Source organism: Castanea sativa, chromosome 4, assembly GCF_040712315.1.
Source record: "Castanea sativa cultivar Marrone di Chiusa Pesio chromosome 4, ASM4071231v1".
NCBI lineage: Eukaryota > Viridiplantae > Streptophyta > Magnoliopsida > Fagales > Fagaceae > Castanea > Castanea sativa.
In genome coordinates, this window is record NC_134016.1 from 31873179 (window position 1) to 31944592 (window position 71414).

Here is a 71414-nt window from a genome sequence, read left to right on the forward strand (position 1 = left end):
CGCTCCGAGCGCTGGATCGGAGCTCGCGATCGCGCTCCGAGCGCTGGATCGGAGCTCCGTCGCGCCGAGCGCCGGATCGGAGCTCGGATCGGGCTCCGATCGCTGGATCGGAGCTCGCGATCGCGCTCGGAGCGCTGGATCGGAGCTCGCGATCGCGCTCCGAGCGCTGGATCGGAGCTCCGATCGCGCTCGGACCACTGGATCGGAGCTCCGATCGAGCGTTGATCTGGGTAGAGAGAGTGAGAGAGATGATCTGGGTAGAGAGAGTGAGAAATGAAGAGAAGAAATGAAGAGAAGGAGAGAGAGAGAGAGAGAGAGAGAGAGAGAGAGAGAGAGAAAATAATCAGAACTGAAGAAGAGAAGAAATGAAATAAGGACGCGCGTAGGTTAGTTGAGGAAATTAATAAAAAAAGTGAAAAAATTATTATTTAATTAATAGAGGGAGTAGGATAGATAAACTGATGTGGGTAATTTGTAAAAGTGAATGTGTAAAATTTTAAAAGTGGGTTTTTTGTGTAAAATAGAGGAAATTTTTACATAGACTGATGTGTTTGCTCTAAGTTTCTTCAGATTTCATTTCAGTCCTCTAACTTTGCCTTTATTCATTTCAGTCCTCTAACTTTCAAGTTTATTCAATTAAGGCTTTTCCATCAACTTTTGTTATATGTTGTGGTTAATTTTTCAATTTTATAAATTTTTCTTCAAATTTTTTAAATTAAAAAAATTCAATTAATGATTGAAAAATATTTTCCAGATTTTTTTTTTCAAAAAATTTTAACAAAAGTTAATGGAAAGACCTTAATTGAATAAATCTGAAACTTAAAGGATAAAAGCAAAGTTAAAGGACTGAAATGAAATCTGAAGAAAGTTAGAAAACCAATTTTGTATTTTAGCCAATTTTAAAACAACACAGTTGGAGTATGATAAAATTACATTGTTTTAAGCTTATTTGACATTTAATGACTGTGTCATCAAAGGAAATGGACGGAATGATAGAATTACAAATGGTCTCAAATGTTAAGTATCAAAATCAAAAAAAATATTTACATTTTTTTAGGAATCACTATCAAAATCACTCCAAATTGATAATGCATGTTCCAGAGTTTCTGAGACTGTTAAAGGTATTGATGATGCTGAAGAAATCACCAGTAAGCTGCGAGTACTCCTCCGATTGAAGCAACACCTGCAAAGAGAAAATAGATGATCGACAGAGAGCACCGGTGTGGTGCCGGCCAAAAACCCTCCGACGATCAAGTTAGAGTATTTTAAACAACCCTAGAGTGCCAGAGTTGAGATAATTGTGCGTACCTTTGGGTCATAAGGGTTTTTGGGGTATATATAGTGGTATGGGGCCGAAATAAACGCCTTGGTGAAGAAGTACTTTCCTTTTAGAAGAGTAATTCGTGGATCTTTGCCTATTGTACAGAGCCCTTTCCTTATAGGAATCTTCTTGACTAAAGTCGAACGTGTAGCGCAAGAACTTTCCTTATATTCACGTATGTAGAAGTCAAAATAAGCTAAGAATGAAGGTTGGATTACTCCTTCGGCTTTTCCCCCTGCCAAGGTCGTCAGCCCACGCGTACCTCCTACACTGCCGTCAGCCTATGTATGTCTCCACAAAGAACGTCAGCCAAGGACCTTTACAACCAAGGTCGTCAGCTTAAAGTCGCTACCTAAGGGGCATGGCCTCAAACGTCATAAAGGAGGCATCCTAATGAGACAGGCTGACGGGTTATATATTCCCGTCAGCCTTCTTAAAAACGTCACTATCAGGTATCATGATATTTCACAATAATTCTAGTATAATTTGTGACATTTGTCTGAACAATCAGCTTTTCACAATAAGGAAGCAACACACTTGTCTCTGTAAATACTACAGTATTTGCATAATTTTTAAAATTTTCAAAATGATTGTACTGTTGCCCATTCTATGTCACGGAATATAGTAACAATTCTACAATTCTAGGGAAACCATTTTACCGACCTAATTTTCCCTTTAACACTGCAATAGTACTACTTTTCCAGAGTCTCTGAAACCAGCTCGAAAATGTAAAATATTCCCCAACACTAACTGACACTCATACCCCTGTATCTTTCTGCTTTTGTTAAAAATAAAAGATCAATGCTTCAACAACAAAAAATTTCACTCCTTTTGAGTTAACTGCTAATTATTATTGATTCTTATTTGAGTTCACCATCGATACTACCTTATTATTCTACCTTATTATTCATAATTGATAACTTAATTATCATTTATACACGTGTGAAATTTGTTATCAATTTTAGTGTGCGACGAGAAAAATATGTGGACACAACTTTGACATTAGTACCAAGCAATTTGCTTAATGCTTCTGCTACTTTTCAGAAACAAAACGTATTGGAAATGTCATGACTTCTCGACATTTGGCATTGTTTTTTCATTTTGTTTTTCCTATTCTTGATTTTCATTTTTCCATCTGTTCTTACCTTTCTTGTATCATGACGTCGGATTCCTTTTTCTTTTGCCAACTCCATAGCATATCAAAAGTCAGTGCTGCTAATCACTTGTAACTTCATCAACCTCTCTCTCTCAATTGACTTCTCAAGATTACATTCCTCTTTGGTGCAGTTTTAGCAAGTGGTCTGTAACTCCATATGTTTTAAGCATCTCTTTTTGGATCTCGGCCTTAACACATTGTCACTTTCTTTTTTTTCCTAAGTAAATAGTAGAGAAGGGAGGAGGGATTTAAGCCCAGACATCAAACACCACAGAAGATGTCAATACCATTAATTTAAAGCTTGAACCCCATCAAACATCATAGAAGATGTCAGTACCACTGATCTAACGCTCGAACCCCTTGGTGTCACTTCACTTGCTCATGACATCGTTATACACTTATACTTGGGGGGCCAAAATAATTAAATAATTTAAATTGCTAACATAAGATAGTCATTTGACAATTCCACAAGGACCACAATCATGAAAACCACAGCTAACAATCTTGAAAGTTAAGTCACACCACACCAAATAGTGGGAAAAAATGACGATCATGAAACCTAATATTGATCGTCGTTTTTCATATCCGTAGTAGCTAGTGGTCCCCTAGGCATACTTGATACTACTACTATTGTTCTGAATTCTGATGTTATAGTGCATTATGTAACCCCACTTTAGAACATAATAATTATAATGAGTAATCGTCTTTCTTGATTTTGTTATCAATCAAAATAAAAATAATCTTACATTATATTGCAAATTTCTATCCTAGTATACCCAGCTTTAATGCAAATTTCTATCTGTAGTTTCCTAGAGCTTATTTTTGTAGTGTTTATCAAAAAATATAATTTTTGGTAGTTTTTATGCTAAATGTTTAACAAAAGTTATAAACTAAGCCAAGAAAAAACTATTTAGCTTTTTCAAAAAGACACTAGTTAGGTTGTATTTGGTTCAACGGAAAATATTTTTCAAAAAAAATTATTTTCAAATATTAGGCTATATTCTTGCAAGTACTCCAAAAATTATTTTTCAATTTTTGGTTGCATTCCTGAAAATGCTATAGAAAATATATTTTTCACTATTTTCTCATATTTTCTCATCTCCAATCACATGTATAATAAAATAAAATAAAAATTTTAGATTAAAAAATCGTGATAAGGGACCAATAGTGTCGACACGACTACAATCACCTGCCACCAAAGACCAGGGACATTAGTGGGGTGATAGTTGGGTAGTAGACAGTGGAAGTTTGGAAATGAATGTTCAGTTAACAAGTTTTTTGTGAAATGGTTTATAGAAACTGAAAGCCTAAATCAATTTTCATAATAAGTGTATATATTTTATGGACAACCAAAAAACAATTTCTGATTGAACAACACTATCCATCATCCCAAACACCCGTAAATGTAAAAAACTTTTTCCAAAATTCAATTTCTATCAAACCAAACACAGCCCAGCTTCACCCAATCTAATGCATCAAATTTTTCCCATTTTTCAAGTTGGGTTTGGCTTTTCTCCATTTACTTCTATGCATTGGAGGAGACAAGGACAATACACTTATTCTAACGGGAATCTTTTTTACTCTTTTAAATTTACTTTTTCAACTTTCGTCCAACTTCTTGATTCCGTACTCCATACAAAGAAGTCCTAAGTTAGCAGACCTAAATAGTAGTAATAATACATAGAGCTTTAGAGCTTTAGAGTTCAGACTAGTTTACCTATTGCACATATTTTAATCTAGAAGACATGATACACAGAATATATAGCTTTAGACAAGTAGCAGTACTACATGCCCCAGTAGATATGTATTATTGGAGCACCTTTAATAAAAAGTACAAGTTAGGCGCTATCTTCTTATAACACAAAAAAAGGTGCACATTTTGTGTGTGTTTGTTTGTGATTTAACCTTTAATTTTTTGGGTAGTAGACTATAGAAAGCTGAGGTTGCATTTATTGGAGTAATAATGGTATAAAGAAGTTGCCTACTATAACGTTCTAACTTTATCTACAGCAACTTTTGAATCCATTGAAGAATGATGAGTAGATGATCAGAACAACATGCATTGGTTTTTGTGCAGCTAATCTTAACATGTTGATTTTTTGTCCCAGCTGTAATCCAAACCCCTTTGAAGTGCTCCTCATCTTCCTCAATTCTTTTCTTTCTTTTTTGCAGACAGAGAAAAAAGAATACTCTTACTTGAAACTTGAAAACCTTTGAAAAAAACAAGCATGGTGGCACAAAATATGGCTACTCTTTTTCGAATATGACCAAACAAACCATGTAAAAGTTGTCATTTGTAATTTTTTCTTGGGGTAGAAGATGTCATTTGGGAATTTGCAGATAAATTTAAAAATAAAAAAATTGTGGGCTATACTTTGTTTACCAAAAAAAAGTCATAAAATGAGGAGAATGTGGCAGTAAAGATTTTTAAATCCGCGGAGAATCAAATGTCATAGGTGGAAAGCAGTCAACAAGAGGAAAAGCCAATTCTATGTCAGGAATTGGATATAGATTTTCTTTTTGTATTTTGCTTTTGATGACTTCTATGATTAGGCTTTAATAAAAATTCTTGGGATCATTTCACACACTAACTTGAGCACCAAAAGCAATGATTGGAACCATCTTACACTTTTAGACCAAGTGCTGAAATTTTACATGTATATACTACAGCTTGCCAAAGGATCCTAGCTAAACAGGGAAAGAAGTAATCTTTAAAAAAGAAAACAATAGAGACCACAAATCTAGTGTATCCTAATTCTTAATCCCTTAATCCCTTGTTTATGTATTTGTGAGAGAGGGAGTGGCGAATCCACTGGCATCTCCAAGCCTGTTTCTCTCCAAAAAAGGAATAGAATGTTCATTATCATGATCCTCTATTTTTTTATAGACAATTGCAGGAGTCTGCAGGATCCAAATCTGTTTTATTAGGTGTACCAATCAATAAACAAAACACAGTCCAAAACTCCAAATAAATGAAATTGTCAGAGTAAATATCATTGTTTGCATACCAATTTACCTAAATTGAAGTCTCATTAACAAACAAAAAAAGTGTACAAAAAGTAACCAATCATCTGAAGAGAATGATTGCTATGCAAACAGAATGGCATGACCCTACTTTCATGTAATTGCTGGTATATGGCCGGAAGAGAAAAAGGAATTCCACTACTATAGTGAATTTACAAAGTTGTCATAACATATACACAGCCTGCCTGCTAAGCCATAGTGGGATATTACTAGAGCACTTTTTTTTCCAACTTGTTGCAAAAGAAATTCTATAATAGCTTTGAGTACTAAGGCAAAGAAAATGAAATTAATCCAATAACGAAGACATCATGATTGCATTAGCCTCCTTGTCTCATCACTTAATAAAGGATTAAAAAGAAAAACTATACATATACACCTTCATGACCCCACCTACCATCATTCTGTAATGTATTGCCCCCCCACCTAAACTATAACAAAATACAAACCACCCACCTCTTCATCTTCTCCAAAGAAAACAGAGTAAAAAAAGAAAAGGAAAAGTACTTAATTAAAGAGGACCAGACCTCCATCTTCATGATTGAAGACAAACAAAGTATCATTAGCTACTCTTTCATAACCTGAAAGCACAAAAGGGAAATAAAAACTAAGACCTTGAGTTGCTGCTTAAACTCTAAGCAAGTAGACACTAAGCTCAGGAGCTCCATTGCTATCAGGGTTCATCATGTAGAAAGCCTCAGAATCTCTAGACCCCACAATTCTCTCAAACTTGGCTCTCATGTACATGACTTCACCATCTGACCCAGATTCAGCTTCAGCTTCATTCCCTGCAGCAGGCAAAACACCAGCACCCATAGAAATTGGCTCTACAGCCTTCAACACCTTCCACTCTTTAGGCCCACATTCTCTCCTTGTTGCAAAACCACACTTTTTCCCATTGCAGTAAGTCCTCCAAACTGGCTCTTCAAGTAGCCTCACACCTTTTTTTTCTTCTTCTTTTTCTTTCTCTTTATCACACTCCAATGCAATTCGAACCAACCCAGATGCCATTTCTTTAACCAAGCCACTAATAGGTGTAGCAAGCTCAATCAAGAAGGCAGGTTGAGAATTGGGATCTCTTTGGAAAGCAAAGTGAACATGGCCACGCCTATTCCCAAAGAGTGTGCCTACCACTCGGTTACCGAGACCCTGTGGCAAGTTGGAACGGTTCTTACCGAACGCTGTAAGAACTGAACGAAGCCTTGAAATTGCTATAGCTTGCAGTTTCCTCTTTGGTGGTGGTGCTGCTTCAGCTACAGGTTCTGGTGTAGCAGCAAACTCATCATCTTCTTTTATGTTTTCCTCAAGGGATTTTGAGGAGGATTTGAAGCTTGAAACTTCATCATCTTCATTTCCAACCTTCTTTGTCCAGTGGAAGTGCCTCTTGGAGGAAAAATCTTGAGAGTTCTTAGCCATGTCTGTCTTCATATGAGAAAGGAAATCAAAGGGGGAAGCACCTCCTTAAAGATAATGGGAAGAGAGTGTGAGTGTGAGTGTGTGTTAGAGAGAGAGATTATGGTCACTTCTCTTTTTATTGATATGAGATATGTGGGGCTTTCATTAATTCTTTGTTTCTAGTTCTTTGTTGTGGTGCTAGAGAATCCTGACAAAAGAAACATAGGCTGTCCCACCAACTGATTTAGGAAATGAGAGAGAGAGAGAGAGAGTCATTGAAATAGAAAAGAAAGGAATCTAAGGAGACAATGTGTGTGTAATTTCACTTTCTAGTGGGGCAGGGAGAGAGGCATTTTGCTTGACTGACTCTTTTGACTTGAATCCAAAAACAGTGAAGGAATAGTAACAAACCAAACCCAACACTATTCACGCCTAGACATGCTCTCAGGCTCAGCAGACTTCTATATCCATGTCTTGTAGTGAAAATTACACCAAGGTGGTGATGTTGGGGTTCCAAGGGCTTCTCATTTCTCAGGGCCAATGTTGGGCGCAGAGTATACAATTTACCTACCTACGAGCTGACACCTCACTGCTTTGTGGGGTCCTCTGAGGACCCCACCAAAAAACCCTCTCTTTCATTGGCACACCAAAAGATTGAAACATCATTTTCTCTTTGTGAGATCCACCATACCGTCGATCCCACCATGAGTCATCCGGGTGAACCATAATTGGCAGCTGCCTAGATGAACACCAGGAATAAGTTAGTTTTCTTTATTATTCTGTCAATGTGACCCGACGCATCAATTCGGAAAATTATTAGATATTTTCAGATTATTATAAATATGTAATACTCTTTCTCACATTAATAGCAAATTTCACCATGAATTTAATTAATGAAATCTACCATTCAATTTATGAAAGAAAGTACGCATTTATAGTACTCAAACATACACATAAATTTAATTAGTGCATCTATAGTACTCAAACGTACACAATAATTTATCCGCCAATTGTTATGTGTTCTCAATGAAAATAATCTTTCTTTTCTGAAAAATAAATAAATACACCAACTCTTTCAATTTTATTAACACAATCTTTCCATCAGACCATGATTAAAGCTTCGCTGATTGTTCAGGAAGTACAATGGAAAAATAGTGAAAATGGCCTCCTTTCTTAAGCATCTTAAATCATTTTTAAACACTTTTTCTTCAGCATTTTAAAGAGTAATGGGGTACCAATATGGTCGACCCCCTTGGCTTGCTGGATGATTTCGTGCTAATGCATTCTCAATTACACAAAAATAGCACCAAAAATTGAACCCACCCTTTCCAAAGATGAACAAAATAATTACATATGGTTCAGAAATAGGTAATGACTACGACAAACCCTCACTAATTACATTAACTTATAGACATGGATCCATAGATAGAATACAAATTGAAGCGTGCTTATACAGTAGACCAGCAAACTTGTCAATTTTTTGTACATAACATAAGAGATACTAAAAGCACTGATGGAAGTGTCAAGTGTGCTTGTCTAAGGCTCAAAAACAAAGATTCTAGAGTTAGCTGTCTAAAGTTTGGTCAGAATCCGGTTCTTTGGGGGGAGCAGCCCCGCCATTCATTCTTGCACGAGCCTCTGCAAACATTCTCTGTTGCTCAGCCAATGCTTCTTCCTCAGTCATCTCGGCTCCATTGCTCCACTTGCCACCTTTTAGAGAGTCCTGCTGGAAAACATTCCCTAACATCATCAGTAAAATAGCTCTTGACCAAGTAGACCATGTAGCAGAAGCTCACAGTTCTATCGTGCAATACAACTAACCATGCTTAACATATAAAAATAAAAAAAAAATTTAGAAGAATTTTCTGCACTCAAGAAAATGAGGAGTGCGAGGGAGAGAATTCAGTAAAAAAAAAATGTTTAAACCAGCCCAGTTCTCAAAAGATAAGCCTCGCAACAGTGAATGTCCATAAGGAGCAAAAAAAATGAACAATTACCATGGTCTCAAGCTTGTGTTGTTCATAAGCTGCATAAACTTCATCAATGTATTCACCAAACCCAAGAACCTGATAATAAAATTAAATGCATCAGTCATCATGCAAACATTTTCAAAATATAAATCATTATAAACAAAGTTATAGTCTTTCATAACAAAAGGACTGTAAAACAACTGCTCTCAGTTTTATAAATAAACATAATGCAGCCAAAACAGAAGCATATTGCATATTCTGATATTGGGACTGATTCCATGTGAAGCAAGCACAACTAGCTTGTTAACCAGAGCAATTTCTTGTAGCAATATCTTATGGGATAAAAAGACATAATATATGCTATTATATGATAAGTCATCCAGTAAATCTTGCAAAAAAAGCCAACTAAATATTTGGCTCTAATAGTTCCCTATAAATAGTAAAGCCCTGTCTGGAAATGAGGAGACAACACAGTGATAAGAACCTCAATAAACCTAAAAGCATACAGGACAAGCACAATTTGACTTTCAAAGCATACGTAGCCTGCCAGGATGTAGCTTAGATAGCAGAGGGAGGTGCCAAAACTGAGTGATGTAAAGAATAAATTACATAATCAAGTGCATGAATCTAAACTCAAATAATGCCTACAAGTAGAATAGACAAAATGTACACATAAAAGTACTCGGAAACTAAAACATGATGGTGGAGAGGCATCAGGGACAGAAAACTGGTAAGAAAAATTATATCACAAAAATATGAAGAGAAGGTATGTAGGTTGGGTCAAAACCTGTAATGCCTTGAGCACATGCTCAGGTGCAATCGTTCTTTTCTCCTCTCTGCTACAAACTTCATTAGACTCTGATGAGATGAGGTTTATAAACTCTGCAAGAGCATAAAATAAAGGACAAATCTCTCTTCAGTAAAAGAAAACCTTGATTGAACATCTACAATAAAAACTAGAAAGCAATTGAGATTAAAAAACCATAGTGTAGAATGAAATATTACATCTAACCTAATTTAAAGCAGACTGTGTCAAAACTGCCAGGAAATACATTAGATTAAACAGCAAATAGGAACAATAATAAAAGCAGTGCAAAATTTCCACTAAAAGGTCTGTCACTTGCAAACAATGTTTAATTGATACAGTAAATCTTAGTAAGTCACCAATATACAATTTGAATAACTTTTTGGGATTGATAAGTTACACACACCAAATGGGTCTTGAACCCACGACCTCACCCTCCAACCAATTATATTCTCGTTTGGGTGAAGTATGACTACTTTACCAATATTTGAGACTTGAGACCCAATCAGGCTGTTCTTATTACCTGAAGGGTTTGAATTAGCCAATTTATTATTGAAGGAAGTGCCAATTAAGTTATAGCTCATTGGCAACAATTTGAAAAAGTTTTAAGTCACTTCTAGTCTTAACCTAGCTAAAGTTTGAACAAACAGCTTCTGTTCAGCTTTGGAGCCTATACAAACTTGTCCTGAAAACAGGTATCATTGTTGAAGAGCAAACAACAAACAGCAATTTATTCAATGAATCAAAATGATGGGCAAGCAGACATCATGAACATCAACCCTTCCCTTATATTCCTATTACAAAGGCTTTAAGCAGGCTCATCTAGTCTCAGTAGGACTATCAGAAGGTTTGCTTTAGACAAGGAGGGCAGGCACAGAGATTTCAAAATGATGTTAAGGAGATTTATACATCATGCACAAGAAAGTCTCAAGAGTTGCAAACAAAATGGGTGAAAGTACTGAAAGCACGATTAATTCTATCATGTAACATACAGATTAATAATGAGATTTATAAGATAAACCTAGTCCAAAAAATAAATCGTGGCAGGTCACATTACCACATCAAAATTCATCACGTAATAAATACAAGTGACACATCTAGTAGTTCTTGGAAGTAACAAAGGACTTGGCTTTGTTCAAAGTGCAGAATACTATATTGATTTTGCATGCACTATTAAAGAAATAGTTTCCAATAGGGTATCCTTGTGGTGATGCATCAAGGCAGGGTATACTTTTGCCTAAGTTCGATTCTAAATCATGAAGTAGATGGTAAATGTTTCAAGAACAAAAACGAAGTAAGAATTGAACCAAAGCTTTACAATTCTGTGTAGGGTTCAAAGTTTCTGGGACGCAAGTTTTATAAACCCTTTTTTTTTTTTTTTTTTGCAACAGAATTGATGTTGAAGTTCAAATCTCAATCAAAATCCACAACTACTCTTAAAAAAAATGAAAATGGAATAACAATAAATTTTAAATAAAATAAATGAGAAATCATATCAAGCTCAATTAATTGAAAAGCAAAAGTTCTTTATTAGCAACCCCCTCTTAAGAGAGAAACCTTACTTTACAACCTCAGACCTTAACATGGGAGTGTATTAGAAAAGCAAAACGAACGAAAAAAAAAACAAAATTAAGCATTCCACAAAAGAGATTAATGCCATATAAAAAGCAGAAAAAAAAAAAAAAAGAACATTATTTCTCACCTACACAACACTCAATTAAAAGGTCTTGAGCATCTCTCGCAACGCGTACATCGGGGGGTAACATCTCCTTAATGATTTTGGTCATAGTTGCTGAAACAAAATGAGTATAACATTATTTGCATCAACTAACTAATCAGATACATACACACCACTCCCGCATCAAATTTATACGCGAACGCACGCCTAATCTCTTAAAAGTTTTTTGCACAATAGACGAGAAATTAAACGCACCACAGAAGACCGAACATACACATAACATCATCAGTAGGCTCTTTAAGTGTTAGAGTTTCATATATTTGATACAAAACCCTAATAATCGTTCAAAAATTGAAAGAAGAGAAGTAAAAAAAATTGTTACCTTTAGGAAGCGAAGCGTCCTCTTTGGACTTGCCGACGATATCCATGGGCTCCATCTTAAACCTTCAAAACCAAAACCAAAACCAAATCAAACCCTAGAACACATGAATACACGAGGAAAAAAAATATAGACATAGATCTGAGGAAAGGGACTGACCGAGTTACAACTGAGTTGGGGGGAAAGGGAGAAAAGGGGGGAAGCGATACGGAGGAGGAGCGAGTCAGCCGATTGAAGATCCGAGTTGCAAGAAAATAAGGAGGTGGAGGAGAAGGAGAGGCATGATGATGGTTGTTGGTTGATTATATTGATTTATCGGAAGATAGATAGAGAGAGAGAGAGAGAGAGAGAGAGAGGGATTTGGACTTGTTGCGACTTTCTTTTCTTTTTGGGGCTTCTCACCATAACGCTGCCAGTTCTCGCTCGCACGCGATTACTCTCTCTCTCTCGCTCGCACACTATGCCGACCACTCGCTTTAGCGCGTGAGTGCGTTCCACTCGCGACTCGAGGGTTGTTAATTTTTTTGGATCAGGTTTTTTTTTTTTTTTAGCACGTCATTCAACGGCGCGTGCTCTTTCTGTCTTTGTATGTACTAGTATTTTGTTTCCTTTTTTTTTTTTTTTTTTTTTTTTTTTTGGGGTTAAGCTAATTCAGTACTTCCAAGAAGTTGCTCAGAGAGAGACAGTGTCTCTTCAATTAAGACTGACCCTGGGTTGGCCAGATGTCTCACTGTGTCTCTTCAATGAGCTTGAAATGTTGTGCCATTTCTAATATGCCTTTTCTTTTTTTTTTTTGAGAAAAAATATGCTATTAACTTAATTGGCACATTAATATGAGCATTTGAAATGAATTATTTTTGTCAATTTATTTTACTATTTAGCTTATTTTTGTTATTATTTGTAGATCTCATTGCACTTTTTGTACTATTTATGGGTCTTACTATACTATTTCAGCTAATTTTTGCCTTTATTTACAATACTTTTAACAAAAAAATTTCAGTTTTAGCAAAATAAACGAATCACAAATATACACTTTGTTAGAATTAGATTTTATGTCCGTTTGTGATTAACTTGTTTAGCCTTTCATTGAAATTTTTGTTGAAAATGTGCTAAAATATACATATACTTTGAAAATGTGAAAAAACTATACATAAAAACCAAAACTAGAAAAGACAACTTATAATTCAATGTCAATCACACGCTTTAAATCTTTGGATTGAAATCTTATAAACTCCCTACCATATATGTTAGTATTAGATTTGTATGAGCATTAGGTTTAGGCCCAACCCATTAGCCCATTGTATAATTAAGAGGTCGGGGCCTAATGTCAAGTCTAGGCCCAACCCAAAATCTCTTTGATTGTTTCCAAAGACCAACTTCGCCCCAAGCAGATAAGAACGATAGTGCCTTGGAAGAAATCGCTTGTCGAGCACCATTCGGCGACGTTGCAAGTTTCAAGAAAATTACGTCAGTCATGAGTAGCGAGTCTCATCTGGTCAAAAATATATCTCAGAGGGACCCACCACTATGGAAAACCACCCTCTCATCATGACAACCTCACTAAGGGAAGCCTATAAATAAAGGCCGATGGTTAGAGGAGAATGGGTTGGCATTTTGGGGGAGGGACACACAAGAAAAGAGTGAGGAAACAATCAAAGAGAGAGAGAAATTCTCAATTCGAAGAAACTTGAGCCTTCTCGATAAGGATACACACAGGGAAAAAATATACAAAGTGGGCCTTAAGCACCTTCCCCTAGGCCGTAGGGTTGGGTTTAGGAGATTTTTCCATTGTAGGAAATTTCATACTCATCAAAAACAAGTAAATTGGGAGTCTAACCCAAAACTTATGAAGTATCTTGGGCCCAGGCACCATAAGAGTTTAATGGTTCATTTTTCTTACCGTCTATTTGATAACAACTTATCTAACTTTTTGTTAAAAACTTTTTCTAAATACTGTAGATAAGTATCTTTTGATTCTTATCATGATAGCCCACTATTGAAGGGAATGATTGAGTGTATAAATAGGACCTTCCCTCATACGTAAACGAGAATAGGAAAATTGAGGAGAGATTGTGCAGGAATATCTAGAGAGTGTTTATACTTGTCTTTGGTTGCTTGTAACCTCAGCAATAGAATAATCATGCTGATAATCACTAACATATTCATTTAGAGTTAGATTTTACTTGTTTAGATCTCCCGTAGTGGATTGCCCTCCTGTTTTATAAATTAGTTGTGACAATTAGGGTATTAGAAGAGGCCTAAGCCCAAACTTAGTATTTGTAACCCTATAATGATGTTCTCCATTTGTTGGGGGGGGGGGGGGTTATTTTGTGACAAAGTAGTTAGTTTTCACAAATTCAAAAGCATATACAAGGAGTGTTTGGTTCACTTATAATGCTAGATCTCTTGGCCATTTTGATTACCCCTACGTTTGTTTTCATTACGAATCTAATAAGATTCCCGAAAATATGGGATTCTTATGTTTTCTTTATTCCTATAAACCTTATAAGAATTGTTTATACTTCCCAATAATATCCTTAGATTTGTAAAGACACAATCAAGTGTTTTATTTTATTTTATTTTTACAAATAAATAATGAAAAACAAAAGATAAATTGTAATTCATGGCGTCTAACATTTCTAAATGACATGTATAATACAAAAATAATTATTTAAATTCTTGTTTTTTAAAGAAAATCACATCATATCTTATCTATAAGAGGGATGTAAGAATTAATAACTTCCTTCGCTTTATAAATTTACTTAAATTCGTAAAGACATTGCCATTTGCAAGTCTAGTATAGATGTAATTATTCTATGCATGCATACTTTTTTTTTGTCTATAATTAGCATAAACTAAAACTGGTTTTTTCTATAATTTAATTTTTCTCTAAATAAGCCAAACATATAAATAGTTACATTCCTTGGTATCTAAATTGTTAAGTATCACATTCTTTGAAATCTGAATGTTATGAGTAATACACATTCTCCCAAACCAAATTCCACCTAAAAGATTATCCTATGGTCTATACCATGTTCATGGAATCGTTGATTCATAGAATCATGTTTTAGGAATGTTAACATTCCGATATTTGTTTTAGTTACACTACCATCACATTCCAAAATGTAACATTCCTCTGCTTGGTTGTTAGATAACATTCCTAACAATTATTACAATGATTTTCTAATGTATCCTATGCATATCAATATTTAAAATGACTAAAATACTTTATAAAACCTTCAAAAATGACCTAAGAAGATGTTGGGGCAGGTGTGAGAGACCACGCTCCTAGCCTCAAACCTTCAAATTAAGGTTTTTGGCATAATCAATGCGAATGGGTGGAATCATGTTATTGTTTATCAAGAGTGGATGTTTTATTAATGTAATCATCCCCCCTCCTAAATTAAGAGTTTTATATGGAATCATCACTTATTTAATTGGAAAAATAACAAAACCAAATGAATTGAAAAGTGCATATCTGTTGATGAATTTAAATTGAACATCTCTTTGATAATAACAACAAATTACATTTTTTGCTCCTAAATTCAATCTAAAATAAAAGTACAAAGCTTTGTTTCATATTTACAATCAATAAAGAGAAAATTACAAGAAAGAACATAATCTATTAACCCTTGATCTAAGTTAAGAGGTTAGGTTACAGGATTGGAAAGGTGTTAGACACCCAACCTACTAGTAAAACCAATCTTTTAGACTTTGGTGGATAATAATTGCATCACATCATTAAAGAGTTCATAACATCAAATAACATATGATTGCAAAGATTGAAACAAGTAAGAGCATGATAAAACTCTATTCTAGCCATGCATAAAGTTGACATTGAAAGGATTGAAAGACATGGTGAATATGTGTGTGATGTGATAAGCCCTAATCTAAGAGCATGTGAACATGTTATTTGAATTGAAAAACCCTAATCGTACAAAAAACTAAGAGCAACATAGATCTAACATTTGAAGAACTATAAATAAAAGATGTACTTTAATCCTGAATAGGTAGGGCATAATTAAAAAAAAAATGTTTAGAAATTTTACTGGCATGCACCAACACTCTTGAGCACTCCAAGCAATAAATAATTTGTAGAAGTGGATTCATTAATACAAAAGTTGGTAGTCTGAGACTCAAAGGTCCAAAGTATCCCTTCTAGTGAATTGAGAATAGGTGGTCCAAGACACTAAAGACACCTTCCTACTACTTGCTCTAGAGAGTAGGGAGTCTAGGGACAAATGGAGAGAGATGAGAAATCTTAGTTATTAGGAAGCTCTGAGGATTTTTAGAATATTTTGAACTAATGGGACTATTTTGAACTAATGGTGGAGGGGGTATTTATACTAGATGTTGGGGAGCTAGGGATGAGTCTCTAAGTGATGTGAGACTTTTAGAAGTTTAGGTTTCTTGAAAAAAAAAAAGTAAAAACGTGGGGAGCAAGTTGGATTGAAAAGGAAGGAAATCTGGTGGGGATTGGCCCAAGTGCAAGAAACCTTTGGATTATGGCTAAAGGAGCATGAAGTATATTAAAAGGAATATGTACTGGCAGGAAGCTTGACAATTGATATAGAATCCGAATGGTAATAAGCAATAACGCCCTTTGTAGTGTAGCGTTCGTGGTTTAAACCCAACACCCCTTAATAAAAATAGGTAAAGTATTATTTGGGTCTTTAAATTTTATAAAAAATTTCTTTTTTGCCCTTAAACTTAAAAAATTCATTATTTTCATCTTAAAATTTATATAAAGTTTTTTTAATAGGTTAGAGACAAAAATATAGATAAAAAATATTTGTTTCTTCAATAGTTTAAGACTAAAATACATACATTTGGTAAAGTTTAATGACAAAAAACATAATATTTTCAATAGGGATGAGAGACGAACTTTAGAATAGTTAAGAGGGCCAAAATGGCCAAACATCGCTGTTTGGCAAAATATGTATGGATCTACCAGTATTTGTGAAATAATTAGAGATTTACCACTTTCTTTTTTTATAAAAAATTTGAGTTTGTGAAACTCGAGTTTGCTGTGTAACTCGAGTTCCATAAAAAATAGCATGACAAATTTGAAGGCTATTTTTTCAAAGATTTTTTTTTTTTGCATTTAGCATTATTTTTATAATATTTTAGTTAGTTGTCTAGCTTACAAAACCATTCAGCACACTAGTTTCTCGAGTTCCAATATAGAACTCGAGTTTCTAAGTCTCAATTTGCAAGTGGTAGCATCTGATGTGAAATAAAATCACATGGTACTCAAGTTTTTAAGACTCGAGTTCCACCATTTTATTTCCCACCATCTATTCTTCTTCTTCCTTTTCTCCACCCAGCGTCTGTCCTTCTCTGGCCAGATCGTCCACCCAGCGTCTGTTCTTCTCCAACCAGATCGTTCACCCCGCGTCTATTATTTTTTGGAGCTCCAAATTGTTTTCCCCTTCCTCTGTTCTTCTTTAATCTATAAATCGTCTTCATCCTCTATTCTTCTTCGTATCTGGTTCTAGTTTTATAGAATTCGAGTCTAAGAAACTTGAGCTCTATGTGGATAAATTGTTCCACCTTAGCAGTCCGAGCTCGAGTTTCATGAATTCAAGATGCTAGTTTCCTAAATAGTTTCAAATTTGTGCTTATTAACAAAATAGTTCCTGAAAATTATGCTACAGGGCAAATATTTTATTTTTTCAAAAAACTCGAGTTACATGATAAACTTGAATTTTACAAATTCGATTTTCAAAAAAATGATAAATTTTAAATATTTCACAAATATTGGTATATTGCTAAATATTTTGCCAAACGATAGTACGCGATCATTTTGGCCTAGACAAGAGAAAAAAAAGGAAAAGAAAAAGAAAAAAAGAAGAAGAAGAAGAAGAAGAAGGTGAAAAACAAATTTTTGATAAAACAGTATCTTATACAAAGAAAAGGAAAAAAAAAAAAAAATAGCGCCCAATCAAAATCAAAGGTTGAGCTAAGCAGTTCTCTATGCATGTATGTAACCCTATCACTCTCCTGCCCTACTCCATGACTCTCCCTCTTTGCTCTGTTCTGCAGCCATCAAATTCTCACCCCCAAAGTTTGATCGTTAGGGTTTATATCAACCCCATCGAAATTCTCATATTTTTCATTTTTTCAACTTCAAAATTGTGATAGACAAATTGAAGAAATGGATTTGGACGAAGACGATTTCGTGTTCTTCGGAACACCGATAGAGCGCGAGGAAGAGATCACAAGCCGAAAGAAGAAAGCTGTGGCCGAAGCCTCCGGTCAACTCCGGACCCTCCCTGTTTGGAAACAAGAGGTACTAACTCCTACTTTTCCTTTTTTTTTTTTTTTTTCCTTCCTCTTTGTTTGGTTCCTAGGAAAGTGAGAAGAAACCAATTTATTTTCCATTTGAATATGAAAACTGTTTGCCTCTTGAAAATGGAAGAAAATTTTTATGAATTGCTTAAAAAGAGTTTTTTGAGATTCAGGTGTAAGTGATTTTAGTGATTTTCATGTGTAGCACTGAAATGTGTTGTGAATTGGATTGAGTTCTATTTTTGTATGGTGTAATTGTGCTCAGTTTATGAGTAGTGGGTTTGGTTTGTTTTTGATGGTGCAGAATCAATCATGATGTTCTTGCATTGTTTGATTTCTTATAGAATTAGGATTTGCTTATTTGTGTTTTTACATAGTATTAGAGGCAAAATCTGATTTCTCAAAATGGAGCAATTTAGAAGAAAAAAAACGCAACAATCCTCACTGTTAATCAAACTTACACAGGCAATTGACACCACCCACAAGAACTGGTTACCGGGTAATACAGGGGCTTTTCATGCCTGTCCGGCTAAGCAGTTTATCTTCATGCCCAGGGGATTCTGCCTAGTTCTATATAAAATGCAATGCTGAATAATCAAACTCTTGTAGGATGTTGAATCAAGTGTTGGATTTTGAATTGCATATACTTGGTCGTATAGAATCTAAATCTAATTCGAAGGTTATTACATTGCTCTAAATAATAGTAAAAAAGATTTTCCAAATGGTTCTTCTTATGATTTTACAACAAATGGAGGTGATATGTCTACTAATGCTGACCCACTATTATCTTGATTTCTTTTAATTTTTAGGTTACAGATGAAGAAGGGAGGAGAAGATTTCATGGAGCATTTACTGGGGGGTTTTCTGCTGGTTATTATAATACTGTGGGATCGAAAGAGGGTATATTTTTACCTTATGAATTAGGACAGTCATTTTTTTCTTCTTCTTAGCTTTGAGAATTTGAGTATTAGTTAACATCTGAACTGTGTGAAACAAATATGCAGGGTGGACTCCACAGAAGTTTGTATCATCCCGTAAGAATAGAGCTGAAGTCAAGCAACAAAACATTTTGAACTTTTTAGATGAAGATGAGAGAGCTGTATGTTTCATTTTGGATTTGTCAAGATATTTTTTTATTTATTTTGTTTGCATAGTAATGTTTCACTTAGGCTTTGTTTGATAGGGAGGATAGAGAAGTGAGAGAGAGAAAATGTACGGAGTGGAGAAAAAAAGGAAGGAATATATATGTCTTCATTATAGAGTTTGTTATGAGGGATAGAAAAGTGGAGAGAAAAAAAGGATTTTGTATTGAATCAATTTTAGTATACTATAGATATACGATTTTCAAATCACTACATATAAAAAAAAGAGATTGTCAAATAAACTACGTAATTTTATTTACCTCCCATTTTGGGGAGATTAAAAATGATGGGCCTGAATAGAAAATAATCATCCCTCATTTTTTCCTTCTTTCTGCTTTTCTACTCCATCAAACAAGAGAAAATATCAATCCATCTTTCCCAAGTGGTTACTCAATTGGCTGGTGATCACACCTCATGGAACAGAGGTCACTAGATTGAATTTTCCCTTTCCCCTCCCCTAGAGTTAGAACTTAGAACTTATCAAACACACTCTTAGTATTTGTCAAATTTGTGAATATGTTGCAGATTTTGGAAATTTAGTGCACGTTTAGGATTTGTTAACACATTTTCCATTTAAAGACTTTACACTTATAGTGCCAATTGGTACCTCTTGGTGTTTCCAACAGTGACATTTAGGGTATGTTTGGTTAGAGGTAAAATAGGGAGGATGAAAAAAAAAAGGAGAGAAAATGGTTGAGAGAAGTGTTTGGTTGGGAGGGGGAGAGGGAGGAAATTTTGGTGGGGCCCAGGAGTTTTCTCCCTGGGCCCACCAAAACACAATCTCCCCAAATTGGGGAGAAAATGTGAGAGAAAATTGTGCAATTTTTTTTTTGGACAAAAATGCCCATGCCAAATTCCACTCTGTAAGTGCTGCTGCCCTTTGTTTCCTATTCTTTTTTTAAATTTTTTTCTAACCCACTGTGTACATTCTGCTGCCCTTTGTTTCTAATTGCACAGCTGCCTTTAAAAAAAAAAAAAAAACCGGGCATGATTGGTGTTTTTGGTTGGTTGATTTTTTTTTTTTTTTAAATTTTCTTTTCGATGATCTTTTTTTTTAATAAACTTGGTGTGATTGTTTTTTTATTTTTTATTGTTTGTTTTTTTAACTAGATAATTTTTTTAATAAGGGTATATGAGTCCATTTATATAAATTTCATTTTCTATCTTCTCACTTTTCTTCTCAACCAAACAAAAAAGTTTTCAATCCCTTCACTTTTCCTCCCTCCCAACCAAACACAAATGAGGGAAAATAAAATCTTTTCTATCCTCCCAATTTTCCATCCACTCCTCATTTTCTATCCTCTCACTTTTCCATCCTTTCAACCAAATGAACCTCTAGAGTTCAAATCTCTCTTTCTCAACTATCGATTTATCAAAAAACATTTTGTCTATAGCCAATGAGCTCTGGCTCAGCTGGCACCTCCTCCTTCCCTTGCAAAAGCAGGGTGCAGGTTGAGGTCCTGAGTTCACGTCCTACTGGGTGTGTGTAACTTACCGATAAAAAAAAGGGAAAAAAAAACTCTATGTCCATAGTATGAAATATTTTGAGGGGAGTGGATTTCTAATGGCATTAAACATTAATATACATTGTGCAAAATTTATATTTCTATTAGGGGATTGTGGGAGCAAACTTATAAAAAATAGTTCCATTACGGGATCATTACTCCATACATTGTGATACTTTATGATTTAATTTTGTGACTAATGTTCATTCTTTGGCGTTTTTAAATATTGTCACTCTTAGTTTCTCACAGAAAAAAAAGTTCACTTTTGATTGAGTTAATGACCTCAACAATCACATTTCTATGCTTTAAAGTCTTTAGATGTTGATTGAAAATTATCACTGAGAAAGTTAATGGAAGAAAATCCACCCTGCAGTTTTCTGGCCAATTTCTGTTCTGACAAGGGAGCTTCTGTTCAACAGAAGCATATAATTTTCTTGAATTTTTTTCCTTTAAAGAATTCATGAGAAAAGTGTTCTTATTATATGCTTTAGGATTATACCAATTAAGTGAAAATGAGGGTAAAGTATATTTTTGACTATCAGTGCTAATTTGATGTTGGCATATTGTTACTTAGGATTTTTGACTGTGTGTGTTAGCGTGTGTTTGGGGGGGGGGGGGGGGGGGAAGGGGGCCATACTCATGACTTGGTAGTGTTCCAGCTTTGCTTTCATCATTAATTAGGATTTACTTCATACATGCCTTTTGAGCTGCCAATTTGATCGTAAAATGGATCTTCCTTTTTGTACAAAAAGATAGGTATCCCATGTTCTATTTGTTCTTTTTTTTTTTTTTGGATTAGTAGATATATTCTAATTTTTGCATAACTAAGTTCATCTTATAAACAAAGATGAAGAAATGGTTGACGACTGCCCCCCCAGCCCCCTTCCTGCAAAAAAGAAAAGAAAAAAGAGGCATGATTCTAAAAACTGGATTTTTGATGTACCTATACTGGCATCTCCTGGTGATTAAAATGGAGACGTCTAGGGTTCAAATTTTCCCACCCCCAGTTTTTTTTTTTTTACCTAAAAAAAAAAAAAACTATAAAAGCTTGAGTTCAAGTTACCAATGAGTCTTGCTCAAATTGCATCTCCTTCCCTTGTAAGTGTAACGTGGATGGTGAGATCATGGATTCAAGATCCCTGCGTATAACTTACCAATAAAAAAAAGTTTGGGTTTAAATTGTAGCATATACAAATTATACCCGTGTGCACACACAGAGACATATGTATGCATGGATAATTAATGAACATGTATTGAATGAGTGCAATAGCCAAAGAGGGTGCGTTAATGTAGTATGCACAATGAAAAAAAGTTCGTTACCCTAGTACACTCGAGGCATACGCAAGAAAACAGAAGTATACTAACTTCTAAAGTTTCACAACTCAACATAGATGAAAAAGAACAATTTGCAGCTATCCATTTGTACAATTTTTTATTTTTGTACGTAATGATTTTTGGCTGTTGATTTGTTAACAAATGTGTATGTATTGTCAGTGTGAGACATTGTACAAACATTGAGTTGGCCTAGGTAACGTTGTTGCATATCAATTTTCTAAGGTTTGGAACTTGCTAATGATGTATTAATTTTTTTTTTTCATTTAGGTTGATAACAATGAACTGGTCAGTTCAATGACCAGTTTGACTCATGGTTGACCTTCGAATGATTGGTCCGATGGTTCAAGTCAGTTTTTAATTAAAAATGGTTAATAAGGTATAACCATACCAGAGTTGGGGCTGGTTCATGAATGACCAGTTCAACCACTGGTCCTTTTTAAAACAGCGATTTGATGATTGAAACTCAGTTTTCTTATTCTCCCGTGGTATCTGTGTGTTGTGAATAGAGCACTTTCATTGACGCATTGAAAGACTTAATTTTATTATTGATGATATGCAATCCATGGTTAGACACTTCTAATTAGCAAGTCTTTTACAGCGGATGTGGTCATAGGATTCAGGAAGTTATTTTGTTGAGACTATGGATTAAATTATAAGACTCTGAATCACTAATAAAAAAAAAAAAACTACTGAAAGTTTTTTAACTCACATTGTTTTCACATTTTAGGATTTGGAAGGTCAATCTTTGGGGACATCTATGCAGTTTGATACATTTGGATTTACAGCAGCAGAACTTGCTCGTAAACAAGCTGAGAAGGAACAACAGCAAAGGTTAGGTGTTAATTATATGTTTTTGGTGATAATTCATATCATGGAATCAAATTTTCAGTTGATACTTTTCTATTTGTTAATCATGTTGACTTGCAAGAGTTTGAAACTTGTGATACCAGGGGGTAAGATAAATTCTGATGGGACTTGTAATTTTGAATATGTATGACCAATAAATAAAACCTCTGTTAGTTGGATAAAACTAATTATATATAATGTGCTACATTGTATCATAATATAGATGATCTAGTTAGGGTGAAAACATCTAAGAAAAAGCGTTTTTTCTAGAGTGGTGATTTTAGCCCTTTTTTCCGTTGGCCGGTAAGTACTCATGCACTCATTGGATTTGGAACCCATGACCTCACCCATAATCCTACAGTTATGAGGAGTGGAGATGCCATTTTTCCCATGGCCTTGTTTGAATGCTTTTGGCTATCAAGTCTTAATCTCATTCTTTAATTGTGAGTTTAAAGTCTAAATTAAATTTGTAACTTAGGTGGTGTTGACCAGAGGAATGGAATATGTCAAATCAAGTGAGTCAGGTTGTTGTACTAGGTATGCCTTTTCAAGTAATAAGAATATCTCCTGTTTACCAGTGTTGTTGTATTTTACAGACATAGTTTGCTTGGCCATCTCATGTATTTCACCTGAAAAAAAAAAAAACATGTCTTGAGCTTGCATGGGCCAAAATTGTATTTTCGATGTGGTCCAAGCTCTCTTTTGCCCAAAGCTATCACATATAAAAGACATTTTTTTTTAATTTTTATTTTGGCGTAAATGCACTTTTAGTCCCTACATTTTGACGTTTTTCCATTTTAGTCCCTACATTTTATTTTTACCACTTTTAGTCCCTAAACTAATTAACGCGTATTATTTTCGTCCTTCCGTCAGTCAACCGACGGAAATAGCTGAGGTGACAGCTGGAGGAATAAAAAAATAATATAATTGCACAGTATATAATGCCACGTCAGTATATAAATTAAAAAATTAATTTATTAATTTTATTAAATAAAAAACAGAAATAAATCCCAAAAAAAAAAAGAAAAAAAAACCAAAAATCACTAAAATTAAGATCTAAAAAGTATCTTGGCTCTCTCTGGGAAGACATCACAAATTGAGTTCAAATTATTTTCTCTTCCATCTTACTTTGTTAAATTAGTTTTTCTTCTCTCTCTCTCTCATCCGTGTCTCACTTTCTATCAAATTTTCTCATTCTCTTCTCTCTCTCTCTCTCTCTCTCTCATTCGTGTTTCTCACTTGCGGTAACTGGTGGTGCAGTGGCTTGTGGTGGCTGTGGTGGGTTGAGATCGGGGTGGGCTGGATTGAGGTTGGTCTGGGGTGGGTGGGTTGAGATCGGGGTGGGATGGGTTGAGATTGGGGTGGGTGGGTTGAGGTTGGTCTTGGGTGGGTGGGTTGAGACCGACTGGGGTGGCTGGGGTTGAGCTCGAGGTGGTTGGATTTGAGGTTGGGTTGATGTGGGTGGGTTGTGAGCCGGCTGGGGTGGGTAGAGGTCGGCTTGGGTTTAGGTTAGGCTAGGGTGGGTGGGTTGAGACCGGTTGGGGTGGCTTGAATCGAGGTGGCTAGGGTTGAGGTTGGGTTGGGGTGGGTGGGTTATGAGTCGGCTGGGGTGAGTAGAGATCGGGGTGGCTGGGGTTGAGACCAAGTTGGGTTTGGTTGTGGCGGTTGGGATGGTGGGTTGTGGCGGCTGTGATGGTTTCTGGGTTTGATGTTTGTTTGGAGGGTTTAGTTTTTCATGTGGTCTTCTGGGTTTGCTAGAGATTGAGGGTTGGGTTTGGGTTTGTGTTCTTTGTGTTTTGAATATTTGAAGGTCTTTTATTTTGTAGATCTGTGCCCTTTGATTTTACGTGTTCCATGTTGGCATGTTCTTGATTTTTTTAATTTCCTCGGCATTTGATTCGTGTTCTTGGGTTTGATTTTCTGGGTTTGTGTTCTTTGATTTTCTGAGTTTGTGTTCTTGTGTTCATAGGCATTTGATTTTATTGTTTTTAATTTTGTTTTTTTTTTTATTTAGTTAAAATTAACAAATTATTATTATTTTTAAAAAATAGATACTAATGTGGCATTTTTAATAATATTTTAATTCCTCCGGCTGTCACTTCAGCTATTTCCGTCGGTTGACTGACGGAAATGACAAAAATAATATGCGTTAATTGGTTTAGGGACTAAAAGTTGTTAAAATAAAATGTAGGGACTAAAATGGAAAAATGTCAAAATATAGGGATTAAAAGTGCATTTATGCCTTTTATTTTTATAGAGTAAACATAATAACTTGTTTATGAGATTATATTTCTTATAAAGTCAAATAGGAATTAGCAATTAAAATGGGTTTAAAATTCCAATATTTTTGTGAAAATAAATAGACTTTTGGAATTCTAAAATCTTATTATGAGTGTTGTTAACAGCCAGAACTTTTTTTTTGATAAGTAATAAAACTTCATTGAAAAATATAGAAATCATACAAAGGAACCAAAACACACAGGCAGTGTGCTAAGGAAACAGCTAAACATAAAAAAACTATGGTGCATGGAAAGTACAACCATCAAGCAAATCAGCCAAAGAGTTAAAAGTAATGTCTTTAACTCTTGTGTCGTGTCCCTGGTGTTTTAATATCTTACTATTCCTTCTCTTTGCTGGGTTGTTGAGAGGGTCTACTGGTATGTATTTCTCTTGGAAGAGTACATGGGGTGCTAAGGCATTTTGGAAGTTTGCTTTCTTCACTTGGACAACTATGTTAGGAAAGATTTCTTTTGATCGGTAAGATAAGAAATTCATTGATAAAGAAAACAGGATGAGGCCCAAGTACACAAGGGAATCCTATGGACACTCTAAAAGAAGAAATAAAACAAAAATGAACCAAGATACAATCTCTCCAGAAAGGCTAAAAGATCGGAATCTAAAGCCACTCAAATAGCATTCCCATAAGCTGTGACTTAAGTTCAATTATCTAATGTTCTTTGCCTTTGAAGTTATGCATATTCCTTTCTTTTCAAACAATAAGGAACAGCCCCCCAGATCTTTGATTGCATCTTTTTAGCACATAAGAGGAAAGATTTTAATTGTAAATAATCTTTGGAAAATGATTTTTTATTCTTAATTTTTTTTAGTATGGATTGGTGTTGTATGTGCAAAATTAGTAGTCAGTTGAATATCTTATACTCTATTGTTTGGGCCATCTTCTACTCCTTTGTTCGTTGCCAAGAGATTTTGGATTTGGTGTCTTGTGGTTATGGGTTAGCCTAAGAACGTGATTTAGTGGCTTGCTTGCAAGTCGGCAAGGGGAGTTTGGTTGTCATGAAAGTATAGATGATTAGAATACTGTTCTTTAATATGTAATATGCATAACTTGTAGAGGAAGGAGGAGTAGGATCTTGATGGGCTTTACTGCTTGAGGTCCTTGGCATGAGAATAGGTTTTATTTATTTTTGAGAAAATTACACTTTTCTACCCTAAGTTATACCCTATTTTACACTTACCCTTGAACTAGAAGAATGCATGATTGACCCCCTAAACTAAAACCTGTGTAACACTTTACCCCCTTCTGTCACTTTCTTAGTTAAGTTTAATGGAATGTAGCATTAAAAGACCAATTTACCCTCTACCATCTGTTTAGATGGAGGGGTAAATTAGTTTTTTAATGCAAAATTCTGTTAGACTTAACTCCAAGACGGATAGTAGAGGGTTAAGTGTTACAGAGTTAGAACTTTGGGGGGTCAATTGTGCATTTTAGTAGTTAAGGGGGGCAAAGTGTAAAATGGGGTATAATTTTGGGTGGAAAAATGTAATTTCCCCTTTATTTTTGAGTCTTTGAGATCTTTGTATGATTGGTTTTTATTTATTTAATTATTTTAGTTTTAAAATTTTTTAGAACTTTGTATGATGGGTTGACTGCTTTAGGCAGTATACATTCAGCGTGTACACACACACACACACACACACATATAGTAATAATTTTTAATTTTTTATTATTCTTATTTTTAAATTTAAAATTATTTGAGGCCTGAACTACTGGTTGTATATGAGCTTCCTCCTTTTTATGATAATTTATTTATAAAAAGAACTATTTTCTGTTAATTTGTATAAACTCTAGGAAGAAGATTGATGAATCAAAATTTGCTATATTTTTGTGACTGAGAAAACACATTATAGATCTTCACTTCAGAACCAAATGAAATCGTTCCAAAAAGGAGTGTACCTTCTTTATGAAGCATTACACTCCAATTTTTATTTATTTTTTGTTCCCATGCTCCAGTGGACACATAAATAGTAAACATGATGATAAATGATTTAGTAAATTGGACTGTTTTTTCTTTTCCTTTAGTTGCTTTTGAAATTTCCAAGTAATTGTTATATATTTGTTGATGCATGTTTATTTCACGAAGACAGCTTCATGAAAGGTTTTTCTGGTTTGTTTATATTATGTTTGTTGTGTATTGCAGGCCATCAGCTATTCCTGGACCTGTCCCTGATGAATTAGTACTTCCAGCCACAGAGTCTATTGGTTTGTTTCAGTTAATGTGGAATAATGTGTGCTAATGGTGTTGTTGATACAAATCCTGAATCTTATAGTTTGCTGGTTTTGATTAGGTGTAAAATTGCTGCTGAAGATGGGATGGCGACATGGTCACTCAATTAAGGATTCACGCCCTAGTTCACTATATGGTATTTATATCAAGATTTATTTAATTATTACTTTTTTATTCATTTCATCTAATGTTAGGCTTCTTTCACAGCATGCGTCTTGATTCTTATATTTCTGCTTGAGCCTGGGGCTTAGAAATTAGAAATTAATATGTGGGTTGATGTACATACAGCCTGCCTTTATATGTCTTATAGAATTCAGTTAGTATACTGCCTGTTTCGTTTGCTTTGCATTATTGGCTGAATGTTCATGCATAACAGATGCCAAGTAGACATTGATTCAGTTTGTTCTAAATTACAATGTGTTGATCATGGGAAATAACATCTGATTCTGCTTCTGTTTTGTTGATTGCATTTTGTCCTAGTTTAAGTAGATTTCAGCACAAATGTATCTCACTCCAGGTCTTTGTTATTTACTTATAGATGCTCGTAGAGAAGCTCGTAAGGCTTTCTTGGCATTTTCTTCTGATGATGCAAAAGCACAGCTAACTGAGTCTGAGTCTGTTCAGGGCAACCTTGAAAGTATTACTGAGCAGCCTACTAATGATGATGTCCAGTCTTATCAGAGTACACCTGTGAGAAATCTTTCCATGGTTTTTTTAGTTCTTGATTCTACCTTTGAACCCTTATAAGTTATATAGATCAAATTGGATGATGTGTGATGAGCAACTCTTTTTGATTTTTTTTCTTCTCCATAAATTATGCCATGGATTTGCTCAAACTTTTGTCCATTTATTATTTTAATTTTGGTATGGTTTAAAAAAAAAATTTGTGGGTTGACTTTCCAACACTATTAAGTTTTTGGAGCCCCAAAGAGGTTCTGCTGCATGTGTTTAGAACTATTTCCTGGACCATAGCCCTGCTTGAGCATTCTATGATTAGTTTTTCAATGAATTGCAAGGTCATCCTAGAATAACCGTTTTAGTTAATAATGTAGTTTATGGTAATTGGATTTATATATATATATATATATATATATATATGTATATTATGGTAATTAGATTGTGATTATCTGGACTGACTAATAACTTTGTATTACCTTTTCTTTTTAAATTTTAATTTAAAAAAAAAAACACAAATATTGAAAAATTTAACCACTTTTCACCAGGAGACAACATTAGATGACTGTAGTTTCAATTTATTATGCTCAAGATCTTTTAATTTTCCATACTTGTATTGTATATCTTGGCAAATGATTACATCAAAGGTTTTAGTATCATGTTCTGTTGCAATGCCATGGTTAATAATGTCTGTGTTAATTAACATAGACTGATATGCACTAAAAAGCCATTACCTTCTGGAGAGTCAGAGACTTGATATGATCACTTTTCTATTTGCTGTCATTTGGATTAATAATTTTCTCCTTGTGTATTTTAAAATAATCATGTTGGAGTTGAACTCCTGATGTAGAATATATTTCCATTGTCTCAAACTGTGGTGGTATCAACTATCATGTATAAGAGCTTTGGGTTTTGGGCTGGGAGGTGGGGGTGCATATTTCTTTACTTTATATTTAAGAGTTGGGAATCAGTTGTCTTAATTATATTCTTGTTATCTGCAGAAAAAAATCTCATTCTTTTTTCCAATTTGTCTATGTCTGTTCTGTTTTTTAATGATGCCCTGCTGACTCGGCAGCTAACTTTTGTTTATGTTGTGTTGTGCCACTTAGCTGGGTTCAATTCTCAGCCAGAACTTGAATATATTTACCTGATTTTCCAGGCAGAAAGTAAAAAATTATGTTATAATTAACAATCATTGGTTTTATCATCATTGTTGTTTAGTTTATGGATTCATTAGCTATTATCAGTTCTAAATGGATCCTCAAAAAATTCCCTCTCAATGGCAGTAAAAAATGTCTGACAACTTTTACTTACTTCAGGTTTATGTGCGCAATCCAAAGCAGGACTTGCATGGTTTAGGTTTTGATCCTTATAAGCATGCTCCTGAGTTTAGGGGTATGTAATTTCTTAAAATATATTAGGTTACTGCTAACTCTTTGATAGCTGCAGTGCAACTGTATCTTCGCTGCTTTTCAGGGTTTTTTTTTGGTTTTTGTTTTTGTTTTTGTTTCACTTTTTAATTGATTTTTCGTATAATGTGCTCAGAAAAGAAAAGATCACGCATGTCTGGGAAAAGGGAGATGGGAAGTAGAAAAGCATACTCAACAAAAGATAATCTTTTTGGTTTCAAGTGTAAGATCTATTATCTGATTAATTGTTTAAACATGTCCTTGTTGGCTATGGTACTTACAGCTGTGTCTGTCTCTGATTCTTCTGTTTTACTTTCATGGATTTCTTGTCTTGACGTTTATTTGACCTATTAAATTGAATTCATCAGCAGGAAATGTTGCTCCTGGTTTTGGCATTGGAGCACTTGAAGAATTTGATGCTGAAGATGAGGATGTCTATGCTGCTGGTTAGTTTTTCTTTGCTTTTAGATTAGCTTTATAAATTGTTTGTTTAGGTATTAGTCACTCAGTTTTACAGAGCTTTATGCAATGTTTTGAAACTTGTACCTGACTGGCTGATCCAACATATCAGAATGTCAATCCGTCTTAGTTTTGAACTGGGTAACCCTATAAGTAAAAACAAGAATGTTCTTTGTTATGATCTGCATGAAACAACTGTTGGACAATGAAATTACTGTACCATTGACCTTTCTCTTGACCAGGCCAATTTACATTTCAATTTTGAAAAACTTCAAAATGAGTTGCATGGAGATCTGAAACTGTATTCTGAAGTCAAAATATGAGGTCAAAGTGACCTGGCTACTTCTATTGCAAAGCTCTTTTTTAGTGGGGCATGTGGGTACGAAAAGATTGTTTTAGAGTCAGATTGGAAAACAGTAATTAGTAAACTTTCTAAACCCCCTACCCCGTCTGACCCAAATAGAGGAAGTACTGAAAACTGAAATCTTGTTGAGAATTCCTTGGTTAGGATTGGACATGAAAAATTTCTCGCATTCATTGAGAAGGAAACCATTTTGCTGATTGGTTGGCTGGAAATTATGATAATTTTCCACTAGGGATCACTAATTTTTCTTTCCCTCCTAATGAGCTGATTGGACATGCAATATTTCTCACATTCTCTGCCCTGTGTTTGTCTCGTGTTTGTTGGGCTTAGCACACCTTCTGTACCCACTTTGGCCATTTTGTATTCTTTTTTCTTATGTACACAATTATAGAAATATTCTATGATGTCACCAATAAGCTCTATCTAAAATGGAACCTCATTCCCTTGTAAGAGCATGGTGGAGTGTGAGGTCATGGGTCATGGTCTGAGTGAAGTTCCATCACCATTAACCCCTGATCTGATCTGTTTTTCTGGTTGATATATATATATATATATATATATATATATATATATATATATATATATATACTTGTGCTGTCCTAGGAAGCACAGATACTTCATTTAGGGTGCTGTACCCATGTTGTACCAGCTGTGTCATGTTATGATTTTTCAAAAATTGCTCGTGTCACCGTGTCATACCCGAACTTGTACCAGTACCTGTGACTGTGTCCATGCTTCCTCAGTGCTATCTTTCCCCATCATAATTAAGATCACCTCTTCTTGCTTTTAATGTTTCCGCTCATTTCATTGGGACTTGTCTTCAAATTAGGAATTTTTACCAGTTGGTTTTAACTTTCATGCTTTATACGTGATTATATTTCACATAGGATAATTGTGTAATGTTTTATGGTATCTGATGTTGTTGATCAATCAGGTTTTGAAGTATTGCACAGGATGCTGGCTGCCTTGTTTATTTATTTACATTCTTTTTTGTTGCTTTCTTTTTCCTTTTGAAATATTATTATTATTATTATTCTATTATCCAAAATTAGGAAATGTGCTGCTTGTGAAAGTTGCCTGTAATCTGTGATGGGACAAACAGTTCTTCTTGTTATATGTCCAGTCATCCTTCATTAATTTCACTTTTAGATTATACTAAAGCACACAATCTAGTTTATCTAACTAAGAAATTTGCTTTTCAGATTTTGACTTTGTGGATACTTATGTTCAAGAAGTCGAAGAGCCATCAAGGTTGATGACAGACAGTAAACCAAAGTTGCTTGCAAAGGAAACAGGTGTTCTGCCTGGCTTTAGAGTTGCATCAAATTCTGGCTACCAGTTGGAACGGTAGTAGTAGTTGTTGTTTCTCTCCTTATTATTTAGATTTCATTATTTTTGGAATGATAGAATCCCAAGTCCCACAAATTTCTGGTAATAACAGGTTAATTTGGGACCATGAAATGGCCATGAAAGAGCCCATTCACAAAAACTGTAGTGTTATAATGTATACAACTGGATAGAATGTCTTTCATTAGTAATAAATATCTGAAGTGTTATTATTTATTCTTAGTTTGTGGTGATTTTTAATTTATCCCTTCCTCCATGATTGTAACCGAGTCATTTTGACGAATTCTTCAGGTTTGATCCTCCTGTGATTCCAAAAGATTTTGTACCCTGCCACAAATTTCCTGGTCCTCTTGAGACAAACTACAGGCTTGCTGATCCTCCTCCACCAGAGGTCCCTCCTCCAGAGGATAATAATCTGAAACTCTTAATTGAAGGGGTTGCAACTTTAGTAGCTCGATGTGGTAAATTATATGAGGATCTCTCCAAAGAGAAGAATCAGTCGAATCCATTATTTAATTTTCTTACTGGAGGAAATGGCTATGATTATTATACAAGGAAGCTGTGGGAGGAGCGACAGAAGCGTGCTGATCAAAGCAAGCAGCAAGTGGATGTGAAGCTGTCTTCAAGTATGCGGAAGATGACAGCAGAGAGCCGTGGTAAAATCTTAGGGGAAAGGCCTTTGGAAAGAAGCATTAAAGATTTGAGTTCATCTGTTGCTTCTGCTGAAGGCATTCAACTCCAATTCAATCTTTCAGATACATTTACTGAACCTGCATCGTCTGTGAGTTGCATCTTCCTTTTTATTCAACTCCAATTCATACTGGATTTCTTCCCCTTGTTTCATTTTTTTAGACCACTGCTTTGTAATGGAGTTTAGAGTGGAGAGTGCTGATTTTTTCCTTTCCTGACACTGGAATTTAGAGTGGGTTGCATGAAGCTGTGAAGCCTTTCAAAGATGATCCTGCAAAGCAAGAAAGATTTGAGCGGTTTCTCAAGGAAAAGTACCAAGGAGGGCTTCGCTCTACAACTTCTAGCGGATCTAGTAATATGTCTGAAGCATCACGTGCTCGTGAGAGATTAGACTTTGAGGCTGCAGCTGAAGCAATACAGAAAGGACAGTGGGGTAAAGAAAGCAAGCACTCTTCAGCAACTGGAGGAATGCAGTTCACTTCTGGCGGAGTAGAGGTATGTTTCAGGTTGTAAAATATTAGATTTATTTTATTTTATTTTTTAAAAATTTGGTAGCGTCTGATTCAATTTTTCGTTGGAAACAGCAAGCTAAAGTTACTGAAGCTGAAGATCTGATTACGAAGAAAATGTTTCCGAAACGAGAAGAATATCAATGGCGTCCTGCACCTGTCCTATGCAAGCGCTTTGATCTCATTGATCCTTATATGGGGAAGGTAGTTTATTCTGTTTTCCTCCCTACAGTTCTGTTTCTTGATCTGCCTTATTCAAGGCTTTTCTTTTTACTCCCCAACTCCTGCCCCCTCCTTTTTTTTTTTTTTTTCCCTTCTGGAACACCTGTTTCTCCAAAAATCTCCCCTTTCTCTCTGTTTACTGGAAAGATTTATTCTTTTCTGTTTCAGCATGGCTACAACTTTTTTTTTTTCTTATTTATTTATTTATTATAAGTAAGAATAATTTTATTAAAAAATGACTACTTCATGCATAAAAGGCACAAAGAAGCCAAAATAACATTGCAGAGCTGCTATAACTTTTTCTTGATAACTTTTTCTTTTTTGTTTGAAAAATGAATGGTGCAATGTTCTCATAACATTGCAGAGCTGCTATATTATTTTGGTCTATTTAGATTTCTTGTTTAGTTATATTGGGAGGTATTATTTTTCTTTCTAGATAAGTTGGATTCTTGCAGGGGGTGGCACAGGAATATGGATAAGTTTTCTAACTAAATTGAGTTTTTTTTTTTTTTCCTTAAACCCCCTGCCGTTCTTCTCTTATTCCCCAGCTATTGTAGTTTTGTTTTTATTGGTTCTCTCTCTCTCTCTCTCTCTCGCTTGTATAGAGGGGGGCTTGTGATTCACTAAATTCAAATTTCTCGTTGGGATTTTCTTGTTTTACTTTTTGAATGGAAGTTCCATATGAGAGTACATACCATGCTTGCTTGTCACTGAAGGGGCATTATTGCCACTGTCATAAGTTTTACTTCTCTGAATATTACATCAACTCAACGTACTTTTTCCATTTGCAGCCAGCACCACCTCCACGGATGAGGAGCAAGATTGATACTCTTATTTTTACATCAGATTCAGCCAAAGAAACAAAAGTGGAAGAGACTATAATTGCAAATAGAGACTTCTCCATGCTTCAATCTGATGTTCAAGGAATAAGCCAAGATGTGGCTATCAAGGAAAATGAAGTTGAGGTAGAAGTTGAAAATGTTGAGAGGCCAGTTGACCTGTACAAGGTACTTTTAGTTCTGTCTTATTGTACTTGTTATTTAATTATTAAAGTATTTTGGGCAACCCTTTTAAAAAATATGGCCTGTTTATTACTTGATGTTATATAAGTTTGCTTAAAATCTTTCTCCAACTAAATTTTCTGTTGATTTGGTGAAAACTATTTGAATGTAACAGACTGTTGGATTACAATCTCTCTCCAACTAATTTTTCTGTTGATTTGGTGGGAACTTTTATAATGTAACAAAATCTTTATAAAAGGTAATTTAAATCCAAGCACTAGAAGTTATAGAGGAGTTTTATAGATTACCCATTTCAATTTGCCATTTTTACAAGTTTTATAATGGTGAATAGTGGAATATTCTCCCAATTAGAAGTGAAAAAGATCAGGGATATCTGGGGAGTGTGCTTATTCCTTGTTCTTTTTTCCATCTCTCCATCGAAATCCCGAAATGTCACATGACAACTAATAACTAAAACTGCAAGAAGACCATAAGCAACAACAAGAAGACAATTGTTAGTTCTTTTTTTTTTTTTTTTTTTGGGTAGGGGGGGGGGTGGTTTGGTGGGGATGTTCTAAACGTGGATAATGGCTAATTTAACTTTTTACGGAAATGACCAAAAGTTGCGACCATCTTGGTTTTTGGGGCAGTTCAGCTTAATTACACCATTGGTTCTTATCATCCTCTGCAAGCATTAATTCTAAACATATCAATTCAGCAAAAAAGGGGTTAAAAAAAAAGCAAAAGCTTAACTTGTTAGCCAAAGAAATTGGTAATTTATCTGTAATATTTTATTTTAACTGGTTAGCTATGAAAGAGGCTCTAGCCTGAGGCCCTTTATTTGGTTCTTAAATGTTGAGAACTTCCACTTGGATCTGATATTGGATGATTATAACTATATTAATTTAGCTTTTAGCTCAACTTTCTATGGAGATACCTGGTCATACTGGTCATACTTTTGTTTCTTTGTGCACTTATGTACATTATAGTTGGCTTGTAATAGAGTGCATTGTTGCACAATAACTTTGCCAATCTTTCTATGTATCTTTATTAGAGATTGATTGTATGCACCTGATGGTAGTGGGATAAATTTGCTTGATGGATTTGGTTTATGATATTCGTTATGATGATATCACATGCACTAGGGACTTTATTATGCAAATTCTGAATTGCTATATCTGTCATACCTGAATTTACACAATTTTACTTGTCTCCATGGACTTGTCAGTTTGGAATGAGCTTCCTTTTCCATCTCTGTGGGTGTGTATCGGGGGTAGGGGGGGAGCGTGTGAATACCTGAATCCTTTACTCCCTTTATGGTATGTTTGGAATAGAGGGAGATAGGGGGTAGAGGAGTACCCTTCCCCTCTCCTCTCCCTCCATCCACAAGTAGGGTAAAAGGATGACTTCACTTTATGTTTCCTGCCAATAGAAGATACACACCTTTAATTATTGCAATAGAAATTGCCTTCATTTTTTTCCAATGGTAGCATGAAAGCTCAACTCAAATCCTAATGGATGATTAGACCAAGATAATGAAATTTTTTTCTCTTGGTGTGTAGCTCTTGTAGTTCAGCCATGACTAGCTTATCTTTGCTCAAAGTTTAGTCAACTTACAGTCCATAAAAAAAAATTATGGATACAGTCCTTACTTTTAGTACTGCTCACTTTTAACCAGCATGATATTCAGTCCGATGCCAACTTCCAAAGCAACTAGTATATCTTTTTGATAAATTCAACATATGTTCATGTTGACCTGAAGATTAGATCAGTAGGTGTTCAACAATTGTGTTTGTCTCCCTGGTTCTGCTGTCATTCATTATATGACAAATAGCCCATTTTCAGTGTTTCATTTGTTCTTGGGCATATTCCATGTGTACGATATGTGGTTACTTTTTATTTGTAGCAATTCTAACCATCTTCTTTTGTGCAGGCTATTTTCTCTGATGATTCAGATGATGAAGGGGAAACCACCAGTCTTAAAAAAGTTGAAAATCCAGAAAAAAAGATTGAAGCGGCTACTACAACATTAAACCGTTTAATTGCAGGTGACTTTTTGGAATCCTTGGGTAAAGAACTGGGCCTAGAGGTTCCTCCTGATCTGCCCCAGTCAACATATATGGCCAAGACCCCTGCTTCCCAAAAAGAAGCTGCTAATACCAATGTGGGAGATTCCAATATCCTTCCTGTTAAAAATGGCCCTTCTTCCACCGTTTTTAGTGAGACTTTAAATCATGAGGTGCCTCACAACCGGAAGATTGCCATGGAGGGCAGGCCTGAGAAGAATGAAGTCCTTCATGGTAAGTTGGCAAAAAGTGTTGGCATATATATGGAGACTGGCTCTACTGAGAATAACCTTGATAAAGTTGATTTAGAAAAGAGGGTCCATGAGGATAGCAAAGCTAAAACACCCTCAAGCCGTTATAAAAATTGGAACAGCAATTCATCATCAGAAGATGAAAGGAGCAGAAAGCAGTCCAGGCGACATCGGCATAGAAGTGGTGATTCGGATAGTGATTCATCCAGTGATCATCGAGATCGTTACCGTTCCAGGTCAAAAGGGAGAAAGAAAGAATCCTCTCGAGAGAAAAGTGGTAGCAGCAGAAGACACTCAAAACATCATAAGCATAGAAGCAGGGATTCTCCAGGCAGATCTCGATATGAAAGTGATAGAGAACATAGAGAAGCCAAGAGAGAGAAACGGAAAAAGAGGGATTGACATGAAGCTTCTGTATCCTTACATTCAGAATCATACTATTTGTGGAAAAGTATCAGATTAGAAATTTGCATAGAAAAAAAAGTTAAATTGGTAAGTCCCTCTGAATAGAGTTTTGTTCAATGGATTTGAGAGCATCCTGCTATAAGTTAATGGGGATGCTTTGTAATATTGCACTGCTTCTGAAGCTTCGCTATGAAATTAAAATTTTGTTGCTGAAGTGAGATACAAGCTTCATAATCTTGTTGTCCGAACTTGCATGAAATATGTTTACACTTTAGGGAGAAGATTGATCTTTTTGAAACACCATTGTACAATTTACCTATCGTTAGATTTACTTGCTTCGAGAGGTCACTAATCTACTCAAGTGCCTAATGATGCGTACATATTACCTAGAAAATTGTTGTTGTTGTGGTGTAATATCATTAACATGTTTATAAGAATTTGGTCATCTTCTCTCTCTCTAGCTGCGAGTCATCCAAATGCTGGTGTACCCCTTCCTCAAGTCTTACACCGGGTCCAATGATTTAGTGGCTGGAAAAATGGGAGAGATGCCTAAAGAGTTTAGGTTTAAGATTCTGGACTGGATTGTTTTTGGTGAGCAGCCACCATTGCTTTAACGTGGCTCATGAAAATGCACACGTTTTGTTTTCCCGGGCTACAAGTAGTGTCGAGGGGATTGGGCCTGTTGGGGAGAGGCACTCGAGCTACATTTTCAGTATAATGGGTGGAACTAGAAGAGTTCGGAAGTTAGCGAAACTGAAAACTAAGTTGTGAAGCAGATGCAAATATGCTGCACAAGCATAAAGGGATCACACATACGAAAGTCTTACCCTGATGTCGATGTTTTCATTTCCATTTTTCTATCCTCTCATACATTGAATCTCTGCTGTTCTTTATCAAATGCTCCTTTCCTGTAAGAGGTTTTACTTCCCAACGGCCTATCTTAACCTTTCGTTTGTGCTCCCTTATTGGTATTCAAAAACAATGGTTAAATTTAGGGATAATGATAGTGTTCCCACAATTGATTTGGGCTTGCTTTATGTTACCAACCCGTTGTTTTGAAAGGTACTTTACCCATTTGTGAAGTCAGGAATTGAACGCAAAGCGTAAGAGGCCTTAGATTTTAGTGGTGAGTTTGAGATTAGCTTTAGATGGCGGAGGTGGAGGTGGAGATGGAGGTTGAGAGTTTCGAGAGTGGAAGGTGTTGGGTTTTGTGGAGTTTAGTTGTATTTGATTCAAATTATGACCCAACCCAAAATAATACTGCTAGTCTGCTATGGTTTTTAATGAGAGATATTTTGAGGCTTAGTCTAGGGAAATTTTTTTGGCCCGTTTTGTAGCCCATTGTAAATCCTGTGCGTAGGATAGAAAAACTGTCGTTTTGGAGATTGGGGCCTGTTTGGTAGGCCATTTCAAACAACCATTTTCACATTTTAAATAACTTTACACACATTTCAATACACTTTTTCACCCACACGTATATCAAAAACACCCAAATAACATTACTTAAACTCCTCTACCAAACGGGCCTCGGTTTTGTGTAGTTTTTGACCAAAAAAAACTATATTGTCGTATCTTGAAATTTTTTTTCTTCTGTAAATAGTAAAATCATTGCAATTCCATGGACATAGGCAAATTGTCGAACTATGCAAATTTTGTCTTTTGTGATTATTTTCCTTGGCACATATTTTTCTCTATTTTTGTATTTCATAGATCTGAGAGCACACCCACACCATTGTCAATAAGGCTGTAAATGAGCCGAGCTGAATTGAGTATTAAAAGTTCAAGATTGTTTATTTAATTTTATTTCAGATACGAGCCAAGCTCAAGCTCAATAATACATGAGATCACATTCAAGCTTGGTTCATTTTATTATCAAGCTAGCTTGAGCTTGTTCACGAGCTACTCGATTAACTTGTTTATTTTCCATATAAAGGAATCATTACAACTAAAGTATTATACAGCTTTACAAATATGTAATAATAATTAATAATTAAATAACAGTCAAGATTATATTATTTGAGTTATAATGATTTTTGTCTATGAGTTGATGAAAATTATGCACCAATTTTTTTTTGGTTAAAAATTATATATATTTTTACAATAAAATTGTTTCAATAAATTACAAGTAATAATTTTATATCTTATGAACTTTTTTATAACCTTATATAATCTCAAGTATATATATAATGCATTTTAAATATTTATACACAAATATATAATATTATATATACTTTAATCAGCCTTAAACTTGTGAGTTTGTTGACAAGCACAATTTTATGTTTGCACCTGACTTATCAATAATTATAGAGCTTAAACTTGGGCTTGAGTGGCTCATTTGCTAAATGAATAAATTTAAACGATTTTTTTTTTCTTGAATACAAGGCTGTACGAAAACCACCAATACCAACAAACCAAGGCAAAATGAGCCAACTTGGGCTTGACTTTGGTGATTAAATTTTGGCACAGCTTGGTCGCTGTAATTATTGAACACTGGTGGTTTTGAAGCCATCAAGAAAAATGTGATATCTTTAGTGTAAAATAAATAGAAAATGTGATTTTTAGGATATTTTGGAATGGGATTGAAATGAGCTGAGTGTTTGTTTGGGATGTTGATCTCTTCTCTCTCTCATAGTGAGGGCTTTTCTCTTTTGCTTTTTTTTTTTTTAATAAAAAATTTCCTTTGTAACTGTTTTTGTAACATTTGTTGTATATGGTTGGTAACTTGGTATGTTTGTTGAATGAGTCGTTGACACAGTTTTGCAAGAATTGATGTATATTGTGTGTTTTGTTGCCTAAAATTTTAGTGGAATATCTTATTGTTTTTATGACAACTTTTCAATAATGTTTTTGAGCCAGAACATAAGCAACTTTCACAATTTTATATAAATACCATTTTCAAAAATCCTGATTTCTCTGTTTTTTTGTTTTTGTTTTTTTTTAATGGTAAGCAATGACGCGAGCAACGATTTTATAATTAAAGCAATAAAAGATGGATAAATTAATATATTTTAAACCACGAATAATCAATGAAAATAGTCCAAACGACATTCATGCAAGTGATATATATAAATTCGAGAATATGCAACTTATGGAAATGCTTCCCACCTCATTTCTTTTGTTAGATTGAATATGTAGATCCGATGTTGTCCTTAGTGGCACTAGACAATTGTAAATAGAATATAGAATACTTGAGGAAAAAGATTATTATTATTATAAATTTATAATTATAGAGAGCTTTAGGGGTTGTACTTGTACAATCGGCATCTGGCTAGTCTTTTTGCTGACTGATCCATGTCTTACCAAAAAAAAAAAAAAAGCAGCAACAGACTTGATTCGGTATAATGGTGCGCGCGCACACACACACATATATATAAAACAAGCTATTATTACAATAATTCTAGAATTTCCAATTAGCTCAGTTAAAAACATCAAATAAAATATTTAGGGTTCATACATCAGTCCCAATTTACCGTCTACAGTACACCACAAATGAATTAATATTTTGACTAAATAATAAATAACATTGTGAATTGAAATTTTATCATATTTATAGATAAAAAAAACTGTGAAAATATTTTTTGCTATTTTCATATAAACAACCGAACATTGTAGAATGAAATCGTTTTTAACAAAATATTTTACATTTAGAAACATTTTATTTGAAAACAAATAGAGCGTTAATATTAAAACTTATTCACAAGCATGGAAACTTGAATTAGCGGATATTCATTTATTGCAATTGAATAATAATGAATTTTTAAGGTAATGTCACTGGGACTGGGTGGTTATCCTGTCATATTCCAAGCCTTATCATGAAATAAAAAGATACACGTGCCGTAGTTAGCATGCCCGGTTTGTGTGTTTGAATTTATGTCACATATATATTACGTGTTCGTAGTTAGCATGCCTGTCGGTTTGTGTGTTTGAATTTATGTCAAATATAAATTACAAGCTACAGCTACCATACACATCATTCATTTGCTCCAACTTTCATTTTTTTTTTATATAAAGTTTATCAAAAAAAAAAAAAAAATTTCATTTTTAAATTTTTATTTATTTATTAATTAATAATATTGATCTCAATAGACGCATTCAGTGACGCATATATGTTTCTGCCAAAAGCTTCCGTTGCATAAGGGGCAAATAAGGATGTAGGCAGGTTTATTATATTTTGAATTTTTTTTTTTGAATAATGTTAGAGATATAAATTATTTTACTAATTTTTTTATAAATTATTAATGTGGTGAGTGATTATTGGTAAATGAAAAAAATGATATTAATAGTTGGCCTAGATGAAAACCAATAAGAAGTTGGCCACATCCATATTTTATAAAAATGTTATAAAATAGTTTGTGGCTGTAGTATTACTTTTTTTTTGTTAAATTTTATTTTATAGTATTTGGTAATGGAAATATTTAGGAAAATTTTGATGTTCTTTTTATGGAATATATAAAAAAGTTTTCACAAAGTTTAGTTGGTTTTTTTTCCTCATAAAAGTTGAGAACACTCCGAAGTATCAACTAGTTAAATTATAAGACTTTTAGAGGTTAATCAATACTTTTAAGATGAGTTTGTAATCATTGAATTATTAAAAATAAAGAGTATTTGTTTTAAGAAAAATTTGTGATCAACACTTATAGATGTGTCATTATTCACTCATTCATTATTAGGGTTTTGTCTCAAAGTTGAATTAGTCATAATTAAAAACTTAAAGCTGCACCAAAGAGAAGTACTACACAAGTAACACAACTATACAAGTATAGATAACATAATACCTCTATGATTATATGACTATGACAATCTCAGTTCTTATGAAGAACAACACACCAACACACACACACCAATAATGGACCATTATTATTATATAATCCCTAGATAATACCTCTATGACAGTCAATTGTTGCAAATTAACAAAACTTAAAACTTGTTAAATCCTTCAACCCCACGCAACTCGCAGCCCACTAATTAACCGGTATTGCATACCTATCTCCCTAATAAATATTTATGATTGAAAATGAAAGCTCTCATTTTAAAAGTTCATTGCATGTTAAACAGGAAAACATGGACAAAACTTTGATGACTGATAGTATAATTAAATTGATAAAGCTTGACTGAATCATGCAAGCATGAATGCTTCTTTAATTTATAATTAATTTAAAATACTATTCATCTTTCTCTAGTGGCGGTTCCGGAAATTTTTTCTAGAGCAATTATTAAGGAACTTAATTTATACAAAATTTAATAAAAAAATTAAGAACTTCATATATTGACAAAAAAAAAAAAAGGCAAATGCATAAAATTTTACAATTTCCTTCTATGAGTTTTTATATTTTAAAATTATTGCATGATAGTTTCATTATCAATGTTACAAGTTACATTTCCTTCAAATTTTAGTTGAATAAAATTTTTCTTGAACTTTTTTTTTTAATTATTTGAAATGATCTAATATATTGTTAAGGGGACGAAAGTTTAATTTATAGTGCCTAAAAAAATCTAGGGTGGTCTTGTGACAATCCTGCCTTCAATGTGGGGTCACCCTGGCATGGACGGAGCCATTCATGGACTAGGGGGGCCATTGCCCCCCTGTAATTTTTTTAAAAATAATATAATTATATAACTATATATTTAGTTACTAATTTTAGTAATTTTTTTCAATAAAATTATATTTTGTCCCCCTTATTGATCATTATAGGAAAAATGTTACAGTTACAAACTTTTTTATAACAATTTTACAGACTATTGAGGTAGCAAATTCTTATTGGTTTGCATCTGGGTCCACCACTTACATCACTTTTTTACTTACTAATAACCACTAATCACAAAAAAAATTTGTAAAAAAATTTGTAGTCTAGTATTTTCCTCCTTTTAAAGTCCATAAAAAAGTTTATAGATCTAACATCCAAAAAGAAATATATATACAAGCCCAAAATATTAGCACAACAACAAAAATTACCAATAGGCAATAGCAAATCAAAAAAAAATTGAGACTAATCAACCAATTTTATCAAAAACAAACAACTTAGCCCTTTAAAAAACTTTAAACAAAATAATTTTGTCCTTACCAATAAAAGACACACTCTACACAGACATAAAAATAAATAAATAAATAAACTTTTGCCGGCTAAGCAATAGAGCTAAAAGCTGAAGCCACTACATATAACTAACAATAAAACCGCCCCTCCTAACAGCAAGTTCTGGCTCCGTCCCTGCACCCTGGCCTACTCTATACGCATGAATTATCACCACCACCAAATTTAGGTCTTGTAATCTATTTTAAAAGAAAATATATTCCAAGTTTTTTCAATGACAAGATTATTTCACATAATAGATTGGTGGGCAAAATGTTGAAGACCGAGTCTTTATTTCTCCCCCCTGTCTCTCTAATAATCAACTATTTATTTTCCTAACCGTTTTAGTGATAGTGGTTAGTGAGTTAATGTCAAAACAAATACGTTTTGTTCATGCCCCAGTTTTATTATCATGCATACACACCAACATTGAGTTGACAGATGCCGTAATTTTAAAATCTAGATTAGGAATCAGTTGTGATTATGCAACAAATTTAATTACTTATCGCCAAAAATTTTTTTTTTGGAGCTCTTGGATTTGATCCATTTATATTATAGATATTAAAACTTTTGTAGATAAGAATTATTTTTTCGTTTGACCACAATTTTAATTTAGGCTGCGAAAATTATTACACTCATTAAAAATGAGCCAAAAAAAAAAAAAAAAATCAATACCCAGATGTATTTTGTTGAATTTTAAAATAAGGACTTGAGTCTTGAAATGATTTGGTTGAATTCCACCATAGTAATTATTATGCTAAAAGAACATTCGAGCGAGAGCCCCATGAAGAATGAAGATGGCTATGTCAACGTCGCAAACCAAGGAAGCCAGGCCCAGCCAGCCAACCAAAGACCAAAATTTCAAAGCCACCTTGAATCGTTCAATTTGACATTTTTTCTTCCCTGTGTGAGGTCTTCTTTTCTTTGTTGTTTTTGGGATAAATTTTTAATTCTTTCAACAAATCAATTACGAAAAATAAGTTTTACCTACTATACCAGATTATAAGAATCATTGAAAATTTTTTCTTACAAAAGAATTTTACGGCATTTTTGTACTAAATAATGTAAAGGCTTTCTTCACTTTTGCTTTCGTTTTCATATTGGCCTTATCATCAATTTCTTTTGGTAAACTGATCATTAAGTGTCAAATAAGTGTCATCTCATACACTTCTAAATAAAAGTATAGTCCCATATGCTTCTTAAAGAGAAAAAATGTATTATCATATATTAAGACACATCACGCATATAATGCAAAATGTCATTGGATTACTAATGGAAAGAGATAGTAATTCCAATATAAAAAAAATGAATCAAAATGGAAGATCAAAACAAAATTCTGAAGTGTAAAGAGGCTAAATGAAAATAACACTAAACTTTATGGATCAAAAGTATACTTTAATGATTAATCTAATAAAAAGAATACTTTTAATTGTTATAGGGCATCACCGAAAATGAAATATATATATATATATATATATATATATATATATTTTGTAGATGCAGTATTTGATGATATAGTCTAGCTAAAATGATGTGATATCTCATTTTTTGGAGTCCGAATTTGATCTCTACTTCTCATCTTTTACTGAGTTTTAGTTAGTTCAACTAGTAAGGTTTCTAATTATTGAATAAAAAATATGAAGTTTAATCCCAGTTTATACAAAAATTGATTGATTTCTTAGTTTGATGATAAAAAACTATTATCAGGAGCGAATGTTATAGATTGAAACTCCAAAAAAAAAAAAAATTCTGTGTTTCACTATCTACCTATCAAATATTATTTATGATATGCATTCCATAATAATTAGCCCAAAACAATACACTAATAATTATTTTTATTTTTGGTAGGTAGGATCCAAACCTTAATAACTTGTTTGGAGGGTAAAAGACTTCAATTAAACTAATTGGCATCTACCTATTATTTTGGATTTGATTGTTCTGAATAAGTATACCAAAGAAAAAAAACACGTATACCATTACCATTACCATTACCAACACCAACCACATCTACAATATCCAAAAAAAGAAAAAAGGAAAAAGAAAAAACAGTATTTGCAATCTCACCGGCGCAGTCTTGATCCTCTTCTCTTTATTTAATATCGGACTCGGTAACCTACCCTTCTTGTCTTTTCAATCTTACTCTGTTGAGATTATGACACTGACTCGTGTCAATAAAGTCCTCTTTCACCTTCTCTTCTTGAAATACAGAACGCTTAAATTCTTACTCTATTGACCAAGCCACCAACTCAATGCCTTTTGCTCCTATTCTTTTTATTGTTAGTGGTAAATACCACATATGGATTACGATAGCAAAATTTTAACTAATCAAAAAAGAAAAGAAAAAGAGATTGAATTCGGTTAAATGCTATTTTTAGAGCATATATTAATCATCCATTTTAAAAAATGTTTTATAAAAATTTAAAAAAAAAATTGTCAAAAAAGTTAATCATTTTTACATTTTTCTTAAAAAAAAATACTAAATTAATTTATTAATAGATACCTAAGGGCATACATTAGTAAAACTCAAGAAATATAAGAAAAGCAAAGAGAAAGTGCAATTATATATACAACCCAGAGTCAGAAATTTTTATTTGAAAGGGCCGAGTTGCGATTCTAACATTTTAGTCATGATAATCTTGAGGGTTTTAAAAAGTAGCAAATTAATCCTCCAACACAATAGGTTGAAGTTTAATACGTTACTTTTTGAAATCTCGAGATTTAACTTGTTATTTTTGAAACTATAGGGTATACATTGTTACTTTTTGAAACACCAATGTTTAATCTATTAGTTATGAAATTACACTGTTCAATTTGTTACACCTCTTAACTTATAGGGTGCAAAACATATTTCTTTTAAGAGCATCATTACACTAACTCAAATATTTGGTGGGGCCAACTTCAAAAAGAAAGGAAGAAGAGAAAGAAAGGATGAAGAAGAAGAATGAGGATAAAAAAGAAACACGTCGATTAATCCATTCTACTTGATAAAATGATTTTGGTTTTTCTGCATGCCTACCATACTGTGCATTTTTACGCAAGAGTAAAAGTGGGGGAAAAAAGAAAGTTAGGTAAAACAATGTTTGTTTATAGGCAGAAGATGGAAAGAAAAAGTTTGTGTTGGATCTCCAAACCTTGACTTGAAGTCTAGATCAACTATACGCAGGCTTTGTTGTTTTTAAAATTTAAGTAAAAGAGGGATATGAAGGTGCAGCACATAAGTATAAATCTTAATTTTAAGGGATTTCTTTAGTAGTTCCTAAACTCTCATGAGATCAACCGAATTCTGATTTTAAAACTTGAAAGCCAATATTTTGGAACCACTTCAAAGTCCGAAGTAAGAAATCTTTCCTATAATTAGTAATTATCTTGTGTGTATAAGACAAGAAACTACACATCCATATTTGAGTCGTGAAATAATTGCACCATACAATTACTACATTGGTGTGAGAAGTAAAAGTTAAAAGTGTAAAAAAAAGTAAAATGTTGAGGGTTTAAAATTTTTTTTGATCCAAGAGCTGAAATGAAAAGTAAATTTTTTAACTTTTAATCTAAATCATTTGTTTACTATTGAACATTGCAATAACCCTAGTTATTGCAACAAATTTAGATCTCACACACTCAAAAAGTAATCCAGTGCTAAAAAAGTTTTGGACAACTATATTAAATAGACTCAAATGTATCCCTAATTTTTTTTTTTTTTACACTGGCACTAAAGAGTAAGAGTATTAACATCATGGCCTTATGATGATGATAAATTTTCATGACATGAAAACGTGAGATGGAGCAAGTCTTGGTCTACTAGCCAATTAGTGTCAGAATGTGTGCCACCTGTTCATACTCTATGCGTTTGGATAATTAATTAGCTTTTCAAAGCCAATATAATGAAATTTGTAGTAACCCCTTTCATTGCTTGAGTGAATTAGTAAGATCAAAATGTAAGAATAATAGATTTAAATAAAATAATTATAATATAAACTGTAAGGACCAAAAATCATGTACTAACCCAACAGCTAAAAAGGGGTGTACTAATTCAAGGCCCAAAACAATGAACTTGTAGAGAGGGAACGAAACAACAAAATGTGAAGCCGTCCTAGTGATTTTCCTCCAGATCACAGTATAAAGTCTTATAACTACAGTTACAAAGGATTAATTGCATTCTTTTGTCTCAAACCATCTTCTCTCTTGTTTCTCTGCCCCCTTCTCTCACCACTTCCTCTTCTATTTATACTCCTTGATTGTGTCATCTCCACCACTCATCTCTCACCTAACCCCATTCTTCTGTTGACACTTGTATCTTTGCTTGCAAAAGATCATGAAAAGAAGTTCATCAGTTGTGCTGAGTACTATTCAGGTCACCTCTATATCAATGCAACAGATAAAGCTGGTGTTTCTTATTCAATGCAGCCAAAAAGCTTGGTGCAGAACAATCAATGCGATGTTCTCGGCTACCTACCCTTAAGCTCGATACTTTCACCTTATCCTGGACCTCCTCATCTCTACTTGAACAGGCAACTTTATCATTCCCTGTGGAATCACCGATTTCCCATCAAAGCCGACTAGTGGTGAGTCATACTTCTCCAGGTCCTCAACTTTCAGATTTAGACCCCTGAATAATTCAGGATACATAATCTCCGCTCCACTGCCATCATCAATCAAAACTCGTTTCACATCGTATCCCCCGATTCGAATTGTAACCACCAAAGCATCATCATGCGGTTGACATGTCCCTTCCTTGTCTTCCTTGCTGATAACTTCATCCTTTTAGCCAACTGACAGTCCTTCTCGTCGGCTTCATTCCCTAAACCAACCCGTACTGACATAACCCTAGAAGGCTTCCCGGACTCCCTCCCCAGCCTTGCCAAGATAACCCCAATAGTTCCCAATGGAGGTCGGGACATATTACCCCACTGTGCTCCCGTCCCTTGGGGCTCAAACTGCCCATCGGACCGAGATAAGAAATGATTGAGCTTTCCTTCCCTAGCCAGTTGATTCAAATGATCATGCAGCGTCCTACAATTTTCTGTAGTATGTCCTTTATCCTGGTGGTAGTGACAATGAAGACTTTAATTCCTTTGGGATGCATCTCCACTCATTTTATTAGGCCACCGAAAGTAAGGCTCATTCCGTATCTTCTCCAATATTTGATGTACTGGTTCCTTGAATAATGAGTTAACCAAAGGAGCTCTCCCTGGCAATGCGTGACCTGGGAAATCTCGCTTAGGATAATGACCCTGGTATCCTACACCCCAAGGATCTTTCCTTTCCTGAAAAAGTTTTGTCTTGCCCTTGCTTTGAATTTGATCTTCCTCCACTCGTTTATACTTATCTATGGGATCCATAAGTTGACGCATGTCTATAGCAGCCTTCATTATCAATGACTTCCTTAAACCATGTTCAACAGGAAGCCCCATCTTAAAAGTCCTAACAGCCACATCCTCGACATCCCCATCAATCTCATTATAGGTTTCCAAGTATCGATCTGAATAAGTTTTAAGAGTCTCACCTTCCCTCATTGCCATGGATAACAATGCATCTAAAGGCTTGGGGACTTTACTACATGTTATGAACCAAGCTCCAAATGCCCTTGTTAATTCTTCAAAAGACCCTACCAATCCCTCCTCCAAAGCGTCAAACCAGCGCATGGCCACTGGTCCCAGGCTGGACGGAAAAACTTTACACATCAAAGCTTCATTATTCGAGTGAACTGCCATTTTCTGGTTAAAATGACTCACATGTTTCACTGGGTCTGTCCTGCCATTGTAGATGGTAAACACAGGTTGAGAAAACCTAAGAGGGAGCCTTGCCTTATTTATCCTCTTTACAAAAGGGGACTTAGAAATTTGCCTCAAAGCCTTACTCATAGCGTTGTTTCCCATACCTTGATGTGACCATCCCCTACTCGTTTTCCCTCCCCTTTCTTCGACTTACCCATAAGAGCAGGAATAGAGCTGGCTACAAGAGGAAGGGACTTAGACCCTCGATGATCACCCTCCCCTTGGCTTTCCCCAGAGCTCTCACTAGACAAGAATGACAGACTTCGCCTGTCCCGCCTCCTTCGCTTCAGCCTTTTGCGTAAATAATCTATCTTTGACTGCATCTTGTGCAGTTCATCATCACGAGAGACCTGATCCCCCATATGCAACCGTCTTCCTCCTACACGGTCACTATGATATGATTCCACCACCACGCTCGAGGTGCGTTGCCTACTGTTTCCCTGTTGCCTACTTATGGAGTGGTTCTCCCTTTGCGACCCAACCAATTCTTCCCTTTCTTGGCTTGCCTCAGCCATATGTCCTCAAACCAGAACTTCACACTTTATTATTCCCACAGATGACGCCAATTGTAAGGACCAAATATCATGTACTAACCCAACAACTAAAAAGGGGTCCACTAAGTCAAGGCCCAAAACAATGAACTTGTAGGGAGGGAGCGAAACAACAAAATGTGAAGCCGTCCTAGTGATTTTCCTCCAGATCACAGTATAAAGTCTTATAATTGTTGTTACAAAGGATTAATTGCATTCTTTTGTCTCAAACCATCTTCTCTCTTGTTTCTCCGCCCCCTTCTCTCACCACTTCCTCTTCTATTTATACTCATTGATTGTGTCATCTCCACCACTAATCTCTCACCTAACCCCATTCTTCTGTTGACACTTGTATCTTTGCTTGCAAAAGATCATGAAAAGAAGTTCATCAGCTGTGTCTAGTACTGTTCAGGTCACCTCCACATCAATGCAACAGATAAAGCTGGTGTTTCTTATTCAATGCAGCCAAAAAGCTTGGTGCAAAACAATCAATGCGACGTTCTCGGCTACCTACCCTCAAGCTCGATACTTTCACCTTATTATGTGTTACCACTTTACTCCCTGGACTCTTCAGGCCACTCCGCTTCCTCGTCCTCGGGTCTTCAGGCCTTTGACTTCCATCCCCTCCGTTTCTTGTATTTCCCTTCTAATCCTTGGGCCCTCAATCCTCGGGCCTTCGTACTGGGTCTTCGGGCCCTCACATAAACATTACCTAAATTATGGTTATTAGTAAACTTTATTTTTTGAGAAGAAGGTTAATAAACTAAATATTATATAAGAGTTATTTAAATATAAAAACGGCCCATTAAAGTTATCATCTCAGTCCTCAAATTGTGTTCAATCGGTTCTGGAATCTGAATCAATATAAAGTAAATGCTTTAATATTTATATCATACAATGTGAAATAATAATAATATTCTGGTTCAAACTTGGCCTTGTATTCTTCTCAAAAACAAACTTGGCTTTGTATCCCCCAATAGATGAATTCTAGATGAACTAAGATATACATGTCTGAAGCTAAATCAGATTAATTTTAACGAACAACTATATAGAAAAGTAATTTCCTATCTGTTGGTCCATATTTCAAACTGAAACTTCAAAGTTAAACAAAGTTCGGCGTGTTCCTCAAAAAAAAAAAAAAACCAAGTTCGGCGTACCCAAAATTTGACCCTAATCTTGATTTGTCCGGAGTTTTCACAAAAATGGTTGAGTTTATCAACATTTCATGATTAAATTCTTACAATGCAACTCCGTTGTTTCATTCTTTGACTAAAAAGGGAAAGATCACTTTTTGCGAAATGAGTTAGGCTATAGCAAATTTGGTAAATATTTTGCACCCATAAAAATCAAAGTCAAGATATGGAGATCCAACACAAATTCAAACAAGTTTAATTTGTTACACCTCCTAAATTACGATATTTAAAAACATAATTTACCCATTTTTATTTTATACCCACTTAACATTTTCTTTTCTCTTAATTTTCTATTTTTCCTAGTAATGAAAGTCTCATAATAATAAAATGTTGTTTTCATTAAAAATTTTAGAAAAACCAAAGTGTGTTTCATAAAAAAAGATAATATATACATATAAAATGCTTAAATAAACTATGTACATGCAAACACAGTACGATCTATCCAAATTTCAGTATCTTATTACATATAATATATAGATAACATTTTTTTTTTGGCTAAACATATAATATAGATAACTAGATGAAAAAAAACAAAACAAAAAGATACTACTATTGCCTAACTCTTTGTCAGATAGTGACTGCAAGTGAAATATTATACTTTTCAATGCCAGAAAATTATGAGATATGGCCAAAATTGTAGCATCAGCAGAGCTCTCATCATGGAAAAAAAAAAAATCCAAGAACTTATTTTTATCTATAAAATTAAAATAGCCGACGCACCCTTGTTGTTAAAGATACACTACTTAGTCATTAAACAAACAATTTAAGCATGTGAATGGTCTTGTTTGACCCTTCTTCCACGCATTCGATCTCTACCTTTACTTAATTAATCAGAGAGAGTAATTTTTTTAATCTCTTTGGAATAAACTCTCTCATAACTGTCATTTAAAAACTACACGTCAATGTCTTTCTCTGACATAACTTTGTTTCACAGTTAGCACCCCCTATTATTAATCAGTTCAATTATTTTTCATGTGAATATTCAGGAGTTATAGACAGAGAAAATCAGTCCCAGAATGCCAGCTATGTAGTATTTTTCTGAGTTGTTCTTGTTAATGCAAGATTGCACTCTCTATCTGGGTATTTCATTCTATTGTTCCTTGCTTCTTACACCTTTTTCATTGACCTTCTAGAAAGACTTGGCCAGCACTCCAAATTCTTTTTTAGTATTTGATTAATATAGCAGTTGACACGTATATTATTTATTACCATATAAGTTTTTACCAGATGATGAAAAGATAAGTTGTTGAAGTTTCCAAGTTTATTTTGAATTGGGTTGGTTTAGTGTTTGTCTTTCTATTTTGTTTTTTAAAGAAAAAATAGTTATTGACGAAGTAGTTGAGTACTGTACACTAGGATCAGATGGAGGAACCCCATAACACGTTTAAAGTCTGTTGCCGGCTTGCTGCTAGCTAAAAGTCAAAGTTTGGATGGTAGTCTTGACTATAGCTTTTAACCCACAGAAAGACCAAAATGAGTGCAAAACAGATTGCTCTGTCCTAGTCCTGTTTCATTTTATCTCTAGATATAGTTACCAAAAAATAGAATCACCAAATATAAACTGGGATTGGTTCTGATTTTTGAGTAGCAGTTTGAGATTTAAGTTTCTTAAGTCTGGGAATTTTACTTCAACACATATACATTTTGGCTTCAATATTTTATGTTTTTTTGAAAGTTAGTTAAAATATTTGGGTTGGTTCACCTTGGTCTTTCTGAATTTGGTAGCTGAAATTTCTGTGCTTCTTTTTATAATTTTGTCTTCTGGGGGATTGAGTTCTGCAGGGTTATCTTTCTAGATTTGTTCTTTTCAAAGCTGGTCTTTGGGAATCTGATTCTAAAGGCTGTTGGGTATAGCAGCTTATTTCTAAAAAGATTCTCAGCAATAATTTTCAGTTGGTGTGTCAAAGTTGATCCATTTATTGTGTCTGTATGAGTTTGAAGCATTTAAGTTAGAGGTGATAGTTGCAGAAAATGGCTGGTGGTAGAAGAAAGAAGCAGCACTTTGGCAGAATCCATGCCTTTTCATGTGGAAAAGCATCATTTAAAGGTGAACACTCACTGATTGGAGGTCCTGGCTTCTCAAGGGTAGTCTATTGCAATGAACCTGACTGCCTTGAGGCCAGTGTCCTCAATTATGGCAGCAATTATGTCAGAACCAGCAAATATACCCTCGTCACATTCTTTCCCAAAGCATTGTTTGAGCAATTCAGGCGGGTTGCAAATTTATATTTCCTCCTATGTGCCATAATGTCTTTCACACCACTCTCTCCATACTCGGCTGTTAGTAACGTTCTTCCTCTTGTTGTGGTGATTGGATTTACAATGGGGAAAGAAGTTCTGGAAGATTGGAGGCGAAAAAAACAGGTAACCTTAAAACATCAATGCTATCTTGGATGCAACTTTCTGGTCATCTGTGTTCCTCAGATTTTAATTTACTATCTCACAACCTGATTCATTGAATTATTTTTGGAAAAGTTTTAAATATTTGGTCCTGAAAAGTTGAAAAGAAGTTGTTGGGAATGTTATATTTGTTCTTTTAAAGGATATATCTTGAAAGAAGATCCATAGTCAAGGTTTGATTTGGATTCTATGGCTGTACAACTTTTTTCTTGATGGAAAATTCATTGCTTTGTGACTGTTTATTTTGGTAACTTTACTTCAACAAAATGGGGTTTTGGAATCAGTGGATTTATTCTTGTTTGTCTCTACTTGCTATGGAAAACTGAAACCTGCAGTGCCAAATCAGATCTTTATTAATTTTCTTTTTCCAATAAATTATAAGATTAGTATTTTGTCTTCATTTCAAAAATAGAAGTTGGTGTTAGAAATCCCTTTCATTCTGTTGCTTCTTTTAATTTCTGATATTCTGATTTTTCTATGCTATTTTTTGATATTTCCTTCCTGGGTTCATAATCTGGTCTACAATAATGTTGTCAGGATATTGAGGTGAACAACAGAAAGGTTAAAGTGCATAGTGGTGATGGTGTATTCGATAATGCTAAATGGACGGATTTGAAAGTTGGAGATATAGTGAAGGTGGAAAAGGATGAATTTTTTCCTGCTGATCTCATCTTACTTTCTTCAAGTTATGAGGATGCAATTTGCTATGTTGAGACCATGAACCTAGATGGAGAAACCAATTTGAAACTGAAACAAGCGTTGGATGCTACTTCAAACTTGCATGAAGACTCAAGCTTCCAAAATTTCAAGGCTATAATAAAATGTGAAGACCCAAATGCAAATTTGTACTCTTTTGTAGGTGGTTTAGAGCTTGAGGAACAACAGTACCCTCTTTCACCTCAGCAGCTACTGCTTAGGGGTTCAAAACTTCGAAACACAGATTTTATTTATGGGGCAGTAATCTTTACTGGTCATGATACAAAGGTTATGCAAAATTCTACTGCTCCTCGGTCCAAGAGAAGCAAAATCGAGAAAAGGATGGATAAGATTGTCTACTTTTTGTTTTTTATCCTTGTGTTGATGTCTTTTATTGGGTCCATTTTTTTTGGGATTTCAACTAGTGAGGACCTGGAAGATGGAAGGATGACAAGATGGTACCTTAGACCAGATGACACTACAGTATACTATGATCCAGAGAGAGCACCAGCAGCAGCAATTTTGCACTTCTTGACTGCCCTTATGTTGTATAGTTACCTGATTCCCATTTCCTTATATGTTTCAATAGAAATAGTCAAAGTTCTTCAAAGTACTTTTATCAATCATGATCTGCAAATGTACTATGAAGAAGCTGACAAGCCAGCAAGTGCCCGTACCTCAAATTTGAATGAAGAACTTGGCCAAGTTGACACTATACTTTCTGATAAGACAGGAACTTTGACTTCCAACTCAATGGAATTTATTAAGTGTTCTATTGGTGGGACTACTTATGGGCGTGGAATTACAGAAGTTGAGAGAGCTCTGTCTTGGAGAAAAGGGTCAGCTTTTGCACAAGAGGTGGCAGATGAAGAGCATCAGGTTGAGGATTGGACTAAAGCAAGGCCATCCATTAAGGGGTTTAACTTTATAGATGAAAGGATCACTAATGGTAATTGGGTTAATGAACCTCGCGCTGATGTAATCCAGAAATTCCTACGGTTACTGGCCATCTGCCATACGGCATTACCTGAAGTTGATGAAGAAACGGGAAGAATTTCTTATGAAGCTGAATCACCAGACGAGGCTGCTTTTGTGATTGCTGCAAGAGAGCTGGGGTTTGAATTTTATGAGAGGACTCAAACGAGCATTTCACTGCATGAACTGGATCCCATCTCTGGCAGGAAAGTTGAAAGGTCAGTCTCTTGCATTTATATGTCCTCTATCGTTTGAATTTTATTTTGGGAAGCAATCCTGTCCTCCTATGACGCACATTTTGGTCCAGCAATTCAATTTTAGCTGTTATTAGCAGGATGATATCTCTGATATCTTATGCTAAGATAGTAATGCAACTTGTCAGAGGTATATGGCTTAAAGGGCACATTTTATTCTCACAGATCATATAAACTTTTGAACATCTTGGAGTTTAGTAGCTCAAGAAAGCGGATGTCTGTGATTCTGAGAAGTGAGGAGGGAAAGCTACTACTACTTTCTAAAGGCGCTGACAGGTTCGTAACATCACTTGAAAGTTTATGATATTATTTGAAGTTATATGATCTTTCAAACTCTTTTATAAAGAGCTATTAATCCTGCAAGAGATTGGTCAACAAAGTGAATCTTGTATATATGTTGTGTCAATACAGTATTACTTGCAGAATCTTTTTTTGAAGTTATCGGTACTCAGTGACTCTTAAACCTACAACCTTATCCTCCACTCTATTTTTGTGGGGGAAGGAAGTGTCATTTGAGCCAAAGCTAATTGGCAGTAGACAATGGCAATAGATGGTAAAGTAGCCCCCCCCTCCCCAAAAAACCCCACCAAAATGAAAAAGGGATGCAATTCCCATCATAACTAAGGGATGGCTAACTCAATTTGATTACATGATGCTGCGCAGTTGTACACCACAATTTTCAATTCCTAAATAAGTCTGAAAAAATATTGTGAGGCTAATTTCATTTTACTTAGTGCGCCTTTTTTATTTGAACTTCAACACATTATATAATTTTAGTTTGTTTCCCATGCAGTGTCATGTTTGAAAGACTTGCGAAGAATGGAAGGGAATTTGAACAGCAGACTAAGGAGCACATTAATGAGTATGCTGATGCTGGTTTGAGGACATTGTTACTTGCATATCGTGAACTGGATGAGGAAGAATACAATGAATTCAATGTGGAATTTACTGAGGCCAAGAACTCATTGAGCGCAGATCGTGAGGAAATGATTGAGGAAGTGGCTGAAAAGATTGAGAGGGATTTGATTCTTCTTGGTGCAACTGCAGTTGAAGACAAACTTCAAAATGGGGTAGGTTTAAGTCATTAAAGTAATGTAGAGACTAAAAACCCACTGGAAATTAACTCACTACCTATAATTTTGTAGAAAATTTTACTCAATTTTGGTGTTTTTAGTGGAAAAAAAAATTGGTGTATCAGCAAAAACTAGTGCAGAGAAGTCAAAATATTCTTCTAATTTTTTAATCCTAACCTCATTTTTTAATCCTAAAAGTTGATAGATTGAGCTATGAAATAAACTTATTTCAAATGCTTAAACTCAATGTGATTGCTATTCTTAACAAAATAAGTTGTTCATTTTCATGTCATGTTAAATGTTCATGAATTGAGATTAAATATTACTTTGTTGGTGTTGGATAGGTTCCTGAGTGCATTGACAAGCTTGCACAGGCTGGAATCAAGATATGGGTTTTGACTGGAGATAAAATGGAGACTGCAATCAATATTGGGTATGTTTATTGAATGCCTTTGAGTATCAGTGGATGTTGAGATAGACGAACATTTCTGACTTTTTTTTATTTTTAAAATTATTCATTTAATTTTTATCTTTTACTTTTGCAGCTTTGCTTGTAGTTTGCTAAGACAAGGAATGAAGCAAATTGTAATCAGCTCAGAGACACCAGAAAGCAAAGCGCTGGAGAAAGTTGGGGACAAGTCTGCTGTTGCTGCGGTAAACCTGATTTTATATGCTGTTATGTCTATTTATATTTTTATTATGTATTCTTATATTTTATTTTTGTAAATTATATATTTGTTTTAATATAAACCAATATATATTTATTCTATTTATTTTATTGAGCCCATTAATATCATAATATGAATGTGACTTCTATTACCTTCTTTGATCTATAGGAGAATGTAAAAAAAAAATTTGCATATCTAGAGTTGAATTTTTCTTTTTTATATTTATTGTGTCTTTTATGTTTATTTTTATATAGTTACTATTTCCTTTTGTGTTGTTCAGAGTTTATTAAGTAATAGAGACAGGATGGTAGTAACAATTATATAAGAATGTAATGATAATTAGCTGATCATAATGCCTATATTATCTAGTACTTGCCATTATCAAGTTCAATTATGGTCACAACCTATGAATAGTTCTGCAGAACATGTATCTTAAACTGTCTTTCTAGGTGGGATGCTTGTTTCCAAGAAAACTTGTTTGCACAATAAATGTAATAACTCTAATAATTTTAAGGAAAACCTGTTAATTATGAGCAATTTATGTTGTATAAAAACTCCATAAATGTGATGTTTTCCTACATATTCAAAATTATTGAAAAGTAGATCCAATGAATTCATGATGTTTTGGTGCAAGTTCTTCATCAATTTCCTTTTGATATTTGATAAAACATGGAAGAAACAAAGTGAAATCTTATTAAATTTGAAGTTTGAGGAGTGATTATAAGACATTGAGTTATTTTCTTACCAATTCTCAGGAATTAAATAGCTTAGAATTGTTACTATTCTAGCACCAAAAAAGAAAAAGATAATACTTCTTTCTTGAATGCTCTATATCAGAGATCATCTGCCAAATTACTAGATTTTGTTTGTTTGGTTTTTATTTTTTGGTGGACTTCTTACCAATTCTTGGGCTATGATTTGTGACTTATAAGGTTGACTGAATCTTGCTTCCTAGGCTTTTAAGGCAAGTGTCCTCCACCAAATTAATGAGGGGAAAAAATTGCTTACTGCATCAAGTGAAAACTCAGAAGCATTAGCTTTGATCATTGATGGGAAGTCACTCTTTTGTGCTTTAGAGGATGATGTCAAGGACATGTTTCTAGAACTTGCACTTGGCTGTGCATCTGTTATTTGCTGTCGTTCATCTCCCAAACAAAAAGCACTTGTAAGTTTTTCTTCTCTCTCTTTTATGTTTAGCAAACATTTGTTTATAAAATGTTGTATGGTGTCAATTTCATATATTTTATGGTATGGTTCGACAAACAGAAAGTATAATCAAAATCACAGCTAACCCAATTGAGTTGAGGATCATGGCTCATAATGCTCATTCCCTTAATATTGCACAGGATAGTCAAAGGCTGCCAAGAATACTAAATTTATTGGTTCTGCCCACTCATTGAGAGAAAAAAAAGGAAAAAAAGGGATTTCCCAATTATAGTTATTTGACAGTAATAATGAAAACATTTTATATCAATTGATTGACCTTGTTTATTATTCCACTAGTTAAATGTACAAATATGATTATATGTAAAAGCACACAAACATTCTTGAAGGAATAGGTTTCTAGGGAAAATTTAGTCTGATAACTAGTGTTACTTGATAATGAAGGTTACAAGACTGGTCAAAGTTAAAACAGGTACAACAACTCTAGCAATTGGTGATGGAGCAAATGATGTCGGAATGCTTCAAGAAGCAGACATTGGAATTGGTATCAGTGGTGTTGAGGGAATGCAGGTAAATGCAGAACGGACTACTGAAAGCTTATATTCTTCATCTGGGATTTTCACTAACATGGATTTTCAGTTGCACTTTTTGACACATACTTCACAAATTCCAGGCAGTCATGTCAAGTGACATTGCGATTGCTCAGTTCCGATATTTGGAGCGCTTGCTTCTTGTGCACGGACATTGGTGTTACAGAAGGATTTCGTCAATGGTAACATATCATCTTGGAAATCTTAGAATTAATGTTGCACTAATAATCCAAAAAGGTTGATGACTGACATAATCCTTTTGCTGTTTGGCAGATATGCTATTTCTTTTACAAGAACATTGCTTTTGGCTTCACTCTCTTTTTCTTTGAGGCATATGCATCATTCTCAGGCCAAGTTGCATACAATGATTGGTATCTTTCACTATATAACGTCTTCTTCACATCACTTCCTGTGATAGCCTTAGGAGTGTTTGACCAGGATGTCACTGCAAAGCTTTGTCTCAAGGTAAATCCTATATGGTTTTTCTTTTGTCATTTAAAATTGATAAAATTTTATTGAAGCTTTTCAAATTTTGAATCCTAATAGTAAATGGTACTGAGATGACATCTTGTTGCTAATCCTTACAGTTCCCTCTGCTGTACCAAGAAGGTGTACAAAATGTCCTATTTAGCTGGTCTCGAATCCTTGGCTGGTCATTTAATGGAGTATTGAGTGCTACTTTGATCTTTTTCTTTTGCATCCGTGCAATGGAGCATCAGGCCTTTCGGAAAGGTGGTGAAGTTGTTGGTTTGGAAATCCTTGGAACCACTATGTACACATGTGTTGTGTGGGTGGTGAACTGTCAAATGGCACTATCCATCAACTATTTCACATATATACAACATCTCTTCATTTGGGGTGGCATTATATTCTGGTATATATTCCTTTTGGCATATGGAGCAATGGACCCCAACATATCAACAACTGCCTATCAGGTCTTTGTAGAAGCCTGTGCACCAGCCCCCTTTTTTTGGCTCCTCACTCTGTTTGTGCTAATCTCTTCTCTCATCCCATATTTCACTTATGCATCCATCCAACTGCGGTTTTTCCCCATGTATCATCAGATGATACAATGGATAAGAAATGATGGTCAATCAAACGATCCTGAATACTGTGATATGGTGCGGCAGAGATCATTAAGGCCTACAACAGTAGGAGTTACAGCCCGTTTTGAGGCAACATCTAAGCGCTTTGAAGAGAAGCCTGAGGGTCATTGATGAAATTTAATTTTTGTGAAAATTCTTAGCATAAATTGGTGTAGATTAATTTGCTTCATAGACAAGTTTCTTTTTGATGTATATAAATCACGTGGAGATGGGTCTTTCAGTTGCACTGCTTGACAACAAATGTGTCAGATGATTATATCTAGTTAACTGATACACTCATGTCCTCCTAGTTTTTGGTTAGGAGATTTTGTTTCTGTAAGCTCCATAACTAAAATTTTGATGTTTTGGCAGCTTTTAGACCATATTTAATTTTATGGTCATTGTTGTAATATTAATGCATCATGACACAGAAATATATTTGATTCAAATCAGATTCTCTTTTCCATGTATAAGAATAATAGTGCCTTTTACCTCTGTCCTTGATGTACTTTGACAATCAGATGTTTAATATTAAAATCTTAGGTAGGCTATTTGGCAGGGTTGTCAATACTTGTTTCACTTTTGCGCCTCCCTTTGATATTGAAGTCAAATGGGTAGGCTTCCATTAATGTTACATTTTATTTAATAAATACAAATTTTTGGTTAATTTAAATTTCCGTATGTATGCTTGTAAGGTTCAGATACAAAATGTGATATTGATTGATATACTAATATGATGAATCATAGTGCTGAACCCTATGAAATACCAAAGAGAAACTAATTAACCAGAAAAATTAAAATCCAAACAGTTTAATTAGAAATTTAGTACACCATATCAGAAGTGAAAAAAAAGAAGAAAAACTTTATATATGAGAAAGAAAATATTAACTTATAAAACTAAAACCGTAGGTACATAAGCATATCACCAATCATTGTGAACAAATAATGGAGCTAATTCATATTCCTAGACTAATAATCTTTTTCCAACAGTAGTGTTCCTCAGAATCAATTAATTCCAGAGGCCTAAGTAAGTTAGACCTTTGGAATAGGCCTCTGTCATAACAGACTACTGTAGCAGCCACCTGAACTGGGTCTATTGATGGTGATATTTTCTCATCAGTTTCAGAAGAAACTTTGGAAAATGCCTCTGTCAGCAGTTTCCTAACCCTCTCTCGATAACCAGAAGTTTTTGTTGATGGGCTTGGAATCTTGATGATTGTTCTTCAAAGCCTTAGGATTAGGAATGATTATCAGCCTCTTTCTGTTTGGAACCCCAAAATCTTTTCCAATGACACCAACTTTACTGTTCTTGATGATGGGTACCTTGGAATCTTGATGATCAAGAAAAGTCATACCCATAGCCATAGGTGTGGTTTCTGTTTCTGGCTTGGAAAGCTGAAACCTGAAAACCTTTGTCTCTGTCATTGTCACAAGAAAACGTGTAGTGAGATTGTTGATAATGGTTAAAAGAGTCTCCGGCTTGATCTCTCCCAAGAACACAACCTTTAATTCTCCAAATAGAAGTAATACGTTTTAGCAACTTTTTTATAATTTCAGAATCTCTGAGAAGTATTATTGTGGTGTGATTGTAAAAGAGAGACTATTGTTTTTTATAATTTCAGAATCTCTAATTAAGACTTCCTTGAAATTTAAGGAATACGAGTTGGTGATGTGTTATAGCCGTTGGGCTATTGTTTTGTTTTGTTTTTGTTTTTTATTTTTTTTTTTTGTTTTTTGTTTTTTGTTTTTTTATTTTGTTTTGTGTTTTTTTGTTTTTTTGTTTTTGTTTTTTCTGAGAATGTGGTTTTGGTTTTTGAGTTTGAAGTAATTGCCGAATAAATACTAAAGAGAAATGATATGTCCACAACATTTTTACAACAAATCCTAAGTGGCAGGATGTTACTGGTTGTTATTGTTGGGGCAAAAAAATAATCTTAGTGTTAGGTTCAAATTTGAACCAATAACAACTAACCACCTATGATTTGTTGTAAAAATATTGTAAAAATGTTGTGGACGTAGCACCTCTCAATACTAAAACATGTTTGCTGTTTGGTTTGGGCTGGGTGGTGAATTTTAATTTTATTTCTTTTTTCTTTTTGTTTATTTACTTTTTAATATTGGAAATAGAGAAGTTTTAACTTTTGAGGATTTGGGTCACACGGTACAATTACATTTAATTCTTTTTTTCTAATTGAGAGTTAAAAAAAAAGGAAAAAAATTAAAAAGGTATAAAAAAATCAATTAATTCAAGAGTTGATATTGACTTTCGATTTCTCTGCCTAAAAGTATTGCACCAGATCTTAATCCAAGATTTAATACTAATTTACTAGGTCTTTTAAATTTTTAATGAGTACTTGCCCACCCCTCTGCAATTGTGTTTCATTAGAATTTTTTTTTAATTAAACTTAAAGACACGTATGTATATATGTTCTTCCTTTGTGATATTTACACACGGTTTGTTTTAATAAAATAAAAATATTTTTCATAAAAATGAATCATTTTTGGATTTTTTTTTTTGGCAGTAGAGCACATACTGATTTCCCTTTGTTTGGATGTCACTTTGAAAATGAGAAAGGAAAATTTTTTAGTGTCGAGTACAATTGTGATGGTTTATTGAGTGTGTGACGTTTGAAAAATATTTTCCGTTATATTGAGCTTATTTTTAGTTGATCACAAAAATATTTTCTTCTTAACTTATATTTTCATTGTATCGAACACCAAAACATAAATACAATTTTTCCTGGAAAACATTTTCCGCCAAAACAAGCATAACATTTGTAAGCGCACAATTGCACCTGGCCCCAAGAACAGTTACGGGCTCAGGCCCAATGAGCCTTAAACAATATGAATTTGTAGAGTGTGGGCTTGAAACCCAGGTTAGAAGTGTGTGAGGATTAAATGACAAGCTAAAGATTGCAAACACTTGGAAACAACAAGGAATATTGTAAATCAACCTGCTCGGACGCAAGCCGAGAGCTGTTCTTATATTATCTCTTCCTCTTTTGTCTTTTCCTTTTTGATTACAAAAAAGTCAGTCCCCCTTTTCTATTCGAGGTTGCTCCTTAAATACTCTTCTTTTTGATACTTTGTACACGTGTTGCCCTAACTCCCCCTTAGCCTAGATATTTCTTTTCTCAGTGCCTTTGAATAGTAATCAGAAGTTTCCCTTCCACTGTTCAGGTGTCACTTCCCCATTAATGCGGCCAGGGTGGTAGGTGCAGGGTCTTTAATGTGGAGGTGGCAGCCTTTATCTTTGGTATTTCTCTGACATCGGTGCTTCTAGGACATTCAAGGGTTCCCACTCTTTAACCATTGGTCTTGACCGTGTCATTCCCTAACCTTTACCATGAAGTCCCGAGTTCTCCGGTGTCCGTCCGAAGGGAAATTCACCCTCGGCTAGATCCTCGGATCCTCGGATCCTCGGCATATGGGCCGACCCGTAGTACTAACAAATTCTAAACCCAAGAGCAGGTCGGCCTTCCTTAGCATGGCCCAAAGGCCCACATTCCCATCAGGGTCTTTTTACTCCCCACAATAGCCCCTCAAAACTCTAATTTTCAACGTCCGAGGAGAAAAATAGGGTTTTGATCTGACGAGAACTTACTCCACACACTTTGTGAATAATTGCACGTGTGGAAATCGTTTCGCGTCCCAGAAGATGCCACTTGGCGGTTTTATTTTCAAAACGCGCGTATTGATTACCGTAAGTTATACCTTGTCCCCCACGTTCAACGGTGAGATGAGCATCCAACGGTCCTTATCATTCCACGAAAATTTGGGCGGGACGAACATAATTTCAAGGCCGCTTTTCCGCACATCGTGACGCTTCGGGAACCGGCGCCTTCATTTAATTCCCCAGGGGCTAATCCCATCAAAACATCAGCAATCATACTTTACCTGCAGAAAACCGTGGAAATTTACACACCTTCAACTTTGTAAGTTCTTGCTCTCTCTCTATTCTTAACCTTTTCTCCTCGGACATAGTCCTCGGCTGTCCTCGTAGATATTCTCCCCTTTAGAGTTTAGCCTTTCGCTCCTTTCTGATGGGTAGGTTTAAGTGTCTAGTTGATACCGCCGCGGGAATGGAAGGCTTCAGAGCCAAGTATCACATTCCCGGCGATGTAGGTTTAGAATATTGCCCGGCAGAAGCCGTGGACGGTTCTAGAAAAGAGGGAGAGGTTATCATCCCAATGATAGCCTTTATAGAGGGTGGGATGACCCTCCCAATGAAACCTGTAACTAGGGAGTACCTTCGCAACCACCGGTTATGTCCCGATCAGTGCCTCCCAAACGTTTTTAGAGTTTTGGGTAGTGTCGATGCTCTGAACGAGCAAATGGGTTTGAACCTCACCTGGCATGATGTCGTTTTTCTGTACGAGTCCCACAAACTTTCCAATGTAGGTTACTACATTAAATCTCGCTCCAGTGTCGTTAGGCTAATCTCCTTTCTGCCCAAATCCAACAAAGGCATGAAGGACGACTACCTGATCGTCTCTGAGAACTGGCACGACGCGCCTCCATCGCCCGCTGAGTGGGGAGACCCAGGTGCGACACCTTAGGATTAACTTCCCCATCTCACAACTTCCTTTAATACTCACAAACATGCACACTAACATGTATTTATATTTGTTTAACTTTATCACTTGCTATGCGAATCTGACCATGTTGTTCACCTTCACGTCTTTCTTTGCAGATAAGCAACACGTGCGTCCACTCTTGAGCCACTGCAGTGTTGCCGATCTAAACCGAGTGCTTCGCTCCGAGGTGTTTGTCAGCGAGGACTTACAACTTAGAGCTGCTCACCTGATTCTGGGATACACTCCCATCTCCTCAGACTTCCAGGAGATAGAAAACGCCATAGTCGCGGGTGACCGAAGGCGAAGGAGAATAAACGTAGCCCGGCCCAACTTTTTGGACGACCGCGATCTCCCTGACGCCCCTCACACTGTCTTGTACAACCAGCCCATAGCGGCAATTCCCCTCGTTGTGCACTCTCAGGCAACTGTTATTCCAGAAGAGTAGGTGTCTTCTTCTCATACACTAGACGAAGAGATAGATCAATTTCAATTTGAAGACACCGAAAGACCTCGAGGGAATCAGTTCGTAGTGCTTTCTGACGAGGAGGAAGAAGCCACCGAGGCCTCTGGAATTGCAGGGTTAGTCGTCGCCCAACCAGAGGACGAATCCGAGGAAGATATGGACAGAATGAAGGGTCTCCTAACCAATAGAGCTGCTAAGGTCGTGGAGAAAAAGACGGGGGGGTCCCAAGCTCTTCAAACTTTGCCACCTCCCCCTCCTCCAGCTGAGCCAAAAATTCCAGCCGAGAATCCCAAAAAGAAGAGAAAGGGGGAGGCCGAGGGGACTATAAGCAAAGACCCCAAGAAACCACGACAACAACTCCCACCGGTTCAGCAGCAGAAGCTGGACAAAGGCAAGGGTAGGGCCCGCTCAGTTGAAAGCGGGGAAATCAGGAACAAGGCCGAAGTGCGCCGAGCACCGACCACCTGGTCCCCCGACTTAAGACTGGACGGCGCTCCCATCTCCTGCCAATCCAGTATAAGGGCGGTTCAACAAGGCCATGCTCACCACTTGGCCGAAGTGTTAGAGCGCCCTCTTTTGCTGCCCAAGGACATGGAAACCTTGGAAAAAATGAGCCAGCCACAACTATTCCTCTCTTAAAAAGAGACTTAGCGCTGGTAAGTTTACCCCTTTTTAGGAAGATTCCACTTTTAACAATATTCATAAGTCTTTTACTATTCCTGATTCCATCATACTTTGTTACAGGCCATTCAGGAAGTCTTTGTAGCCGAGAAGTTCATAGAAGACACTTGGACAGAATGAAGGGTCTCCTAACCAGAGGACGAATCCGAGGAAGATATGGACAGAATGAAGGGTCTCCTAACCAATAGAGCTGCTAAAGTCGTGGAGAAAAAGACGGGGGGGTCCCAAGCTCTTCAAACTTTGCCACCTCCCCCTCCTCCAGCTGAGCCAAAAATTCCAGCCGAGAATCCCAAAAAGAAGAGAAAGGGGGAGGCCGAGGGGACTATAAACAAAGACCCCAAGAAACCACGACAACAACTCCCACCGGTTCAGCAGCAGAAGCTGGACAAAGGCAAGGGTAGGGCCCGCTCAGTTGAAAGCGGGGAAATCAGGAACAAGGCCGAAGTGCGCCGAGCACCGACCACCTGGTCCCCCGACTTAAGACTAGACGGCGCTCCCATCTCCTGCCAATCCAGTATAAGGGCGGTTCAACAAGGCCATGCTCACCACTTGGCCGAAGTGTTGGAGCGCCCTCTTTTGCTGCCCAAGGTCATGGAAACCTTGGAAAAAATGAGCCAGCCACAACTATTCCTCTCTTAAAAAGAGACTTAGCGCTGGTAAGTTTACCCCTTTTTAGGAAGATTCCACTTTTAACAATATTCATAAGTCTTTTACTATTCCTGATTCCATCATACTTTGTTACAGGCCATTCATGAAGTCTTTGTAGCCGAGAAGTTCATAGAAGACACTTGGAAGAAGGCTAGAACTGAGCTGGAGATCAGAATGGAGACTGAGAAGTCCTTGGGCACAGCCCTTGCTGAAAATGAGAAGCTTACTTCGGAGGTGGCTGAGCTGAGGAGAGAGAAAAATGGGGTCGAGTCAAACTTGAAGACTATGAAGACCCAGATAGAAGGGCAGCGCAAGCTCCTTCACGAAAAAGATGATGAGCTCTCCCGAGCCTAAAGGGAACGCTCGGATTTGGAGAAGGAACTTGCACTGATGAAGGAAGAAGCCAGCTCATTCCAACGCTCTCTACAGGCTGCCAAGCAGACGAGCTACGAGGAAGGGGTAGCGACCACCGAGGAGCAGCTGACAGAGGCTTTCGCGGCTTTGTGCCAGGAGTACTGTCAGAAAGTCTGGGGGGAAGCCCTAAACGTGGCTGGAGTTCCTCTATCCTCGGATCTGAGGAAGTCCGAGAACGTTTGGCTTCCCCTGGAGATACAGGAGATTGAAGAGGCTCCTGCTGCTACTCCTACCCCTGAGTCAACTCTCCCTGCTCTGCCTCCGGTGGTCCCACAGCAAATTCCTGATCCTACAGAACCTTCAGGTTCCAACAAAGAGAAGGAAGGAGGAGGGGATGCAGGGAAGGACTTGAGCCAGATAGTGGAACCCAACGTCCTTCCAACGAAGACAGCAGATAAAGGAAAGCAAGTCTTGACTCCCTTTGAGCTAGAGTTGAGAAAGACCGAGGCCACCAGTACCTCTTAGCAAGACCCCCCTCCAAAGGCTTAGGACCTAGCTTAGGACTTCTCTTTTTCCATGTTTGAATTAAAGATGTAATATATATTTGAATGCTTAATGAAAAACAATTTCATTTGATTCTCACCTATGTTACATCCGTTTTACTTTACTCTTTTTGGTATTTGTTATAAAGATTGCCATTAGTACATAGTCAAAAGGGATAGAACAAACAAATCTAACTCCAAATATCACACAATCATAACTTCCACGTAGTTATTCGCATGTTTTAGCATTAAAAATTTAACAGCAGATGACATGGTTGAGATATTTTAAACAATGCCTTGATAAAAAGAAACCTAATATAACGGTTAAATCCTTATAATGTGTAGCATTGTTTTTAGTAGGATGTAAGATCCGAAGACCATTCCTTACTTAAATTTGCTTAACGCTTAAAGATATAAAACTTAAGACCTGAGTTAATGACAAGTAAGGCACTAATTTCCAGACGCAATAAGAAATTAACTCTAATAAAGCTTGGGGTCCGAGGACCGGACTTAATCAATTTCCTGTTTGATTCTTAAAGATTGTAACTTAAAACATTAATTTTCCCAAAGTAGGAGGTCCGAGGACCCGACATAACTAAGGTTCTGTTTAACAAATGATAAGACATTAATTTCCACAAGGTTTGTGGTCCGAGGACTACACTTAACCAAGTTTCTGTTTGATTCTTAAAGATTGTAACTTCAAATGTTAATTTTCCCAAAGTAGGAGGTCCGAGGACCCGACATAACTAAGGTTCTGTTTAACAAATGATAAGACATCAATTTCCACAAGGTTGGTGGTCCGAGGACTACACTTAACCAAGTTTCTGTTTGATTCTTAAAGATTGTAACTTCAAATGTTAATTTTCTCAAAGTAGGAGGTCGAGGACCCGACATAACTAAGGTTCGTTTAACAAATGATAAGACATCAATTTCCACAAGGTTGGTGGTCCGAGGACTACACTTAACCAAGTTTCGTTTGATTCTTAAAGATTGTAACTTCAAATGTTAATTTTCTCAAAGTAGGAGGTCCGAGGACCCGACATAACTAAGGTTCTGTTTAACAAATGATAAGACATCAATTTCCACAAGGTTGGTGGTCCGAGGACTACACTTAACCAAGTTTCTGTTTGATTCTTAAAGATTGTAACTTCAAATGTTAATTTTCTCAAAGTAGGAGGTCCGAGGACCCGACATAACTAAGGTTCTGTTTAACAAATGATAAGACATCAATTTCCACAAGGTTTGTGGTCCGAGGACTACACTTAACCAAGTTTCTGTTTGATTCTTAAAGATTGTAACTTCAAATGTTAATTTTCCCAAAGTAGGAGGTCCGAGGACCCGACATAACTAATGTTCGTTTAACAAATGATAAGACATCAATTTCCACAAGGTTTGTGGTCCGAGGACTACACTTAACCAAGTTTCGTTTGATTCTTAAGAACAATAGCTTCAAGTGTCGTAGATACTCATAACTTTAAAATGTTCACCGAAAAAGCACATTTTATTAATAATAATACCTTCTAAGATTGTTTACATTCCATGGGCGTGGTACAATTTTTTCATCTAGGTCGACTGAGCCGATATGACCCTATGCCGGCTGCGAAACAATGCGATAGGGGCCTTCCCGGTTGGGTCCTAGCTTACCCCAATGCCGGGTTTTTAGAGGTGCCAACAACTTTTCTTAGCACAAGATCACCGTGTGCAAGTGGCCTTAGCCTCACGTGGGCATCATATCCTCGTTTTAGCTTCGTTGATAGTAAGCCATTTGAACCATAGTCGCCTCACGTCGTTCCTCAAGTAAATCAAGACCTTTCTCCAGGAGTCCATCGTTATTCTCGGGCTAAAAGAACTTGTCTTTAAGGTAGGAAAACCGTATTCCAATGGTATCACCGCCTCGGCCCCATAAGTCATAGAGAATGGGGTTTCTCCAAAGGACTGCGCGGTGTGGTCCGATACGTCCACAGAACATACGAGGTAGCTCTTCTACCCATCCGCCTTTCGCATCGTCCAACCTTTTCTTCGGCCCCACCGACAATGACCTTGTTAACGGCCTCGGCTTGCCCATTTCCCCGAGGATAAACCGGGAGTGGAATATCTATTTATGATACCCATGTCACCACAATACTTCCTAAAAGCCTTACTATCGAATCGAACACCATTGTCCGAGATGAGTGTGTGTGGTATACCGAATCTAGTGACGATATTTTTCCCGTACAAACTTCTTGGAGTCAACATCTCTAATGTTTGCTAAGGGCTCGGCCTCAACCCATTTAGTGAAATAGTACGTTTCCCACGAGAAGCCATCTTTTGTTACTGTTGCCCTTGGAAATGGCCCAACTATGTCTAGTCCCCACATTTGTGCGAAGGGCCAAGGACTCGAAAAGGGGTTAAGAACTCCTCCGGTTGCCGATGAATATTGGGGCGAACCTCCGACACTAATCACATTTCCCGGCATAGTCTTGAGCCTCTCTTTGTATATTGGGCCACCAATAACCCCGAGTCGAGCTCGTGGGCTAAGGATCTTCCCCCGGTGTGGGCTGCTGCAAATCCCTTCATGCCAGGTTCTTCTAGAAGCCCTTCCGTTGAGTCGGGGTGTACACACAACAAGTACGGTCCCGAAAAGGATCGTTTGTCGCTCGGTCCTCGGACAACCAGTAAACGTGGCGCCTTTCGGCGTATCTTATCTGCTTCAGATTTGTCCTCAGGAAGGACATCGTTCCTAAGAAAAGATATGACTGGGTCGATCCAACTAGGTCCAGGCCTTATTAGATGGATGCGAGGGGCATTGGCAATGACAAGAGAGGGTTCTAGTAAATCCTCAACGAGGATAACCCTAGGTAAACCTTGAGCCGAGGACGTTGCCAGCGTGGCTAAGGAATCTGCATGGGTGTTTCCGCTCCGAGAGATATGAGTTAAGGCGAAGGAGTCAAATTCAGTTTGCTGACGCTTGATCTGGGCCAAATATTCCTGCATCCTTGGATCTCTAGCCTCCATGGTCCCCGTGACCTGGCTGACCACCAGTTGAGAGTCCGAGAAGACATGGATTTCCTTTCCACCCATCTTACGTACCATCTGCATGCCTACCAAGACTGCTTCATACTCGGCCTCATTGTTAGTAGCCGAGAAGGCCAATCTTAAAGATTTTTCAAAGACAATTCCTTCAGGGGACATTAGAACAAGTCCAATACCGGACCCTCTCTGATTAGCAGCCCCATCCACATACACTTTCCAAGCCGAGGGCACTGCGGCCGTGATCACTCCAACTGATTTTGCATCCATGTGTGCTTCCTTTAGAGCTTCTTCTAGCAATGGTTCAGTAAACCTTGCCACCAAGTCAGCAAGGACCTAGCCCTTCACCGAGGTGCGAGGCTTGTATTTAACGTCAAAAGCCCCCAGGATGGTCCCCCACTTTGCTATCCTGCCCGAGTAGTCGGCACTACGTAGTACTGCCTTGAGGGGCAATTGGGTCAGAACAACCACTGTGTGAGACTGAAAATAATGGGGAAGCTTTCGCGTGGCATGAACCACGGCCAGGAGCGCTTTCTCTAAGGGTTGATAACGCACCTCGGCATCACCTAAAGACTTACTAACATAATATACCGGTTTTTGCACTCCGTTATCATCTCTTATCAGACCAGTGACCGCGTGACGGCCACGCGCGATAAGCAAACAAAATCTCATGTGCCTCGGACGAGACAACAATAGGTGGCCGAGAAAGATATTGCTTGAGTTTGTTGAAAAGCTAACTCGCAGTCCTCGGTCCATCGAAACCCTTTCCACTTATTCAACAGTTGGAAGAAAGGACGACACCGGTGGCCGACCGAGATATGAACCTATTCAAGGCGGCAATCATTCCCGTTAACTTTTGAATCTCTTTTGGGTTCCGAGGAGGCTGCAAGTCCCGAATAGCCTTGACTCCGCACCGGATTTACCTCTATGCCTCTATGAGTAATCATGTATCCTAAAAATTTTCCGGACCCCACGCCGAAAGAGCACTTTGAGGCGTTGAGGCGCAACTTGTACTTTCTCGCATCGAAAAGTGTCGGCCAAATCTTTCACGTGTGAGGGTATTGTTTTGCTTTTCACCACCATATCGTCGACATATACTTCAATGGTTTTCCCCATTTGCTGTTCGAACATTCTGGTCATCATCCTTTGATAGGTAGCCCCAGCATTCTTCAAGCCGAATGGCATGACCTTATAATGATAATTCCCCGTCGGTGTAATGAAGGCAGTCTTCTCCTGATCCTCTAATGCCAAGGGAATCTGGTGGTAACCCTGGAAGGCGTCCAAAAAACTCATCCGAGGATGTCCGACAGTGGCATCCACCAATTGATCAATATGTGGCATTGTGAACGAATCTTTAGGACATGCCTTGTTCAGATCAGTGAAGTCCACACATACCCTCCACGTTCCATTCTTCTTTTTGACAACAACCGTATGGGCCAACCACTCGGGGTTGAAAACCTCTTTGATAGCACCAGCCCTTTTAAGTTTAAGGACCTCTTCCTTCACAGCCTCGGAATGTTCCCTGGAAGATCGCCGAGGTGGCCGCCTTCTCGGAACGATAGCTGGGTTGACATTTAAGTGATGACAAATGAAGCTCGGATCAACGCCTGGAGCTTCATAAGGATCCCACGCAAAAACATCAACATTGTCCTTCAAGAATTCTAACAATTCCATCTTCTCTTGGTGTGGCAAAAGTACACCGACTTGGAAGAATCTCTCTGGGTCATCGGCTACTGGAAACTTCTCTAACTCCTCACAATATGTCTCCTCTCCTGTCGCCATCCCGGATGAACCGAGAGCAGTTAATTGCTATAAACCTTTGGTGATCAGAGCGAAGATTCGGCTTCCGTCTGATGCAGGACAGCAGCCGATATGCATTGCCTGGCCACTGATTGGCTGCCG

The 71414-nt window shown here is 36.0% G+C and overlaps 5 protein-coding genes across 7 annotated transcripts; 2 read left to right on the top strand and 3 right to left on the bottom strand.

Moving 5' to 3' along the window:
- Positions 1-5799: 5799 nt before the first annotated feature.
- LOC142630637 (protein MIZU-KUSSEI 1) lies at positions 5800-7292 on the bottom strand. Its single transcript, XM_075804664.1, has one exon. The coding sequence runs from the start codon at positions 6924-6926 to the stop codon at positions 6126-6128; it is 801 nt and encodes a 266-aa protein (XP_075660779.1). The 5' UTR covers positions 6927-7292; the 3' UTR covers positions 5800-6125.
- A 902-nt stretch (positions 7293-8194) lies between these two features.
- Positions 8195-12136, bottom strand: LOC142631616 (protein Dr1 homolog). 2 transcript variants are annotated; one of them, XM_075805824.1, is made up of 6 exons: positions 11885-12136; positions 11729-11790; positions 11371-11460; positions 9651-9745; positions 8891-8959; positions 8195-8619 (listed from the first exon to the last, which is right to left on the bottom strand). In XM_075805824.1, the coding sequence occupies exons 2-6, from the start codon at positions 11781-11783 to the stop codon at positions 8458-8460; spliced, it is 471 nt and encodes a 156-aa protein (XP_075661939.1). In that variant the 5' UTR covers positions 11784-11790; positions 11885-12136; the 3' UTR covers positions 8195-8457. The 2 variants fall into 2 exon arrangements, with proteins under 2 accessions (XP_075661939.1, XP_075661940.1); XM_075805825.1 differs by having other exon boundaries at positions 8195-8616; positions 11885-12093.
- Positions 12137-17594: 5458 nt separating this feature from the next.
- Positions 17595-37002, top strand: LOC142631710 (G patch domain-containing protein TGH). 2 transcript variants are annotated; one of them, XM_075805995.1, is made up of 17 exons: positions 17595-17707; positions 17870-18017; positions 18826-18916; positions 19021-19115; positions 22726-22829; positions 27284-27345; positions 27432-27506; positions 27909-28060; positions 29365-29440; positions 29591-29677; positions 29823-29900; positions 31480-31624; positions 31916-32405; positions 32546-32809; positions 32899-33027; positions 33837-34052; positions 35980-37002. In XM_075805995.1, exons 2-17 carry the CDS (start codon positions 17883-17885, stop codon positions 36763-36765), a joined length of 2985 nt encoding a protein of 994 aa, XP_075662110.1. In that variant the 5' UTR covers positions 17595-17707; positions 17870-17882; the 3' UTR covers positions 36766-37002. The 2 variants fall into 2 exon arrangements, with proteins under 2 accessions (XP_075662110.1, XP_075662109.1); XM_075805994.1 differs by having other exon boundaries at positions 17629-18017.
- Positions 37003-47899: 10897 nt separating this feature from the next.
- On the bottom strand, positions 47900-48547 carry LOC142632722 (uncharacterized). Its single transcript, XM_075807075.1, has one exon. It carries the CDS (start codon positions 48545-48547, stop codon positions 47900-47902), a length of 648 nt encoding a protein of 215 aa, XP_075663190.1.
- Positions 48548-52025: 3478 nt separating this feature from the next.
- Positions 52026-59806, top strand: LOC142631111 (putative phospholipid-transporting ATPase 9). The gene is made up of 11 exons (XM_075805194.1): positions 52026-52697; positions 53271-54622; positions 54824-54934; positions 55452-55728; positions 56076-56164; positions 56277-56385; positions 57355-57564; positions 58008-58133; positions 58237-58335; positions 58427-58618; positions 58741-59806. Exons 1-11 carry the CDS (start codon positions 52305-52307, stop codon positions 59368-59370), a joined length of 3588 nt encoding a protein of 1195 aa, XP_075661309.1. The 5' UTR covers positions 52026-52304; the 3' UTR covers positions 59371-59806.
- The last annotated feature ends 11608 nt before the right edge of the window (positions 59807-71414 follow it).

What these genes read in the sequence shown, in the direction of transcription:
- LOC142630637 (XM_075804664.1), bottom strand. Translation starts at nt 6,926, where the DNA reads ATGAAGACAGACATGGCTAAGAACTCTCAAGATTTTTCCTCCAAGAGG.
- LOC142631616 (XM_075805824.1), bottom strand. Translation starts at nt 11,783, where the DNA reads ATGGAGCCCATGGATATCGTCGGCAAGTCCAAAGAGGACGCTTCGCTT. An exon ending in GGACGCTTCGCTTCCTAAAG is followed by an intron (nt 11,461 to 11,728) that starts GTAACAATTTTT and finishes ATTTTGTTTCAG; the next exon opens with CAACTATGACCAAAATCATT. An exon ending in TTTAATTGAGTGTTGTGTAG is followed by an intron (nt 9,746 to 11,370) that starts GTGAGAAATAAT and finishes ATGCTCTTGCAG; the next exon opens with AGTTTATAAACCTCATCTCA.
- LOC142631710 (XM_075805995.1), top strand. Translation starts at nt 17,883, where the DNA reads ATGGATTTGGACGAAGACGATTTCGTGTTCTTCGGAACACCGATAGAG. An exon ending in TCCCTGTTTGGAAACAAGAG is followed by an intron (nt 18,018 to 18,825) that starts GTACTAACTCCT and finishes TTTAATTTTTAG; the next exon opens with GTTACAGATGAAGAAGGGAG. An exon ending in GCATGCTCCTGAGTTTAGGG is followed by an intron (nt 29,441 to 29,590) that starts GTATGTAATTTC and finishes TAATGTGCTCAG; the next exon opens with AAAAGAAAAGATCACGCATG.
- LOC142632722 (XM_075807075.1), bottom strand. Translation starts at nt 48,547, where the DNA reads ATGGCAGTTCACTCGAATAATGAAGCTTTGATGTGTAAAGTTTTTCCG.
- LOC142631111 (XM_075805194.1), top strand. Translation starts at nt 52,305, where the DNA reads ATGGCTGGTGGTAGAAGAAAGAAGCAGCACTTTGGCAGAATCCATGCC. An exon ending in GAGACTGCAATCAATATTGG is followed by an intron (nt 56,165 to 56,276) that starts GTATGTTTATTG and finishes TTACTTTTGCAG; the next exon opens with CTTTGCTTGTAGTTTGCTAA. An exon ending in CTCCCAAACAAAAAGCACTT is followed by an intron (nt 57,565 to 58,007) that starts GTAAGTTTTTCT and finishes TTGATAATGAAG; the next exon opens with GTTACAAGACTGGTCAAAGT.